This window comes from Lemur catta, chromosome 8, assembly GCF_020740605.2.
Source record: "Lemur catta isolate mLemCat1 chromosome 8, mLemCat1.pri, whole genome shotgun sequence".
Lineage (NCBI taxonomy): Eukaryota > Metazoa > Chordata > Mammalia > Primates > Lemuridae > Lemur > Lemur catta.
The window spans coordinates 25142998-25197143 of record NC_059135.1 but is presented as its reverse complement, the minus strand read 5'-3'; the positions used below and the strand labels follow the sequence as shown (position 1 = coordinate 25197143).

Genomic DNA, 54146 nt, shown 5'->3' with positions numbered 1-54146 from the left:
AGAGGGGTTCTTTCCAACAGTAGGACTATTAGAACCTGGAGATTGCCTCTTATTTCAGGTGTGGGGCTGCAGTGAAAATCAGTTTTCCCTACCCTTTCCTGTTGCATACAGCAGGTAGAAAGGGGGTGGTTTTGAGGTAAGGTCTTCAACCTCACTGTGGATTCCCAGCAAAACAGAGAGGGTGTGTGTGTACACCTGGGGGGGGGGTGTACACCTGGCGGCAGGCGGGCGCTCCTTAGTGGGGCCACCCACACCCCTCCGCACAGTGACTTGGGCCGCTTTGCAGGGATATGCTAATCTGGTTGGATAGACCCTCCTTGCAAGTACCCGTCTTATTCTCCATCATAGCACACTTCGTAGCCATTTTCTCCATTTATTTTTATTTTGTTGTTGAAGAGACTGGAGTCTCTATATGTTGCAAAGGCTAGATTTGAACTCCTGGACCCCAGTGATCCTCCCAAGTAGCTGGGACTGCAGGCGTGCACCACCATGCCAGGCTCAATCTATAATTATACATTTATTTATCTGTTTTATTGGCTTTTCCATTCTCACCTATAAACTCCTTGAGGGCAGGAACTATTTCAGTTTCACTCACCAACATATGATAGGCACCTAGCACACTGCCCAATGTACCTATGAATAAAGGAAAACAAAAGGAAATTGTCAGTGGGGTCAGAGAAAGAAGCATCATAGAAATCTAAAAATCTGATTCTCCCCAAAAGATTAATAAGCAAATCTTTAACTACTGAGTTTTAAAAAAACATCGCCTTTGGTTGATGTTCAGAGTTTAAATAAGCTTTTTTTTTTAAAAAAAAAAAAAAAAACCTGCAATTTGAGGTAAATTTTTTTTTTCTTACCTAAACTTAACAGTGTTCTCTTTTGCCTCAGTGAGACATTGTACATGTGGTTCCCTCTGATGAGATTTCTCACCCCTATCCCATCCCCTTATTTAGCCTGGCTAACTTTGCCTTGCTCTGTAAGAAGCAAGTGACATCACACCTCTCCTGGAAACCTTCCCTGGCAGGGAAACCTACTCCTTTTATGCACTCCTGGAGGAACTCATGTGCTCCTTTATAAATGCACTCATCACACTGTGCTGCCTTCATCTACACACTCATCAGTCTGGAGTTCAATTAGTGGGTTCTCAAAATTCAGCATGTAACAAAATCTCCTAGGATGGTGTTTCTCAAACCTTAATGGGTGGGAATCCTGTCAAAATACAGATTCTGATTCTGTAGGTCTGGGACAAGGCCTCTGCAACACTAATGAACTTCCAGGTGAAGCGACATTTTGAGTGTCAAGGTTCTTGAATGCTTGTTAAAAGTGTGGATTCCTAGGTCACATACCCACAGATTTTTATTCCCAAGATCTACCTACAATAGGGTCCCAGATTCTGCAATTTTAACAAGTGCCTCAAAGTGCTTCCCATGTAGGTGATCTGCAGACCATCCTTTAAGAAAAACTATACCTGTCTGTGAGGTGTGAGGGCAGGTCCCATGCCTTGTCATTGCTCTTCCACTGTGCATTAAGCACAAGGGCTGGCACATAAAATGCATTAAAAAGCCACGTTTGCAGAATGACTGAATTTACTATCACACAGATCCTCAGCACTATTAAGGGAGTAATCCCAGAAAAAGGATGAAAGGTTAAGGGCTGAGAAGAATCTCAGCTGTGCACTGCTGGCTTGTGGGCCTCTGTTTGTCAACTGGGGACATTTTGTTCCTCTAAATGTAAAATATTTAAGTTCATGTCTCCTTTCAAAGGCTATCTGCTATTAGCAACCCCACCATCATGGGTTTTTGGGGGGGGGTTGATAGACTTTTTTTTTTTAAGAGACAGGGTCCACTCTGTTGCCTAAGCTGGAATGCAGTGCCCCAATCATAGCTCACTGTAACCTCAAACTCCCAGGCTCAAGCCATCCTCCTGCCTCAGCCTCCTGAGTAGCTGGGACTACAGACACGTGCTACTAATTTTTTTTTAATTTTTTATTTTTGTAGAGACAAAGGTCTCACTATGTTGCCCAGGCTGGTCTTGAATTCCTGGCCTCAAGCAGTCCTTCCACCTCGGCCTCTCAAAGTGCTGGGATTACAGGTATGAGCTACCACACCTGGTGAAAATAGACTCTTTTATAAAGCACTTTTAGGTTCACAGCAAAATTGAGCAGAAAGTACAGAGAATTCCCATATATGCCCTATCCCCCCTAATACACACACGACTTCTCCCACCCTGCACCACAGTGGTGCATTTATTACAACTGATAAACCTTCACTGACACATCATTATCACCCAAAATTTGTAGTCTACATTAGAGCCACCATCTTTTTGTTGTTGTTTATTTATTTTTTAAAATGGGATCTCACTGTGTTGCCCAGGCTCATCTCAAACTCCTAGGCTCAAGAAATCCTCCTGCCCCAACTTCATGAGTAACTAGGATTATAGGTGCATGACATTGCACCCAGATACAGATCACCATCTTTTTAACTTTATACATTGACATTCTGGAAAGCCTCTCTGCATAATTTTAACACAGAGTGGAAAGAGACCTATTAATAGAAGATGATCTAGTCCAACTGTTATCCACAGCCACATTTTTGCTCCAAAACTTTAATGGCCTAATATGGTCAGAAGGATTCAGACTCCATAGCCTGACATTTGAGGCTCTCTACCTTGTTGACTCCCTCCTGCATGTGGGGGACATCTCTTTGTTTGTCTCCACTCAACATTCCTCCTTTGGGGAACTGCCACTACCTGTAAGATACAAGGTGAGCATGTGATCAATGCGAGACCAATCCTACTGCCCATGTTACCCTGTTCTCTTGGCTACAGTGGTTGATCCAGGGATGGACATGTGACCCAGCCAATCAGAGTCCTTCCCTGGAACTTGTCTATTTCAAGGTATGGAAGGGGCCTTGTCTGTTGAGTCAAAAGGCTGGAAGGATATGAAATAGAGGCCCCTGATGGCTGTCTTTCCCACCATGTGGAGAAGGAGTGTCTGCAGAAGGAGGGTGACAGAGGTGGAGGGGAGCAACACCACAACACCAAGGGGTGGATGAAGATTTTGTGTGAGGGGAGTGGGAAGTAGGGGGAAAGAGGGAATGTCTTAGTCCACTGGTGTTGCTGTAAAGGAATACCTGAGACTGGGTAACTTACACATATATAAAAAAAGAGATTTATTTGGCTCATGGTTCTGCAGGTAATACAGGAAGCATTGCGACAGCATCTGCTTCTGGCGAGGACTTCAGGCTGCTTCCACTCATGGTGGAAGGCAATGGAAGCTTTTGTGTGCAGAAATTAAATGGTGAGAGAGAGAAACCAAGAGAGGAGGGAGGTACCAGTTTCTTTGTAACAACCAGCACGCTCCAGAACTTACTCATTACCAGGAAGAGGGCACCAAGCCATGCTTGAGGGATCCACCTCCATGACCCAAACATGACCAAATTTCAACATGAGAGTTGGAAGGGCCAAACAAACCAAACTACAGCAGAGAGTAAGAGCTAATGACCTTGCTTCCCAGGATCGCCTCAGACCTGAAGCTAACTCACCTCCTAGACCTCACAGTTAGATTATACCAGTCAAATCCCTGTTTGCTCAAGGTACTGTGAGCTTCTTTCTGTCATTTACAACTGAAGACATCTCAACTGACACTCCACCTCGCCAGACTTTCCTCCCACATACTCCTTTCTTCCCATTCCGTACTCCAGACGTATTTTTTTCACCACTCCTCTCCTGCATACTCTTCCTTTCCTGCTTTAGGTTCTCTAATTTTGAAATTATTTTTCCAGCTTTATTTAGATTAATTGACAAATACAAAGGTTCCCCCCTTTGTCCCCTTCTGCATCCCCTGAAGAACAAGGACCTTATCTGATTCATCTTTGCATTTTCCACAACACTTATCATGGTACCTAGTATATGATCTCAATAAATGTTTGTTAAAACAAAATGAAATACCAAATGACATATAAGGAAATTCCATTATTATATTCCTTTATTAGATTTTTTCCCTTTTAGCTTTCATTTATTAAAGTAATGTTCAAGCCAGTATTTAATAAAGTAACACTGTCTTCCAAGAAATAAAACAGAGTCTCATCTAAAAGTGTTTTAAACTTAATCAGAAAATTTTAGATGCTATTTATAGCTTAAAGTTTGTAATTTGAATGTGGTCATTCAACAAACATGTACTATAGGAATTCACTGTCCTCTAGATAGGGGTTTCATGGTCTCACAGTGGCTTGTATAATGGTCAGTACCAAACAGGGACCCCTGTTAAGAGCTTACCAGTTAAGAGAATGGTCCACAAAGTCAAGATCTTGTAAAGAAAAATTGTCTCAACCTTGAGGTGGGATTGAACCATTTCGTATGATATATTCTCAACCTCCTTCTGGAAAAATCTAACATCCCTAATAAAATGCCTAAGTAATCTGCGAAGTTTAACAGTATTAATAGTTTTTGTTGCAGATTGGTTCCTTGAAAAGAAGACTTTGAGAGAGAGTTCAGCATTCAGGGATCAACACGTGTGCAAGGGGTGGGGGGAGTTGAATTGGGCGAAAAGATAAGTATAACCGTGAGGTCCAGCAACAGCCTCGGCCAACCCCATGCAGACCTCTGAGATAGAGTGGACTTTGAGAGTCTTCAGAATATCCCTAAGTGGGGTTGAAAACAGTGATGTGCCGGTAAACTGACTTCCTGAAAAAGCAAAAGCACTGTGTTTGCCAATTCCCACAGTGTAAATTTCAATTTCAAGCTCTGGATGTATCATCACAGAACATGGAATTGGAGATACACACAATCAAACTTCAAGAGTCAGAAGAAGCTGGCTCCAGCACTCCACTGGTCAAGATGGGCAGGACTTTATACTCTCAACGTCCCTCAGTCATTGAATAAGGGCCACCCTGGGGGGCAGGGGCGTGGCGTGGCTGGCAGGGCAGCTCTCTGCAGTTGACACACTCCCTGAAGGGGCTGACCACTGAAGACAATGTGCTGACAGCACTCCCCAGTGGCTGGAGTAACAATGTCACCCAGGCTGGAGCACAGTGGTATGATCACAGCTCACTGCAGCCTTGAACTCCTGTGCTCAAGCCATCCTACAGGTGTGAGCCACTGCACCAGGCCACAAGTCTTTTTTTGATAGGGTATCTAGGCGGTGCACCACAGAGTCCACTATACTTCTTATGGAAAACCAGTCCCCTGCCCACCCAGTTGTCAGTCAAGAGTCTAGTCATCTTTCACTTTTAGATGGTGGAATTAATATATAAAAATATGGAAAGATTTCCCGACAATCTATAGCAGTAAATATCCAGGAAGGTATGAAGGCAAAGGAAACTCCAGGAGTTCAGAAAATCAGACAGAGCTGTTCAGATAGGCCTCTATAAGGAGCAAGGGATTGAGCCTGCCTTGAAGGAAAAGTAGAGTTGAGGTAGAAAACCAGTGGAGACTGACTACAGAGTGTCCCAAAAGTCTCCATACAAAGGAAAAATTTTGTAATGAATATTTTGTAAATAAAGGTACATTTAGCTACAATTTCCCATTTTCCCTATGTATGGTGACTTTTGGGACACCCTGTAGAAGCAGCATTGCATTGTGGTTAGCATCTTGGCTCTAGCACTGAATTCTGAGGCCTTGTAGAAACTACTCTGTGCCTCAGTTTCCTCATGGGTAGAATGTGGATGATGATATAATAATGGTAATAATATTATCTACTTCAAAGTATTGCTGAAATGAGTTAATTCACAGAGAGTTTATATTAGTGCTTGGTAATATTTGCCCCCAATACATGAACTGTTAATGCATGCAGCAAAATGAAGATATCACATTGCAGAGGAGTAAAAAAACAAACAACAACAACAAAAGAATATACTGACTTTAACCAGACAACAATTACCTATTCTCCCTTCCTATAAAATGTCCTACCAAGAGTGAATCTTGGATTGGACCACCCTGGCAGCAAGAATTTAACAGAACTTTGACACATGCTCAAACCTAAATTGCCAGAAAAGTTTCAAGGGCAAATGTTCACTTCATCAGAACTAGTCTTTGATGGCAGGCATACCCGTGATATTTAGAAGGACCAGGACAAGAAAACAAATGGGTGCCCTCTGTTTCCCAGCCCAGGCCCTGTCTTGCACCACAAGGACCCACACATGTCTGTAGACACCTCAGCTGCCTCTTCCCAATTTCATCGAATGCTTCTCCAGACAGCCACTCCTCAGGCCTATGAGGACACACTGACAGCTGGGTCAGCCCCCAGGAGGATAAGCCTTGGGGAAAAGGCCTAGGCAGCCCTGGGGGCAGGCTCCCAACTTTTGGGGCAGGAAATTTTCAGGTTCCATGTGCCTGGTCTAGAAGAAGGGAGCTCTGGGTGGCTACCTTTTAGGCCAGAGAAAGATGCAGCCTGAGGAAGGCCAGAGAGGGGCCCTTTAAAATGTGGAGCCCAAGTAAGTGGCTTATTTGCCCAGGTCTGAGGGCAGTACATGGAGGTTCTATTGTGGATCAACCTTTTTAATGCAATATTTTGTCTTTAGTACATATGGGATTGTGATAAAGTAATTATGTCATAAAAGAGGCTTTGCTAGAAAAAGCACTGGATTGGAAATCAGGACATCTGAATTATGATCCTAGATGAAAAGACTAGGGTCATGAATTATTCTTATTATTCTTCACAATGCCAAGCACAGTGATGGCCCATAGTAAGATCTAATGAGCAATTTATTTATTTATTTTATTAATAGCTGTTTTTTTAGAGATAGCATCCCCCTCTGTCATTCAGGCTAGAGTGCAGTGGTTAGATTGCAGCTCACTGCAACCGCAAACTCCTGGCCTCAAGTGATCCTCCCACCTCAGCCTCCCAAAGTGCTGGAATTATGGGTGTGAGCCTCCAAGCCCAGCTCCAGCATGGGAGCTTTTAACAAAAACTCACACAAGCCAGCAATTTTTGTTTGATCTCAAAGACTATTGACATTCCACACCAGGTGAGGTGGCTCACGCCTGTAATCCTAGCTGTCTGGGATGCCAAGGCGGGAGGATCCGTCGAGCTCAGGAGTTAGAAACCAGCCTGAGCAAGAGTGAGACCCTGTCTCTACTAAAAATAGAAAAATTAGCCAGATGTGGTGGTGCACCTGTAATCCCAACTACTCTTTTTTATTTATTTAATATCATTTAAATTTAAAAAAAAGGACAAAGACTATTGAGATTCCAGAATTGCATTTGGTTCTCAAGAGTGATTTTTAGGTTTTTTTATTGTTTTGGTTTTGCTTTCTAGGTAAAGGAATACTAGACACCAAAATGTTTGTTAGGAGATGGGCATATAATCATCCTTCCAGTTTAAGATCCAAGAGAATTAATCAAACAGAAATCAAATAAATACCTAAGACAGTCAAGGTAAAAACTGTCATTTGTCTATAAGCAAAGGGTATTTTGGACAGGTCTCACTCAAGTTTTGGTAAACAGATCATGTCATTTTTACCAATGTATCATAATCAATTAGCACCCTGCTATCAAGTAATTATTATTTTTTTTCCAGACCAAAGAATTTCTATTTAATTTCATGGTCAGTAGTTGGAAATAGGAGATTCTTTTTTTAAAATTTATTTTTAATTGACAAATAGTAATTGTGTATATTTATGGGGTACGATGTGATGTTTTATGGGATATGATGTGATCTATGTATACATTGTACATTGTAGAAAGATTGAATCGGGCTAATGCACATATCCATCACCCTGCCAACTTATTTTTTGTGTGGTGAGGATGTGAAAAGTCTATTCTTTTAGAAATTTTGAAATATACAATCCATTATTATTAGCTGCAGTCACCATGCAGTGCAATATATCATTAAAATTATTCTTCCAGACTAACTGAAACTTTGTGTCCTTTAATTAATATCTTTCTCCACCTCTTTTTCTTTCACCACCCCAGCCTCAAGTAACCACCTTTTTACTCTGTTTCTATGGGATCAAATTTTTTAGATTCTACTCACAAGTGAGAGCATACAGTATTTGTTTTTTGGTGCCGGGCTTATTTCATTTAGCGTAATATCCGCCAGTTCCAACCATGTTGTTGTGAATGACAGAATTTCTTTTCCTTTTAAAGCTGTATAGTATTCCATTTTGTGTATATAACACATTTACTCCCAGAAAACAAATAACCTGGTTTAAAAATGGGCACAGGACCTGAACAGACATTTCTCAAAAGAAGAGATACAAATAGCAAATAGATACATGAAAAAGTGTTCAGCAGCTCCAATGAGAGGGGAAATGCAAATTAAAACCACAATGAGATACCACCTCACACCTGGTATAATGGCTATAATCAAGAAGATATATTTGTATTTTTGATAACAATATGGAGAAAAGGAAACCCTTGTACACACTGTTGGTGGGAATGTAAATTAGTACAACCATTTTGGAAGATTGTATGGAGTTTCCTTAAAAAACTAAAAGTAGAATTACCACGTGACCCAGCAATCCCACTTCTCGGTATATATCCAAAGGAATATAAATCAGTATGTCAAGGGGATATCTGCACTGCCATGTTTATTTCAGCGTTATTCACATAGCCGAGATACGGAAGCAACCTAAGTGGCCATCAATGGATCAATGTTTTTTGTTTTTTTAAAATCGTACCCAAGGCCCAATCCTATCTCTAAGAACCTGATCTCTTTTTCCTTTCCTATATGATCTAAAAATCTGTCCCTGACACCACCTTAAGACCCAAGTGAGCTTTTACACTACTCAGTCCTTTTCACCAGAATGGAATCACTGATACAAAAGGACTCAATACCCAAAACACTGAGGTCCTCAGTCCCTGCTGGATGATGCCTTACTTCACACATTTTAATTAACCATTATGCAAATGGGAGTTGTTACCTAACAGGTTGTTAATGGTACTTGTAACCAACATCTCTCAAATAATTGTAAGTGCATGCTTTTGAAAATAAATAACAGAAATTTAAACCAAGTTATACAGAAGGCCCACACACTGAGTTATTCACATTCATTAAAATGAAATCCAGATTAAAGTTAAAGAGAGTAAGAACTGAATGGAGCATCCTCTTAGTTTTCCCAAGTAGACTATTTCTTTGCCTATGCTGTCTTCCTAGAACCCAGAACCAGAAAATGACTCTTTTATCCTGTTGGCTACAGTATAATCATTCTCCCTAGGAGTTGATATGGGGAGTTGACATATGATAGGGGCGGTATGGGATCGGGGAGAGGCTTTGTGATACTCACTGAGCTGCAGATACTTACGTATTGTATAACTGGAGCCACCCCACTCCCTTATGTTAGCCTGTTTTCATGCTCAGTTTGTTCAAACCCTGTTGAATCAGACTATTCTGGAGCCCCTGAAAAAGTCCTCCAGACAAAGGTGGGCAAGCAAGGGTTCCAGCCAGTTTCCATTCACTGCGATGTTTCTGAGTGTTGTTTTACATATCTTTGTTACAAAGCAGTTCATGATTGAACTTATTCACACTTTCATATTGGAGAATTTGACCCCTTATAAATAAATTAGGGTTGCCCTGTTCTCACATTCTCTGTCCAGGATATAATCTGTCTTTAAATATAACTAAGTATTCTAATCATCATGAAAAAAGGTGTTGCAAAGCGTTAGGAGAGAGGGCCACGGAAGAAACTATTTGAAAGCCCTCGGCATTTTCTACTGTAACTTTTGTCCCCCCATCATTTTCTTCCACATTTATCAAGCTTTTTACCGTTTTTCAACTCTGAATGGCAAACATTTATTGGGGTGACTTTATATTGTTTGTATCAGTGTGATTTGGGGACTTGAAGTTCTTAAAGGACTGGAGCACATTTAAAATCGCATCCTACAGAGAAGTAGGTAAAAATGAGAGGCATCTTCCACAAGCGACTGAGGGAGTCTCTTGCCATTTTCAGTTAGGACAGGTTGTTAGTCAATAGACAGACGACCCGATAGACACAGTGGTGTGTTTGATTCCTGGGAGGGATGGGGGTATAGAGGAAGGGAGGGAAAGAGGAAGAAAAGCAACATTTAAACCTGATCCCTGTCATAAGCTGAGCTCCTCACCATACACGTTCCCCCTCTCTCTCTCTCTCCTTGGCATGCAGACACACACAGAGCCTTGCTATTCTTCAGCTAATGGGATTGGCACCGCTTAAAGCAGACTGCTAGGTCATTGTCTGCGACCACAGCAAGAGAAACATTATTTAAAGACCATTCAGGCCCTAAAAGAAGCGGCTGAGCAGAGTAATTATAGGAGACTCTCCATTAACTAGGGCATCTCTGTTCTTTGTCTGGGTTGGCTTAATAAGGCCCACTAATGGGACTGTGCAGGAGGGGGTACACTAATGGTTCTAAAAAAGCCCCTTTTGGGCTCCTTTATTATTGGAGACTGTCTTTAGAGATGCTGACAGTAAAGCCAGAAGTTACCATATTGCAAAATGACCTTCACAAAAACTTGGTTTGGACCCCTGCGGCTTAGGACTCAGGTTTTCAAAATTAGGAAACATCTTTGTCTTCACTTTTTTTATTCTAAGGTGGTTTTCCCCCAGTTCCTCTTACTGTATTTGCAAAGCCCTTTGGTTTCTTGGGAACTTGTCATTGGGAACAGCAGCACTCAGTGGTAATAAAGCAGAATGACACTCCGGAGGAATTTCTCCTTTTAGCTTGCTTCCTCTACTCATTTGCCAGTGCTTTACTTCTCTAGAAAAATTTCCTGCCCCATTATTCCTTTTAAAATATAGAGCTGGAAGTCAATTGTATGTTTATATTTCAAACAGTATGGCCACCTAAATTCAAACTGCTGTTTTATAATCAGCCAGCTTTATAACAAAGGCCTCAAACACACAGCTCTCCTAAAAGCTCACATCACACAAGGGCAACGCTTGTACCTTATTAGTTTGGGCTGGGAAGTGTCCAGAGCTGTCTACTTCTCATTTCCCCGTCCCAACCCTAGACCAAGCTTTCATCTTCTCACCTCTGGATGACGCCATAGTCCTGCAATAGCCTACCAGCGGCGCTCTTGGCCCTTCCAATTCATTCTTTCTACAACAGCCAGAGTAATTCTTTCAAAACAGAAACCCGCTTAAGCATTTTAATGGCTTCTTATTGCCCATAAGAATTCTTACTGTCATCCTTGCACCTCAGGTGTGATCTGGTCCTTTCTTCCTCCCTAGCAACATCTTGTACCATGCTCCCTGCCAACTGTCTGCTCCAGCCACTGGGGCCTTTCTGAGTTCCATGAACGGGTCATGCTCGTTCCTGCCACAGGGCCTTTGCACATCCTTCTGCCTAGAACACTCTTTGCCTTGGCAGCCCCCATTCATCCTTCAGCTCTCAGTTCAGTAGTCAGACCTGCAGAACAGTTTTTCCTTACTGCTCTTTCTAGGTTAACGACTTCTATTTTATGCAGATGTAGCACCATATACTCCTCTTCACAGCATTTATAGTAATTAAACTTTTATACTTACCAGAATGCTTTTATATTAATAATTACCTTACCAAGAGGAGGGAGAAGGGGATGGGTAAAATCACACCTAACAGGTACAATGCACACTATAGGGCATGGTACAAAAGCAATTTACGTAACCAAATCATTTGTACCCTGTCATATTCTGAAATTAAAAGAAAGAAATAAAAAATTACCTTATCATGAAACTGTAAGCTTCATGACAGTACCATAAGCTCCATAAGCAATTATGTCTGTTTTTATGTGCCATTATATCCTCACTGCCCAGTACAATGTTTGTGACCTGAGTGCCTAATAAATATTTGTCACACTGGATAGTGATTCAAAGAACTGTACCCCACTCCTCCATACTTGTTTTCAACTTATTAACCAAAGTTTGATTCCTGAGAGGTTCCTATGATTACTATATTTGGGAACTACCTATATCCCATATTTTCCCATATCAGTGTAGAGGGCCAGATGTGCTTCCCTATGGAATGAAAGACTAATTTTCTACTTTCAGGGGCAGAAGTAGAAGCACATTCTTGTTTCCCAGTAAGTGGATCTTGACACAGTAACACAGACCCGGAAGGCACACATGAGCACATAAGCTTTAATGATGCCTCCTGCCTTGTCAGGACCCAGTGGGAAGGAGAATGGAGGGTCTAGCCAAAGAACGGAGTGAAGAATTAGAGTTTCTCAGCACTCCAGGAGTGCTGGCACAGAGATGGGTAACTGGGATCATTCCAATTACCTATGGTCCCCAAGAAAACTGGGGACTTCCTTTACTGGTTGGAGAAGGAAGGGTGGGCTTCAGCAGGTGCAGGGTAACAGCACGGATGGTTGTGTATTCTGCTGTGTTGGGCCATCCTGTATACAGCCAGCTGAGTGTGCCCTGACCCACACTGAATGCGATCAGGCGTTCGTATAGTGGGCTGACCCAGACCATGTATCCTACCACTCCTTTAAAAAAAAAAAATAAAGCTAGGCCCGGCGTGGTGGCTCACGCCTATAATCCTAGCACTCTGGAAGGCCGAGGCAGGTGGACAGTTTGAGCTCAGGAGTTCGAGACCAGCCTGAGCAAGAGCGAGACTGTGTCTCTACTAAAGATAGAAAGAAGTTATATGGACAACTAAAAATATAGGTAGAAAAAATTAACGCTGCATGGTGGCACATGCCTGTAGTCCCAGCTACTCGGGAGGCTGAGGCAGGAGGATTGCTTGAGCCCAGGAGTTTGAGGTTGCTGTGAGCTAGGCTGACGCCACAGCACTCTAGCCTGGGCAACAGAGTGAGACTCTGTCTCAAAAAACAATAATAAAAAAAAAATAAAGCTAAAAGTAAGTCGCATGCTTGCATTTTGCACTTAGTATGACCGTCTAGATTCACACTCCTCCATTTATAATCAATTTGTATCAGCCAGCCTCAGGATTCCACCAATTTAGGGGACAGTCTGGAAACCAAAGAAAAACTGTGTTTTCAGAAAATCTGAGACACCATAAAAGAATTGTCTTCCCAAGGCAGGTGTGTTCATTGCCCCTTGACCTATATAAAGTCACATGGTCACACTCATGAGTGCCAGGTGCATTCAAGTTCAGAGCCAGAGCCAGAAAACTATCTAAAGCTGATACTAGAAGATACTGCTGCAAACTCTTACATAATCTTTACGTTTGTCTAAATTACTGAGAAAATGTGCAAAACTCCAAGCCTCAGTTAACATGTATCCTGTGACCATCTGGTAGCCCTCTGACACACCAGAGGATACAGAAGAGTATAAAACAAGGTTCCTACCTTCAGGGAGCTGACAATCTAATGAAAGAGATACTTGTTTCATAAAATAGAGCAATAGAATATAATGAATCTTAATTAGGTTCTGGACCAGTGCCAGAAGTGTGGTCCACACCCTGCAGCATCCATATTTGCGAGTATTGTTTGAAATGCAAACTTTGGGGCCCTACCCCATCCTACTGAATCAAAATCTCTGGGGGTGGGGTTACAGGATTGTTAACTGTCTCTCCAGGGGATTCTTATACGCAGTTTCTTCAGCTAGGTAGTGGAGTCTTTTGGCTTCAGTCTGTCCCCTCCCTAGAAATGTGGAAGTCTTTAGAATCAGAAACTTCTGTTAGTGACTAAAAGTCACCGTCGCTGTGGTCTGGGAAGCTTTTCTTCTACCATCCTTTCTCCTGAGCTCATCCTTCAGACCATGTGATGTTCTGAGATGAGAGACAAGAAGAAAACAGACATCTGATCTTACAAATTTTTGCCAACAAATATGTTCTTCACTTCATTGAGGGCAAACTAAGAAAACAGCGGCCTCATACTACAAAGGAAGGAGCTAGACTAATGAATCTGAGAACTCCTCCGTGTTAGGAAGCCTTGGCATTAAAAACAGTACCCGAAGAATGATGATTGCTTCTTTAATTCCCTTCCTTCCAGGAGTTGCCTTGCAGGTGGGGCCAATGACCTAAGCAAATGGTAAATAGTGACTATTGCTACTGGGGCCACTGCTGCTTTTAACTCTGGGCAGATTTAAGAACTTGAAAGATGAGTGGACGGAAAAAGTAGGGTCAATATTTGCCTTTGGAGTAGCCTGCTTCTGGTTTTAATGGTCTCTACACCTTATGATATTTATTCATGGTGATTGAATATAATATACTATTTTAACCTTTCTGGGTCACAAAAAAAGAAAAGTGACACAAATGCAAAAATATTAAAATATAAAAAGTGGAAATATGAAATAATTTCGGCCCAGAGCATTTACAGTCTCTACCACACCAGAGTTAGGCATCTTTCTTAATGGATCTTTTTCATGCTATAGCACTGGAAAAGTTAAAATTATAGTGATTCTCAACCACAAGTTTCTCCTCATGGGAAATTCAAGTATACCCCAAGTTCTTTTCAGCAACTAAAAGTATTTAATAGTTCTCATTGAATCTCCAGGCAGTTTATCGAAACACTATCCATTCCTCCCTACCAAAAGAACCTCAATTTTATTCGGGGTGGCAATGCACCCAGCTAAAATAGATAGGCTTTATTTCTCACTCTCTCTTGCACTATGGAGTGGCCGGTCGGGCCAATGAGATATAAGCAGAAATCCCATGGATGAGACTTCTAGGAAAGCTATTGTTTTCCTCATGAAAAGAGACAGAGTTAGCATGTGTGAGTATTTTGCTTTTGCTTTTTCTGCTTCTTCCTCAGTGGAAAGTCCAGCAGCTATTTTATGAGCTTAAGGAAGAAAGACAGAAGTGAAGGATGTTGGAGCCAAAAGCCAGAGAGGGAACATGCATCACCAGCAGCTCTTTCAGCCCTGGGCTGTCTGTTATGCAGAAAAAAAATCTTTCCCTCACTTCCTTCACCCTTCCTATTGGCTTTCCTATACCTGCCCTGGGCACATAATCCTAAATGATTATGTGCCACAGTGCTTTCTTTGGAGAATAATTAGAAAAAGAGAGACCTAGGATCTGGCATTCAGTTTTACAGCCAGAGTTATCAGAATTATTAAAACCAGTGGTAGACCAAAGGCAGGGCAGCAAGAGCAAAACCAGCTGAAAGTTGGGCTGTTCTTTCTCACACCGTGCGCCGGCAAACGTAAACAAGTCAGTGATGAAATACTCCTCCCTGAAAAACTCTTTGGCCTAAATTCTGAACAATTGCTGAGGTTGCTGAGTTTTAATAATATGCATGTAAACTTCAATTTAGCACATTTGATTACTTATCCTTCAGTAAACACTGTGTTCTACATGAAAGTTAATTATTTAATACAAGAATTTCCTGTTACACATTGGGCTTCCAACACATAGGGACACAGCCGTGCAGCCTCTTTCAGAAGTAACTTTATAGTCCAGGATTGCTCCAGCTCGCTTTGGGGGCCTAGTTTGTGTTTCCAATCCCAGTGTACTATAAATGTCTGGGTTTAAACAGTAGGTTTGAGATACAGAATAGTGCAAAGACAAAGAACTAGGATATGAGTTAACTTCAGTTCTGTCATTTTCTGTGACCTTTTGGACTTGGGTATTTAAAATATAAATCAGTGAAACAATGCCAACTGCAAGATGAATATTTTTGATTGGCAAGTACAAATTTTCATTTATACATGAAATACATGCTGAATCTTTAAACTTGAGATTTCTTGTTTTTAATGTGTTAGTCTTTTGTAATTATTATCAATCTGTAATGTTATTATTAATTACTGTGACTGATCAATATGTAGGTACAGGGTACAAAGTTTTTCCTTTTTTGCAAAAAAAAAATTCTAAAACACACCATTGTAACTAAAAGGTATTAACCCATATTTCCCTTTTGTGGAATGTAATAATTTTTTTACTGGTTTAATAGTTTAATAAACTATTTTCACTGTCTGCATTTCTTTTATGAAAGAAAAAGAAATTATTATTATTATTGATACAATTGTTTTATTTAATGATTCTTTTAAAATTAATTTTGTCATATAGAGGATGAGGATGTTAAAAAATAATCTGCTGTGTCACTGACTAAAACAGTCTCAATTTTTATTAATAAGTACTCACCATTCGCTTCATTCCATGGCTTACCAATTCATAGGTTTGTTTGGATTCTATCTTAAGTAATTTTTCAGGAAGGCTACATCTTTTCTGAGTGCTTTCTAATTGCAGGAGTCTTTCTACTGCCTTTTCGTGAATGAATATGTAGCTGAGTACTATTAACATTTCAACCTCATTCCTCAGCACCCTGTAAACATTACTTTATTGTCGTTAGGAATTTTGTGTGGTACAGAAAGAGAAGCTTGTGACAATCCTAATTTTTTAATTTGTTTGTTTTGAGTCTTTTTTTTAAAGGAGAGAATATGGAAGCATTTTTTTTTTCTTAAACCTGTGGTTCAAATATTTTGTCCAAATATGTCTAGGTGTAGGTTTTTCTTGATTGATTACATCTGGGACATAGTTTAGCATTTTTGATCTTGTTTAACAACTTCACTCATTTATTTATTCATTCATTATCTTCTATCAGCCTTCTATTTTACAGTGGTTCTTATTTACTTTTTTTCTAACACAAGTGAAGGACATACTACAATCCGAGCAGCAGACACTAATCACCGCAATTCAAAAGCGCAGCTCTCCTTCCAGGGCTATTGCCATCACGTGACCACCCAGGCTGTTGTCACACACCGTCATCCCCACCCTCCACTGGAGAATCACTCTCCTCTCGTATCCCCAGTGATTGTGTCTTTCTACTTGTTTGGAGTTCTTGAGAAAAACCAGTTGTTGCTCTATTTTTTGCAATCTTTCTTTTCTATCATCTTCCCTTTTTCATTCCTTGTCCTTTTGTTTTCTGTATTTGGGGAAAGTTATTTAACTTATCTTCCATATCACAACAGCATCAATTTTGCTACACCTCCAACATAGTTTTTTTTAAAAAAAAAAACACAAAACTCCAGCATGCAGTGTTCATTTCCTTGCAATCTTTCTACAGCACATCATTTTTCTTTAAAAAAAAAAAAAATCTTGTTGCATGCTATGGGCTGAATGTTTATGTCCCCCCACCAAACTCATATATTGAAATCCTAACCTCTAAGGTGATAGTTTTAGGAAATGCAGACTTTGGGAGGTGATTAGGTTATGAGTTATGAGGGATGGAGCCTCATGAATAAGGTTAGTGTCCTTATAAAAGAAGCCTGAGATCTGCTGTAGTGGTGCCTAAAAATATGAAAATTAAAAAAAAAAGGCCTGAGGGAGGCCCCTTGCTCCAAGCTTCTTCAGCCATGCAAGATTACAGTGAGAAGGCTGCTGTCTATGAGGAAAAAGGCCTTCACTAGACACTGAATCTGCCAGCGCCTTGATCTTGGACTTCCCAGCCTCCAGAACTATCAGAAATAAATTTCTATTCTTTGTAAGCCACCCAGTCTGTGGCACTTTATTCTAGCAGTGCAAATGCATTTGAGCTACTATAATAATGCATTGCATTTTCATTTCATCCTCATGTCTTCTTATTTTATCCCCTGCTTTTAATAACTCATAGCCTTTCCTTTAAAAAAAAATCTATCTTGTGCCTATTAAGGCTACCAGTTCACTGAAGTTTTATTCTGTATTCTACAGTAGATCAATTCCTGGGGAAAGCTCTACCCTGGAGTCTTCCTGAGGTTGTTTTCTTTTTCCTATTCTCAAAAGTTTTTCTTAGGCTGCTGTTTCACTGTCCTTTCTCATCCTTGAATAAGGTAAGCTACGTCCAGACTGAAGGTTTATCACCAGACAAGCTCTTGAATCCATTCTCTGTCAAGTGGAATAATGCTTGAATCCTCTTCTCAGACACCTCTGGAGAAGAGGTCACCTACAGAGCTCTCAGATCAATTTCCAGCCTTCACTAGCTTTTGCCTATGCTCTCCTATGGCAGCATTTTTCACTGGTGCCCGCTCCTCGATTATGCCTTGACCCACCCTATCCCATCCTCCCCCTTAAAACTAACACTATACCAACATTTGTCATAATTTTTTTTATAGTTTTATCAGCTATATGGTAATGCATCCCTAAAAAATTTAATTAATGTTGTCTTTTATTGACTTCATTTAAATGGAAGTTTATATTTTGGGGGAGTTGCCTCTTTCACTCAATTTAACGTGGCAATGCCCTCCAGTCCAACAGGGACACTCCCACAGGTGAACAAGTTGAATTCAGTACTCATTATAGTGAGGGGGATGCACAGCATTGGGAAACAGGGGCATCTCAGTCAGAGGGTGTTAGGACTTATTATAGGATTTGGGCTCCTGGTAGGTGATTTTGGGAGAGTTTAAGGAAGCTAGATTTGATACTGTCAGGAAGTGGGGGTAGTTCTTAAATTGAGTATCTTACTAAATCTTATCTTATCTAGAAGGAGGGAAGGTTAGACCAAGGCTAAAGCTATAATTGGGAAAGAAGCAGCAGTCACTATATTAGCTAAGGTAAGAGGATATTTGGTCATTTTTGTGGTTTGGGTGATATCCATGTTTTGTCTGTGGTCAGATGTGATTACAGAGTAGTCTTGCTTTTTTGTCTTGATCTATCATGGTCACAGAGTGACCTTGTCTGATGTTATGTTATGTGAAATTATTTACGTCCAACAGGACAACCCCAATGCCTAGCTGTCGGTGGCCATCTGATAGTACCAGAGCAGCTCCTAAATGTCAAGGGGCTGTTTTTCTCTTTCTCCGATGTTGATGTAATTCATCCATGTTGTAACATGTAGCTATAGTTCATTTTCACCACTCAATAATATTCTATCGTGTAGAATACTGTTGAACATTCCATATGTGCTATAATACACTCGTATGCATTACGATCCAACCATATTTTATTTATTTGCTCTACTCTTCACTTAATCTTAGCCAAAAGGCTGAGAAATGATTATTTGCTCTACTCTGGGAGGACATTTGCATTGTTTTCAAGTTTTTGGACCATGATAATTATGCTGCTGTGAACACTCTTGTACCAGTCTCTTAGTTTGTGTATTCAAGAAATTCAATAGAGTATACATTTAGGGATGGAACTGCTGAGTCATAGAAGACATTACGGTAGTCCCCTTTTATCCGTGGTTTTGCTTTCTATGGTTTCAGTTACCTACGGTCAAGGTCTGAAAACAGGTGAGTATAGTACAATGAAAGAGAGACCACATTCATATAACTTTTATCACAGTATATTGGTATAATTGTTCTATTTTATTAGTTATTGTCGTTAAGCTCTTACTGTGCCTAATTTATTAATTAAATTTTATCATAGATCGGTACATATAAGAAAAAACATACCATATGTAGGGTTCAGTACTATCCACGGTTTCAGCCATCCCCTGGGGTCTTGAAATGTAAACCCTGCAGCTAAAGGGGAATTACTCTAATCTTCAACTCTTTAATGTGAAACTGTTTTCCAAAATGCTCATTACAGCTTCATCCCCTCCCCCCACTAGCCCACTACTTGAAGCTTCACACAGTGTGTGGAAAACTGTAAGCCCCGGGGTTCAGTACTGCAGGATTCTTGCTCTTTACTCCCTCTCAGCACTTCACTTAGGGGGACCAGAACTTTCCCTGTACCGCATACTTTCTGCTGCATTTGTAATTGGAGACTCTTGAAAAGTTTAAAATGGAGATGGGAAGGAGCCGGTAGACAGCAAAAGGTTAAAGATACAGGAGAGAGAGAGTGATCTGTAGAGTGAGGTTCCTGGTCAGGTGAGAGAAGATGAAATCCAGAGCCTGTGTAGAGACATTGGCATTTCTTCCATTGCAAAATAAACCATAAAGAATCCTGGATGAGCTTACAAGGAATTCATTGTCCTATAATTACTTTAGCAGGTTGGGGTGGTCAGGGAAGGCTCCAGGTAGAACGTATTGAAGTTGGACCTTGATGTGAGGCTATGGACGGAGAGGAAGGGACCAGCTGGTGTAGGGTTAAAGCAAAACCTCACAGGGCAAATGCTGGTGTGGAGCGTGAAGCTGTGGGAGGTAATACTGAAAAGAAAGACTTAAGCCAGACCAAGAAGGCTTGAGATCGGAGCTAAGGATTAAGTCTTTCCCTGGGGGGAGTTTGAAGGCTCTTGTGTAGAAGTAATGTGATGAAATCAATGTTTAATGTACACCATCAGTGGTGTTTCTAGCTAGATTGGACTGGGGTCTGGGTACGAGTTGTCCAAACATAAGTTAGACTGAAAAAGAAGGGCCAGGTCTTAGACACCCTAAGAAGCAAGAATTAACATCCTAAGAAGGGAAAATCAGATCCGTAAACTGGCTATTCATTTAAGAAAGAGAACAGAGGAAGGAAGATTAGTTGTTCAGTGTTAGATGTGTGTTGGGTTGACCTTTGATTTTTCATATCCAAAAATGTCAGGCAAATCCTGTTTGTGTTTTACTGAATTATGGATTCAGCAATCTGCTTCAAATCAGTAATAGAGACATTAGACCATAAAACATACAAACTAAATACCAACTCCCTCTGCTCCCACACCCCCTGCCCAATAAAAATAAAAAACAATCCCACCTCATTCTGTAGGAGTTTTTGTCAATCTGCCTTCTAGTAACCAATTAGGAGGTAGTTCAGTCCCTCTCTCTTCAATAGTTACTTATGTATGCTTCTAGAAAAAAAAACTATGAAGCTATATTCATATAGATCTATATTTTTGAAATGTATTCAAATGGGTTTGAATTCTGTGTCTACCACTTAGTAGCTATGTAATCTTGGGCAAGTTACTTAAACTTACTGTGTCCCTAAGTGTCATCCTCTGTAATATGGAGGTAATAATATTAAAAATATAAGTTTCAAAGAGGATTAGGTGAGTTATTCCATGTAAAGCACTTAGAAGAGTGACTGGCACATAGCAAAAACTCATTAATATTAGTTATTTTTATTGCTCTCTGGGAGATCTTTTCATATCAGTCCATATAATATTTTTAAAGGACTGCATAATATTCCCCTGACTATCTTTAGATTTTCATATTTTTCTCTTACAAACAATATACTTCTATATCCATGTTGGCAAGTTTTTACAAGTATATCCATATGGTAATTTTTTGAGTTTGAATTGCAGTATCAAAGAACGTTATGCATTTAAATTTTGAAAGATATTGCTAAATCATCTCCAAAAAGTATACCAATTTGCACTCCCACCAACAGAGTATGAGAATGTCTGTGTCCTATAACCTTAACAACATTCATTATTATTCAGCTTTGTAATATGATATACAAATCCAACATACGTCATTGGGTTTTTAAACAAGCTTTTAAAAAATAACCGCTTTATTGAGATATCACTCACATGCCAGAAAATTCACCAATTTAAAGTGCACAATTAAATGGTATTAGTATATCACAGAGTTGTGTAACCATCACCATAACCAATTCTCATAACCCCCAAAGGAAACTCTGTATCTATTAGCACTCACTCCCCATTTTCTCCCAATTCCCACCTCCCAGCCCTAGGCAACAACTAATCTACTTTTTCTCTCTCTGGATATACCTACTCTGGGCATTTCACATAACTGGAATCATCCAACATATGCTCTTGTGTCTGGCATTTTTCACTTAGCATAATCTCTTCAACGTTCATCCATGTCATAGCATGTGTCGGAATCTCACTCCTTTCTATGGCTGGATAATGGTCTATTATATAGATATAGCATATTTTGTTTATCCATTCATCAGTTGATGAGCATTTGGGTTGTTTACACTTTTTGGCTATTATTAAATAATGCTGCTTTTTATTGCCATATAATATTGTATGGATATACTCATCATCATTATTAATATTTTTTGACACAGGGTCTCCTTATGTTGCCCAGGCTGATCTCAAACTCCTGAGCTCAAGTGATCCTCCTGTCTCAGCCTCCCCAGCAGCTGGGATTATAGACACATGCCACTGAGCTCAGCAACATACTCATTATTTTTATATGCAATTATTTAATTGTGGATGAGATGATGATTTGAATATATTTGACCATTTTCCTTTTGAGTTGTTTTTACTTATTGAGTTGTACAAGGTGGTATATATTAATGATTTTATCTCTGTTTCTCAAATTCATTGCAGTATTTTTTCCAGTTTGTATATGGTCAAATTTATTTTTCTTTTCCCTTTAAAATTTTGGGATTGTGTATCTTGCTTAGAATGTCCTTTTAAACTCCAAGATTATATACAAATAAATTCACCAAAGTTTTCAACTACTGATATTTTTTTATATATATAAATAAAACATTTCTATCTTTGAACCTTCTGGAAATTTTTGGCATATAAAGAATATGGTGAAGGACCCATTTTATTTTATTTTTAATTCCTAGCCAGTTTACCTATCACTATCTATTGACTAATGCATCCTCCCTCCCACTCTCCCTCCCCCATAAATTTTACCCATCTACCTTTTTCACACATTAAATTTGAATATGTATTTGGGATTATGTCTGATTATTCTGTTCTATTTCACCATTTTTCCTCTAGAATAAAATATTGTGATTATTGACACTTTATAATACATTTAATCTATTGTTATATTAATTACTCTCTCATTACTCTAATTTTTCAGATTTTTTCTAATTGGCCATTTAGATTTCCCGATGAACTTTAACATTATTTTTGTCAGGTTTAAAAAAAAAAATAACCTTAGTGTTTCATTTGGCTCTGCATTGAATTTATAGATCAATCAATGCAATTAATGTCTTTATAATTGTCAATAATCTCCTCTCTTAATGGTGTAGGCAAAGAGGGAAAATCTAAAGTGGAAAAGGAAGGAAGAAGAGGAGGAGGAAGAGGAGAAGGAAGAGGGAAATAAGGAAGAAAAAGAAACAATTTCCCTCATAATTCACACTTTAAAATATAATGTAAATTGCATTTTCCCTCTGAATAGCACAAAGCACTTCTAAAAATCACATCAAGATCTAAAACGTCCCGGCAGCGTGCAGTTACTATTTCTAACTGATAGACTGAAAGTTCAAGGCAGACTCTTGGCCAAGTTCTTTAACTTTTATATAATCATTCTTAAGTGATTTCTTTTCTTTTGGGTACTTATCAAGAACTGAGTATAAATCTTTCCTGCCTTCAGGTTTTTGGCAGCCTCTGCCAGAGTAAAATTAAGTAATGGATGGATAATAGAAAGGCTATATATAGCTATATGCAAGCAATCTAATTGATGGCAACTTTATCTTGGTATAAGTTACTTCATGTAAATTTGGACTGTTACCCCAACTTCAAATCTTATCCCACTGTCAAAATTATTTCCAGATTATCCAAAGTGATAGGTAATAAACAGAAAAATAGATTGGCACTCACTCTTAGTTTCTCAGACCTCTTAAGTTTGAACAGTTTCCTTTGGAAAATCATAATATTAAAGGTTATTTTCCTGCAATTTTTCTCCTTCTAAATATTTGGATAACACACTAGGGTGACTAAATGGATAGTTCGAATCCACCATGAAGACAGCCAATCTGCAAAGAAAAGCTAAGAGAACAGGGAGTCCAAATGCACTTGGAGTACCTGAAATTACACCTGGCAGCCAGCAACCTTTTGTGCTTCTTTGTTGTACTGTATTTTCCGGCAGCAGGCTTTCAAGGGTACCTTTATTTCACTGATTACTAAATTAGTGTTGGATTTAATGAGAGAGATCTGTCCTTTTATTTGTGCCTTTTTCCTTCTTCTTCTTACTTAAAAAAAAAAAAAGGATCAGCATCACAAAAGCTTTGTACATTTCTAGTTTGCTTTTGATGATGTGACCGTTTGCTCCCATCTATCTCCATGGTAATAAGCTTCCTCCACCCCCACTTTCCGAAGCTTCAGATACTTAGGAAGCTTCAGGACTGGAGAAGAGTTGCATGCTAAAATAATGCAGAGAAACAAATTCGACTCTGTAAATAGGCACCATCTTCAAAGCCTTTGAATTTTCTTCAAAATGTGATACATTTTTCTTAGCTTGAAAACAGGTGTATTTTAGATAAAATATTTGAAAGTAAAAATTTGCATCTCAGCAAAGGCATCTCAGTAAGTGACCATATTCTAAAATATGACTTGGGTAGCATTTTAAAACTGGAAGTGGCCACAGGCTTCATCTAGTCCAAGATATTTATTGTACATTTGAGGAAACTGAGGCTCAAAGTATTTCACTGTCTTGTATCTAATCATAACTTGGGGCTGGGACTTACGTCTCTTAGCAAGGTATTCTTTCCTCTGTTTCTAATATTTCAATAACAATATTAATAATTATGTTAATAACAATAGCTATGATTAGTAATAAAAGAGGTAATACACATAAGAGGCTATAAAATGCAAGTATTTGTTGTGTTTGTGCTAGGCAACTTTTCCCTATAATTTGAAATTTTTTAAAAGTTGATCTTTTAGTTTTCAAATCACATTCTCTTAAAGAATATACTCATAGTAGTCAATATTCCTAAAAGATGATTTTTATATAATAGAAAAATATACACACGTACACTCAAAAACATACATATATATTTGCAGTATATAAGTAAAATATTAACAGTGACAATCTCTGAGTAGTGGTTAAAGTTAATTTAAATGTTCTTTTTTAATTGTATTCTGGTTCTTTATTTTCTATATAAAACCTGTATTACATTTCTTATAAGAGTAAATGCTTTTTTATTCTTGGAAAAAGAATACTTCACATTTGATGCTTAAAATATAAAGCTTTCATACTTGGCCCAATCCCACTGTTCTTTTCCCACAAAATGCAAAGTAATTTATGCTTCGCAGTAGTTAGAAATATTCTGCCCTGCTTTATCTGCTATGGCTTAGTGCTGGGGCCTGGAGTGGCTGTGCTCCCTCACCATTCACAAAATGTCAGGGATTCTCACTTAGCCAGGAAAGAACTGAATGTAGAACCCAAGGTCTTTATAAAGTATATCCCTTTCACAGTTTTTTTTTTATTCATGTTTTGCCTATTGTTTTGTTTAAGAGCTCCTTTTAGGTAAAAGATATTAATTGGTACTTCTGAGAGCTTTTTACCTGAGCACCTCAAAGCACTTTGCATGCCTTAACCCAGTGGTCCCCAACCTTTTTGACACCAGGGACCAGTTTCATGAAGGACAATTTTTCCACGGGTGGGGTGGGGGGTAAAGGCGAGTGGGGGGTGTGGGATGATTTCTGCACATTCGGCACATTGCATTTATTGTGCAGTCAAATCTCTCTGCTAATGGTAATCTGTCTTTGCAGCCTCTCCCCAGCGCTAGCATCACTGCCTCAGCTCCATCTCAGATCATCAGGCATTAGATTCTCACAGGGAGCGCGTAACCTAGATCCCTCACATCCGCAGTTTACAGTAGGGTTTGTGCACTCCTGTGAGAATCTAATGCTGCTGCTGATCTGGCAGGAGGCGGAGCTCAGGAGGTGAAGTGAGCAACAGGGAGTGGCTGTAAATACAGATGAAGCTTGGCTAGGTCACCTGCTTCTCACCTTGCTATGCGGCCTGATTCCTACAGGCCAAGGACCAGTACTAGTCTGAGACCAGAGGGTTGGGGATCACAGGCTTAATCTATTTATGGTCTCATTAAGATATGTGTTTGATCTTAAAGACTTTTCACAGTTCCACAAACAGAACCCACCCAAATGATCAACTGCATCTAAGAAATCATGGGAAACTCTCTAGGATTAAAGAGGTGTCCAAGAACAACAATAACAATGGCATAGTGTCTTGCTGAGACCAGGTGCTGAGAAAATGTTCTGCAATTCCAGTCCAGAGATTATACCAGGGCTTGGCTATATCTTAAGGTCTTAGCCCACCAGTAACCAAAGCACTGTGATCATGCACCATTGGCCTGAGCAGAGCCAGGTGCAAGTTATAAGTTTAGCTCTACTCCTGACCATGTGAAACATTGCAAACAACTTAGTTTAATTTCCACTAATTTCCCCCCTGCTCGCCCCGCCCCCTCCCCCCCCCCCGCTTGATTATAGTTGAAAGTAACTAGATCCAAACAGCTTTTACTATCAATAACAATATTGATTTAATCCTTTTTATAGGATAATACTTGAGACCTTAAGAAATGATCAAATGATCACTTACTATATCTTCTTTTACTCCTAGCTTAAATATCTTCCTGGGAACAATTCTAATTGGAGATGAGAGAAGAATAGAAAAGGGAAATATAATTTATGCTAAGATATTAAAAATTCATGGAGTTCAGGGCTAAGATCAAATTCAGAGTAAGAAGCTTTGCAGAAAAATTTGAGGGCAGGCTTGGTAGTACTTCTAAGAATGTGCTTCACAGACCTTCTCAGTAAACATCGGAACTTTTAAGACTCTTAAGAAGATTGTCCACATCAGTCTCAAAGGAGGCCCAGGTATTTCTAATGCATAAAGTGGCACATTCATAGCTACTTCACAGGATTACTGTGACTATTAAACAAAATAACATCCATCCATTCTAAATATACGCTGAGGGTCTACTCTATGCCAGTCACTGTATCAGTGTTTGCAAATTCCTGATGGATATTAATCTTTAGGATTCTGGAACAAAAAATTGGAATTTTCAGTAATTCTTGGTAATTCTCAAAATCATAAGTTAATCTGAATTTTCCCATAGCACCTTCTTTATATGTTCTTAAATAACAATGACTGACCATAGTAGGAAAAAGTGAACCATTTTTCCATGATAGGGTTATACTAAAAGTTTCTGGGGTTTTCTGCAAAAAACCAAAACAAACAGAAAAAAACAGCCAAGCATGGTGGTATGCTCTTGTGTTCCCAGCTATTTGGGAGGCTGAAGCCAGAGGATGGCTCAAGTCCAGAAGTTCAAGATCAGCCTGGGCAACATAGCAAGACTCCATCTTAGAAAAAACAAAAAATTTAAAAACAAAACAGTGATAATGAATTCATGAGTTATATGGTTTATTATTATTATAGGTGTGTATATATATAGGGAGAAGATTATACTACATTTCAATGACATGTAAAATGATTCCTACCTGATATAAACATTTGATAATAGAAAATATTCAAAGAAGAGAATATTAACACAAAAAATGCCAAATAAAATGATTTAAACAATTGAAAGATAATACCACAAACATTTAAATTTTGAAAGTTACAATTCTTAAAATAAAATTTAAAAACACATAAAGTATGAACTGCCCTGATTGTCTTGGTCCTTATTTCATGACGACAAATATTCCAGACGTAGAATCTTTCTTTCATTCTGTGTTGATATTAGTTGAATTATTAAGAGTGTGTATATAAGTATCTTCAAGTTGAGTGTTAGGGTACATGTTGTTTATTATGAACTCATTCCCTTTTCTTAATGATGAAGATATTGTCTTCTTTCCCTAATTTTGATTTTCCTCTTGAAGTTGATATTGTCTTTGCTAATTCGAATTTTAGATCAGTTTTTGACTTCACAATAGAGTAGTCCCCAACTTTTATTCCTCTTTGCAATTTTTGATAAAGCATATTTTCCTTTACAGAAGTCTTTCCGTTAATGATTTTGCTAATTAAGCTATTTCATTCTTGTTTGCCAAAGCAAAAAAGTTGTCCACCTCATATAAACTACTAACATTACTTAAATATTTAATGAGGGATATTAGATCTTTTCTTGTGCAGTAAGCAATTCAATTCTAATTTCTTTTAAAAGCATACTCCTCAAAGCAGAATTCTGGTTTTGATTAGAAGATTTGTATTGTAATTACTTAGTGTTTCAACTACTAATCAAACAGGTTTTAAGCAATTTAATGTCTCTCTCTTAATTTCATAATATTCCATTTTCCATAAATGTTCTAGCTTCAGGTGTCATAAAATAATTTTTATCAGATTTAGGATCTTTAAAAATCTTTCAATCGTTTTTTTTTATGTATTTGAGAGTGTTTTGCAGTCCAAAATGACCTGTAGGTTTTTTTTCCTTCTCATTCTTTTTGCAAAAGAGAATTTCTCATTGGAGAAAATTTAAACAGTTTTACAATTTTTTTTATTCTAAAAATTGCGAAAAGGACATCATCTTGCAGATCATACTGAGCAGGTCCAGCTACATCGCCCGAATCACAGTTATTGCTTTCAGTTTCTCATACTCAGAATCTACTCTGTATTCACTTTCTCTGCAAGTTGTTTTTGATGCTTCCTCTTTAAATTTTTGAGTAAAACACTCTTTTACAGCAAGGTGAAGTAACATACCTACTGAGAATTTTCCACATTTTTTCATTTCTGTTGTGTCATCATTGGTTGTCGACATTGATGGAATTCCTACCTGGTGACATTTCCATGAAGATCGTTAAACTTTATTTCGTGCAGGAAGAATTCTAATGCTTTCCCCTGGTTTTTTTTTTTTTTTGAGACAGAGTCTCACTCTGTTGCCCAGGCTAGAGTGAGTGCCATGGCATCAGCCTAGCTCACAGCAACCTCAGACTCCTGGGCTTAAGTAATCCTCCTGCCTCAGCCTCCCCAGTAGCTTGGACTACAGGCATGCGCCACCATGCCCGGCTAATTTTTTCTCTATATTTTTAGTTTTCTGGTTAATTTCTTTCTATTTTTTTAGTAGAGACCGGGTCTCGCTCCTGCTCAGGCTGGTCTTGAACTCCTGACCTCCAGCGATCCTCCTGCCTCGGCCTCCCAGAGTGCTAGGATTACAGGCATGAGCCACCGCGCCTGGCCTCCTCTGGGTTTTTAATTGATTTTTCTCAGGACCCAGAAAAAAGTGTTCATTTCCCAAGAAATTCTGAGGAGGCATGGACACAGCACAGTGGAGCAGGTGCCGGGGATGCGGCGGTGCACAAGGCAGACCCTGCTCTCAGGTAAACACCACGGTCAAGACATTTCAGGGAGTAAAACGACACTGAAGAAAATAGGGAGATGTGTGAGGTTTGGCTGTTATGTATTTAGTTAGTATTGAGGTTTGGAAGTAGGTACTGGTAAAGCGGCAAATAACAGTGGCTTGAATGAGACAGAAATTTATTTTTTTTCCCACATCAAAGATGCCTCGAAGCTGGGTTGCCCGCTCTGCCCCCGCCGTGCAGTGCCATCAGCTTTCCCGGCTCCCGCCTGCCCTCCTCCCTGCCTCGCCGCCCTCCGGAGCCCGGGTTGCTTCCCGGAGCTGCAGTCGGCACATCCGCCTTCCAGATAGGAGAAGAGGAGGCAACAGGAAAGAAGGAGGGCGGCTCCGCTCACACCTGTGATCCTAGCACTCTGGGAGGCCGAGGCGGGAGGATCCCTTGAGCTCAGGAGACCAGCCTGAGCAAGAGCGAGACACCCGTCTGTACTAAAAATAGAAAAATTAGCTGGGCATGGTGGTGCGTGCCTGTTGTCCCAGCTACTGGTGACGCTGAGGCAGGAGAATTGCGTGAGTCCAGAAATTTGAGGTTGCAGTGAGCTGTGATGACACCACTGCACTCTAGCCCAGACGACAGAGTGAAACTCTTTCTTAAAAAAAAAAAAAAAAGAAAAGAAAAGAAAATAGGAAGAAGAGCTGTCTGCTTCCCTTTAAGGAGGCTTCTAACAGGTCTTGCTTACATGCCATTAACCAGAAACATGGCCACATGCAGCTGCAAATGAGGCTGGGAAATATAGGCTGGTATACTCGACAGCAAAACATACAACCAAAAATCAGGGTTCTGTTTTGTATGCTGGGAGGGGCAGACAGGAATGGATGGTCGAAGAAGTCTTTTTTCCTAGGAAGTAACAATTATCCTGGATCTTGAATGACAAGAAGCCTCGTGTTAGATGCTGGGAGCAGAATGTTTCAGGCAAGGGAAACAGCAAATGCAAAACGTTTGGTGATTTCATGGAAGCAATGAGGTCTGAAACATAGTGAGGAAGACAGATGAGAGGAGATGAGTCTGGGAGATGAGCAATGGCTAGACCACACAGGCCTTTACCCATCACAGTAAGAGCATTGCTTTCATTTTTAACAAAAGTAAAGATTTTTAATTGCACTGGGAATTAATTTTAAAAGAGGGAAGTGACATGCTTTCGATGCCTTCTAGAGTGCTTGGTGCATAGTAGATGCTAAAGAAATCTGCTCTTAAATACATTGGAAATGGTTTTAATCCTGATTTCATCCCTGACCATTTAATAGGATGTGGCAAATTATTGATTAGTCTGCCTTTTATTTTTCTACAAGCAACATATAAAATTATATTTGTTCATTAAGTTGTCTGAGTAAGAAGCAAATAACATCTTATAGCAGATCCACAGTGGAACGCTTTCTGCAGAGGGTGCGGGCTGCGGCAGACACGAGAGACTTGCGCGAAGGCACTAATGAATAAAAAGACATCACAGCGTATCTGTACTCGCTTGAGGTCAGCTCTTGGAGGATGTGTGAAAGTCAAGAGATGTCACTATTTAGATAGATTCCTTTAATCATGCCTTATTAGCTTTTTCTCTTTTTTCTTTTTTAAGCTCATCGGGCATTTGGTAGGAATCTGCATTATAGTGTTGCGTGAGACTATACAGCACTATTTACATTTGTAAATTCACACTTAGTTCCCCCAGAGTAATTTGTGCTCCTCCAGTGCTAGCAACTCCAGATGAAGCTAAGCAAACTTTGAGCCTCCAGTTTCTTGACTTTCGGAATTGCCACAAATGCCTGTCTGTGACCGCCCTCTGCTGGACTAGTTGAGCCTAATGTTCCTTTTTAACTTCTGCCAGAGCCTACTCACACTTTAGGCCTCAGAGAGGCTTCTCAGCATCTTCCCTCTCTCCTCGCCATCCTTTTTTTTTTTTTTTTTTTTTTAAGATAGAGTCTCACTCTATCATCCAGGCTAGAGTGCTGTGGTGTCAGCCTAGCTCACAGCAACCTCAGACTTCTGGGCTCAGGTGATCCTCTTGCCTCAGCCTCCCGAGTAGCTGGGACTGCAGGCATGCGCCACCATGCCCGGCTATTTTTTTCTATTTTTAGTTTCCCAGCTAATTTTTTTTTTCTATTTATTTAGTAGAGATGGGGTCTCTCTCTTGTTCAGGCTGGTCTCAAACTCCTGACCTCAAGGGATCCTCTCATCTAGGCCTCCCAGAGTACTAGGATTACAGGCATGAGCCACCGTGCCCGGCCTCCTCGTCATATCTTATATACTGATTTGTGGGACTCTTTGATCAACATCTGTCTCCTCCCCACCTGAATTAGGCTGTACTGTATGTGAGGACCGGGAGTCTGCATCCAGGTCCCTGACACCATTCTTCAACAAATGTGTGTTAAATGAACGAATAAATGAGTGAAGGGCTCGGATGTCCAGAGCAAGCCTTTCGCACTTCACTCCAGCTGACTGACTGCAGTGCATGCACTGACTCATCTTCCACAAAGCCACCAGGGTTAGATTTGTACCACTTACCTCTATGATACTATCACTACTCTGCTTAAAGCTCATGCGGTCTTTCCTTATTATCTGCAGAATGGAGGCATTTGTACAGCTTCTGAGGCTTTTCATGAGCTCACCCCAGCATATCTGTTTAGCTTCAGGTTTCCCCTAATCCCTGCTTTTTTTTTTTTTTGGCAGTTTCCAAGTCATTTTATTCAGTTTTGTATTTGTTTCCTGAATCAATAAATACTATACAAAACAATGTAAAAATTGCTATCATTTTGTCTCCCCTGCTCCCCCCAGCTGGGGACAAACCCCTGGGCAACCTCACTTGGGGATTTCAGGGGCTCTGCCTGCAGATTTGGGCCAGCCTGCCTGACCCTCTAATGGGAATAGCATTGTGTTCACTGGTCTCAACTTCTTGCCTGAGTTCCTTACTGGGAAAGAAGCCCAGACCCAAGCAGCAGCTGGGTTGGTGTGGGCCCCTGGTACCTGGCCAAGTTCCTGAGGTCCATCTTCACTGCTCCTAATATCTTTTTTACTGAGTAGATTACTGCTAGAAATGCTATGTCCCAGAAAATAATATACATATCTCTCTGTGACTACCCTTCACTGCCATCTTCTAGATCCAAGTGTCTCCTTATCTGCACAGAGACAGTGTAATGTAATGGTGAAATGTGGGGAAGTGCTGGTTCTGCTCCTTCCATTTGTGTGTGGCATTGGATTAATCCTTTAATCTCTGAACTTGGTTACTTGTTAAATGCAAATACTCCTAGTACCTAACTCAAATGGCTGTTGTGAAAAGATTGTGCCATCAATGAATGTGAAGTGATTGCATAGGGCGTGGCACACTGGAAACAGTCTATAAATGCTGTCAGTTATTATCACTGGCTGCACGGCCAAAAGAAACTCTGTAAAAGTGGCAGGACAGCCTTCCAAAGCAGTTGTCCTTTCAGCAGCTGCTCAGTCCTTGCGCACTGATGTGCGGGTTATATTACACACTGCCAACAAGCCAGTTTTCCATATCTGGAAATAGATTTCAGATGCTTAAAGAATTTCAGTATTTCCCTGTGCCATAAAACCTCAGTGGAGAGTCATCTGAACAGTGCCAATTAGGTTTTATCTCTAAAGTTATAACGACGTGTCTCATACCACATGGGAAATTTTTTGTTTGCACCAATAGAGGTATTGAAATAGCTCCGCTGAGGAAGGGGTAGGGAAGAGGCCTCTGCCCACGGTGTCACCACTTTAAAAATCTCCCTGTGGGGTGGTAGCAGGTACAATGCACCCTCACCATCCCTGGACAAGCTGGGATATAGCAGTATACATAGGTCGAGCTTCTGCCACCAGGAGCACCATCCGATTGGCTCCTGTGTGTGCCCTCTCCTTCCTCTGTTTTTTTCTTAAAAGCATTTCTTACTTTTTGTTGCCACAAGATGTTCCAGACTCATTTTGTACTTTCTCCGTTCCAGTCCTGGAATTAACCACTTCTCCTAGGAGCCCTGGTTCTTTTCCTGGGAAAGGTGTTTAGAGACCAAGCTCCGGTTGCTGGGGGTGCTCTTACTTCCTTGGAGGTCACTGCTTCTAGGCCCTCTCAGCAGACAGAGCGATGAAATATCTGTATGTCTAACTCACGCATAAACACATTTTTATGTCTATCTACCTTAAAAATCATGTGTTTATATTCATATCTCTGATTCCAGTCTAACACTACAGGGTTCATATCAACCTTCTCCCTTTTCTTGTTTATATCTTTTTTTTTCATCTATGACCCATTTACTCATTTGTTCAGTTCAAGTATACTTGTACAATAGATGCAGAATTGGTAACCTCTACCCTTTGTGAGAAATGTTTTTATTGACTAGGTACAGTATGTACAGTTCTTTTTGTCTTTAGCTTTACACTAGTCAAGATACTATTGGCCATAATTACTTAGTTCTTTTCTTCCCCACCCCCTTCAGAGTGGTGTTATTCATTTGTAATTCAGTTAGATTCATTTGTTAGTGTTTGTATTCCACTTTGGGTTTCCCCCACTGCCTGATTGGTTTCAATAGTTGGTTCATTTTGGGAGTATATGAAACATTACAATGGTTCTAAGAGTCAGAATTATATAAAATGATACAGGCAAAGAAGTGTCAATCCCTCCTCATCCTGTCTACCTCATTCTCATTCCTTCCTTTTTTCCACCCCTTTCCTATCCAAATCAATATTATCTTTAAATAAGAATAAGGCTCCCAAAGTTCTCATGGTTACCCCCCCTGACCATATCAGGGGCTGCTTTTGTCTTTCTGGTGACCAAAGAGCATGCCCCACAGGGATCTCCTACCAGAGCAAGGGACTGGGGCAGACAGTGCTGGTGGCTCTTAGAGCACTTACTCCTCCCAGCCAACGAGCTGTTAACAAGGAGTATGTCCTCCCTAACCCTGTGCCAGGCACCCTGGGAAACTATGCAGGACATCTCTTCCCCCCATGCCTTTGGACCTGCTCTTCTCTGCTGGGAGTATTCTTCCTTTATAACCACACCTTGTACTAAATTTTCAAGGTGCAGCTCCAGGCCCTCCCCTTGCTGAATTGGCTTTAAAAATATTGAAATGCTTCCATGCTGGTTGGCAAATTGGGTCACACTCCCTTGGGATCCCGATTCAATCTCAGGACCCTGCAGCTGGCATCCATGCTGGTTCTTAAATGCTTTAGATAATACCCCTGGTGTCTCACTCAGCTCACTCCCACAGAAGGGTGGTAAACTCTCATGGCACATTTTCCTTTTTCCATATCAATCAGTTTTGTGACTGCCTGTCTCTCTTTGGTATTGACAACTGTGTCTATAGGACATTCATTTTCTGAGATTTTACAACAGTGTTTGGTCTGCTGAAAGCCTTAATAACTGTCTGTTATATATTGAGTCAAATTGGTCCCCCGACCTCCAGCCACTCAAGATCAAGGCAGTTTAGGTTTAGAGACAAAATTGTAATGCTTTGTTTTATTTATTTATTTTCTTCCAACATTATTTTCATTATATAATTAATAAATATTTATTGCAGAAAAATAGAGGTAGCTAAAGAAAAATATATCACCTTGAGTCCCACAACTTAGGGATAAACACCATTAACATTTTAGTGTTGATTCTTTCACATTATTTCCTACACACTCACTCACTCACACACACACACACACACACACACACAGAAAATGGGATTAGATCCTTTACATGCTCTTTTGACAAGTATTATTTTACTTACAGTATCATGAACAGATTTCCATATCAGTAAATAGAGACTCACATCATAGACTCACTACCTAACACTAGTCAACTGGCACATTTGTATTAAACAGTGATTACTATGGGAATTTAAAAAATGCCATAGTTTTCCTGAAATCATCAAGCCTCGAAACTTTTTATAGATATGCTAATATTATCAATAACATCAACATCATTGGTGTTGTGGGTACTCCATAAATACTAATGCCATGGAGATAGCAGGCAGAGCAGAAACTTTTGTTTAGATTTGGAGGGCATATCCAAACATGAGTTGAAACTTGGGTATTCATTGATATTTTAAGCAGATGCTACTGTGAAGAAGGGTTCTTTGTACACAAAACCTCCTCATTTAAAAGGCATTTGTGAAAATCTTGGAAAACTACTTAGTCCATTTAAGAAGTGAGATATCCTACAGGGAGAGTAGGCAGATCTCTAGGTACTCTACAGATCAAGCCCTTTCCGTTTGTGGTTCATTTGCACCAAATTGAATCTAACTGGCTCCTACTGGCTCCTACTTTCCAATGGTCATTATTCCTAGAAAGAAATTATTTCTAGATTATTTTGGTAATTATAATTGGTCTTTACAAATCTCTTAGAGCAGAAAAATGTGGACCTATAAAGGAAAATGTTCACAGAAGGGAAAACAAGATGTCGTTCATATTTACAGATGAACAATACCTCACAGAAGAAATGGCTCTCTTGGGGATAGCTGTTCTCATCTGCTATTCAGGAGATGTAGCAGGTCTCTGTTACTTTTTGTCAGCCTCACGTCTCTTCTCTCTGTTAGCAGCTCCTCCACAGGTGGTGTGAGCCATCACAAGACCCCATCTCCCCAACACAGTAGCAGGCATGTGACCAAAGCTGGCCAGTTACAGTCATTGTTCTCAGGGTTCAGGGGTGGCAGCTCATTCCAGCAAGACCAACAGGGGTCCTTTGAGAGACCTGATCCAGTTGTTCAGGGAAAGAGACAGGGAGTTTGAACACTAGTGACCCAGTAATCCTGGCGTTTCTAAGGACAATCTCACGGGGAAAGCCTGTTTAAGGATGAAGCTCACATAAAGAAAGCGTATCATTGCACCCTGGAATCCTTCTCTGCGTGACAACAGCTGTGGTTTTCTACTTCCATGAGTCAGTTAATTTTTGTTCAGTTTAAACTTATTTTCAGTTGAGGATGTCACTTGCAACTAAAGAAGTCAAATATACTTCCGTAGAGTTGTATAAGCAAACTCCCTTGAGTGAGACGAGACCTCAGAGTTAAGCGCAATTCCCATCCACACAGAAATCCTTGCTATTGTTCCTCAATGTCCAAGCACCTCATTGAGCAGGATGTTTGCTACTGTGTAAGGCAGCCCATTACATGACTGGGTGCTTCCGGCTACCTTAATGTTGAACCCACATCAGCCTCCCCCCAAATTACACCTGTTGGTATTAATTCTGTACTGGGCTCACATTGAAAACTAGTCCAGGCTCTTTTTCACATGGTAAGTTTTTAGATATCTGAAAATACTAACTTTTTCTTCTCCAGTCCCAACAGTCTCCATTACCTTACTCATAGGGGACAGTTTTACACTCTTCACAATCCTGGCGTCCTCTTTAGAAAATAAGACATTTTAATAATGATGCCTTTACAATGTCTAGGATTGAGCAATTTGTTTGACTAGTTTAGAGAACAGTAGACTTATTACATTCTCAATTCTAGGTCTATAAATATAATTGCATTATTTTTGGACAAAGTGTCTCATACCTATGACAGCCAAGGTTAAGCTTTGGACCTCAAGATAATCTTTTAAAAATCCACAAGTACAAAATAATACTTAGGACAACAAAAGTAGATAATAAAACGTAACAATAATAGCTAATGTTTAATGAGTTATCATATGCCAAACATTTTATAGCATTACATATTATCATTTACCTTTCACAAAGCCTTAGGGAGGTAAGGGAAGACAAAGATTTTTAAAGGAAAAATTGAGAAGGATTACATACTTGTTTTAAAATAATTATCCTTAGCTATAAAGATAAGTAACCAGGGTGATACCAGTCCAAGGCTGGACACGCAGTTGCTGGGCAGATGTCCTTGCAGAAATATTTTTTGTGTAAGGCTGCAATGACCTTTGTGCAAGGTTGCAGTTTTTGCAGAGTTGTTTGTGATGGTTTTGTTACCGAGCATATAAGCATGATACAGCCTTCCCCGACTCTATTTGTCAGGGTGTTTTTGTTTTTGTTTTAACATTAGTGACTCTATTTTGATTCTGACAACTTTCACAAGGCAGAAAGACATACATCACTTGAGGGAACTATTCCAAGCAGCCTGCCCATACGTAGCGTGGGTGTTATTTTACAGTCAAGGCTGTGACTTTCAAATGCAAGGATGGGCAGTAGAGGAACAACACTGCATACTCTCCATGACCTCTGAGTACACGTAGATTGATTTGTGATATCTTAAGACGAGTGGGAGGAGGATATTCTTATATGTCTGTAAACACTGAGAGAGGAATAGAAGAACGGAAGTCAGCCAACGAGATTTGGAATAGGTGTCCTTTTTTTTTCTAAAGGAAACGAATCAAGATTTCTGTAAAAAAAAAACTATTCATATACAATGACAAGGAAAAAATGTAAAGGATATTAAAAAAAGAGTTGATTGAGAGATACGTGTTGAGCTTGAAGATGACGTGGAGGAGATATTTGAACGAGGAGGTGGGATCTATTTTACTCATGAACTCCAAGTGTCGTAAATTAGATGTGGACCTGTCAGACATCGAGAGACAGAGGAACAAGACACAGAGCTCTATTAAAAAGCACAGTGCAGATGCTGGATTCTCTACTGGAAGGGGCCACGCCTGCTCTGGTGAACACAAGACCAGTTGGCATGGCTCTCTTCAGCTCTTACTTAGGAAAGCCTTATGATATGTCACAGAGCTCTCAAACGCTTCCTTTTAAACAAGATCTACATTTGCTTAATAACCACTCTGGCAAAATTATAATCTTACCCTGCATACACGGCATAACAGAGTACATTTGAAAGGTACAAAATAATCCCTTACTATTCGTGATTTTGGAAAAGCCTTTTAAACCATACTTGCCTTCCTCCTCATGAGCACCGGGTGGAGCTCTCATCCTGACCAAATAAAAGCATCTTCCAAATGAGCTGACACTGACAGAATTTTTATCCACTCAGTCGCTGTGTGGCATAAAAGGCTTCCAACTTTTTACTAAAAAAGAAAAAGAAAAAGAAAAAAAAGAGGAGCCATAAATCAATAATTAGGACGTGAGAAGCAGAGTTTAAAAAAAGAGGGAGATTCCTGATACATGAATGGAAAAACTGTCTTGTTAATAAATTCTACTGATAGTGAATTTAAGCACAGCTGGGTTCTGAAGCCTTCTTCGTAGTCTAAAAGTCTTGTTCCTAAGCACAATATTAATAAATGTCTCCTTGATCCTCGGGCAATTTAGGGGGTCTAATCAATAAAAAGTCCAGCTTGGAATGGGTCATGGCCCCTTGTCACAGGGTCCCTCCATGCTGGGGCCACTTGTGCTGCCTGACCCTGCCACCAGGCCAGGCCCTGGCCCTGGGAAGAGCACCTGCGGTCCGATAGTTGTTCTGCCTGTAGTTGGTGGTTAGCATGATTTGAAAAGAAGTAGGGAGTCCCATCTTGGCCCTGGATCCAAATCTTGTTTTCTAATCAGGCTTTACTGTTATTCAATATTAGGCTTATTTGGATACCCAAAATAAATAAGTAAAATAGTATACATAAGTCAGTAAAGTTTAAATCAGAGGAGAGAAATTATTTGGAAATCGTGTAATTATTTCAGAATTTGAGAATTAATGCCTGAGGGGGACCCAGGCATCGGCATTTTAAAAAGCACCAAGCGTGATTCTGTTGTACAGCCAGACTTGAGAATCAGTGATCTACATTTTACTGGATTCAGGGGATAGGATACTGGCACTCTTTAGCCTAGGTCTTCTCAAGCTTACATGTACCTAAGGATTATTTGGGGATCTTGTTAAAATGCAGATTCTGAGTTAGCAGGTCTGGGGGATGGCCTGAGAGTCTGCATTTCTGAGGAGCTCGCAGGGCATGCCCTGTGCTGCTGGTTTGCAGACCACACTTTGAGAAGAAAGGCTTTCACTCGTAGGTCCCAAGTGTTGCCTATCATAATCCTTACCAGGGGAGGTTGTTAAACCATACAGATGCTCGGAGCACTACCTGGAGATTTTTGATTCATGAAACCTGAGAATCTGTGTGTTAAAAAGTGCCCAGCTGAATTTCATGGCCTGTGAACAGGCTGGGGAAAGGCTGTCTTGACTTAATCTAGGGAGTTAATTGTGCTCTTGGCTTTTGTTGCTCTACTTACTAAAGCTTCAAAGTCTTAATCAGTCTCTTAATAATTCTAAATATGGGTATATAGGCATTGTGATATATTTCATTATAGTGTTCAAAATTTTCTTGAATTGGTAGGTAGTACTTTCTAGTATAATGAGCAAAAAATAAAAAATGATATTAAACAATAATTTGGTTCCACTTCTTTAATTGTGTTGGCATTGTTCTTCCTGATTTCAATATTGCCAGACTTTAACTTGTCTAAAGAATTGGATATAAAAATCATTACCACGAAAAAGAAATCCCCTACGTGTGCAACCAAAGAAAAATGGACAAATGGGATCGCATCAAGCTAAAAAGCTTCTGGGCAGCAAAGGAAACAATCAATAAAGAGACAACCCACAGAATAGGAGAAAATATTTGCAAACTACCTATCTGACAAATAAGAAACTCAAACAACTAGATAGGAAAAAATAATCTAATTTAAAAACATTTACAGCCCCACTAACAGTGTATAAGCATTCCTTTTTCACCACATTCATGCCTACATCTATTGTTTTTTTAATTAATTAATTTATTTTTATTTCAGAATTTTATGGGGGTACACACATTTTGGTTACATAATTTGCTTTTGAGTCAAAGTTATAAGTGTTCCCTTCACTCAGTTAGTGAGCATTGTATCTGTTGGGTGTAAATTTACCCATCCCCTTGTTTTTTGATTTTTTAATAATGGCCATCCTGACAGGGGTAAGGTGGTATCTCACTGTGGTTTTAATTTGCATTTCCCTGATTATTAGTGATGTTGAACATTTTTTTATATGTCTGTTGGCCATTTTTATATCTTCTTTTGGAAAAACTGTTCATGTCTTTTGCCCACTTTTTTTTTTTTTTTTTTTTTTTGAGACAAAGTCTTGCTTCCCTTCTTCTTCACTTTTTCTCTTGGGAACACTTCCCAATAAGTCACCTCCTCCCGAATCCTTGGCTTATGCTCTGTGTCTGGGGTAACCCAGCCTAAGATTCTTGCCTGGCTAATGCAAGAGACAATTGAGATTCAAACTGAGCAGTCTAACTCCTAGCGTATTTTAAAGGTCAAATACCTTTGTTATATTGCCTGTTATGTCACTGTGATGAGTCTTTCAATTTTCTTTTTCCTAGTAAATGTTAGAAATTTTATCAGAGGAATTTTGGAGTGGTGTCTTTGATACTTGCTCACGATTCTCAGTATGATATGGGGAACATTCAAAGTCCTTCCTAGTGATGGGCAAAGTTGCATTTGGAGCATCTCAGAATACTGTGACAAGCGTCTTCTCCCTCCATGCCCCCACAGCCCTTCAGACATGCTGCCTCTGTTATGCCACTGGGATAATTATTTTAAAAATTCTTTTGGATTTTCTGCTCCCCCACTAGACTGTGACCTCTCTGGGACAAGGATCTTGTTCCACTCTTTGTTGTTTCCCAGTGTAGAGTACAGTGTCTAAAAAGGAGGAGTTTGTCTTTTGGGATGTAATTCTGTATGGCAAAAAAGTAAGTTTAGAACTATGGGTCTCAAATTTCATTTGCTGTAAGAATCACCTGGGGGTGGGTCTAGGACTCTGCATTTCAACAAGTATCCCAGGTGATTCTGATGCAAGTGATCTTTAACCCATTATTGATACTTCGAAAAACACTAATTTATAAAGTCCAAGTACTCAATAATATCCCCCCCAAAAAAACAGTTATATAACAAGTAGTTATTATATAGCAGTTACTTTGTGCCTGGCATCATTGTATGAGAATTACAAACAATAACTCATTTAATTCACATTTAATCCCCAGGAGGTAAAAAGTATTATTAGCCCCCATTTTTACAAATTAGGGAACTGAAGGACAGAATGCTAAGTAACTTGCCCCAACACCTATAGCTAGTAAGTGTGGTTGGACCTAGGCATTGTGTGTGTAAGTGCTGAGCTCTTAGCTGCTGCCTCACACCACCCCTTCCATGGATACATGCAAGAAAATTCATGTTATTCCTAGATTTATTTTTGCTGAGCCCTTCCAAGGAGGCTGAAAGGAACAGAGGACCACATTACTGCATGAAACACACAGGAAATATTTTATTAGCTTCCAGATGGAGAAAAGAATAGAGTAAAAATATTTCAATAGAAATCCACAGCTCTCCTCAGAGACCCCACTCTGGCATCCATGGCCCCCCAGTCGTGGTGCCGCCTGTAGTCCCCCGGCCTCAGCAGGTACTGGCGCCCGCGGTAGTTGGGCAGCTCGTAGAGGATCCAGGAGCCCTCTAGCACGTTGAAGGAGTGGATCTCACTGAGGCGGAAGCGGTCGTGGAGAGAGGAGCAGTCCTCAGTGGTCTCCACCATCTGGCCCCTGTGGTCCTCTCGCTCGTAGATCCTGATCCTGTGGGAACTGGCCTGAGGATTCAGCAACAGCACATGAGAAGTCAGAAAACCTGACCTTATTTTAGCAGCAACGTGGGGAATGGGCATTTCTTTACCTTTTCTGTATCAAAGGTGACCAAATTAAAAGAAAGAGACTGCAAACACTAGAGGCTGTGAATACTGTATAGCTGAGCAGGTTGTACACTTTGAAACTCGGGAGGGCACCATTCACCATTCATTTGATATGATGATGCTCCCTAGTGTTTTCTGGTAGTGCAATCTACATGAAACATACACACTGCTCAGTATCCTTTTAAGTTAACAGTTTTGATGTATTTGTTTTGTTTTCTCTTTCATAGGTTTGTGGTGGTCTGGGGCTTTCCATGGCTGACATCCAAAATAATTAGACATTAAAATAAAAAGACAAATCCCTGGGAAAAGGTATTGTTTTAAATCTCAATAGCATTAGAAGAAGCTTAAAAGAGAGGAAGTTGAATTGCTTTTCACCAAGTGAGGCACAGCTGGGTGGCAATTCAGGAAGAAAGTCCAGCCCAGGCAATGCCTTAATCCTTGGCTTTCTGCTTTAAGCTCTGCTGCTCTAAAATGCTGAAACGCAAGAGCCATCACAAAGATCAGGCTTCAGTTCTGAGCTCTAACATATGCTCCTGCAAATCAGTTTTAGGTAAAAACCAAAAATGGAAGTTCAAGATCATGAAGGAGGCCTGTACAGGATCAAGAGTGTAAACCCTTTAAAAAAATGCAAAGTTAGGCTCTTTGTCCTGAGCAAATCCTGTCTCTCTTGTCTTCAGCACTTGTTCTTCCTTCATCTGCTTGTTCCTTCCCGTTGTCTCAATATTTTTCTTCTTCCACCCTTAAAACCTTCTGTAGGAAAGATTTTCATAAGCAATTCATTTTGAGGCATAAATGCTGCTAATGAAGCATCTTTCATTTGGTCAGCATTCCATGGTTTGCGAAGGACTCACATGTTGTTGCCTCGTTTGATCTTCCCAACAGCCTGGCACACATGAAACAACCATTATGAGCCTTTTCCTCTTTATGAGAAAACTAAAGATGGGCGCTCACAGTCTGCAATTGGAAGAGTAGGACTTGAAAGCAGAAAACTATGTTTTCAGGCTCCTAATGCCAACTGGGTCCTATGAAGCTATTAAACCTTCCCAGGGGGTTTCAAACTTCACAAACATACCCTAAGTGTGGAATTCCAGGCTGCTGGGGCTTCATTTGGGTAACAGTGGGCTTTTCAGGAGCTATTGGAGTCTCATTGTTGGTTACTTGTTTTGCCTAATCAGAAGGCAGGACTGAGAGATCCTTGTTGTGCATAATAATAGTTAATGTGTGTGTGTGTTTGTGTGTGTGTGTGTGTGTGCCACACACCAACAGGTACCTCCTTTCATCCTCACTGCAGCCCTGGAAATGAACTACTCTGATCAGGCCTATTTTATAGATGAAGAGAGTAAGAAATAGCCAAGTAACTGGCCTCAGGCTACCTGATAGTAAGGAGTCTACCTGTTGCTCATTGGTCACCTGTGGCAGAGACGCTCTGAACTAATGCTATGCACCTTATTCCCACTAGAGGTGAATGTGATTTAGCAAAGTACAATAAAATATCCAATTAAAAGCACAGCATCACCTGCTTTTTTGGTGGAAGGAAACCTTACAGATGTTAATAAAGGAAAAGAGAATACAGTTAGAGCCAGAAAAAAAGAAGGTACCACCCCATCCCCTAGCCCACAGGGCGAACCATACATCTGGATCACTGATGTGACTCGAGGGCACAGCAGGGACCAGGCGGCCCGGACTCACGGGGGGGATGAGGCGGCAGGAGCGGACCGAGTCGCTGAGGCCCATCCACTGCTGGTAGTCGGGGTAGTCGCCGCGCCGCAGGAAGTACTGGCTGCCCGCGTAGTTGGGCTGCTCATAGAGCATCCAGCAGCCGCTGTCCACGCGCACCGAGTTGCAGCGGCTCAAGTAGGGCTGCAGGTTGGGGTGGTCGCTGCTGCATTCGTACTGGCGGCCCTGGAAGCCCCGGTCCTCGTAGAAGGTGATCTGCAAGGCAAGGCGAGGCGAGGAGGGCTCAAGGGCCTGCCCCGGTCCCCGGAGCCCGAGTGGCAGGGACCCTCCCGGGGCCCTGGGCGCTCGCCCGGCTCACCTTCCCCATGGCTGGTCGGGCGGACGGCAGAGAAGAGCGTGTGGGGCCGGCGGCGCAGCGGGTCTATATAGCGGGGCGGCTGCTGCGTTGGCAGGAACAGCACAAAAGGGGCCCGCGGGGGGAGCAAGGGCATTTTCTCTCTTTCTGTTCTATATAATGACTGTCGGGGTGGTGGTGGGGGACTTATTGTATGTTTTCTCTTAGGCTTTCCAGAGCTTTCGAATTGATGATCTAGTTAAAATTGTCATGTCACTTAGTGCCACTCGGGCCTTTAAATGAAGCCTATTTGGGAAATTGGAATTGAGCAAGTGCTTAACGAGTTATAATTGTAATTATTTTTTTTTAACTTTTAAAATTTCCATTTGAGTAACAACATAGGGTAGTGACCAAGCCTGAGGTCAGAATGGACTACAGTGTGAGGCATTTAAATTAGAGAGCATTTTCTTGACATGAAAATGTGAAACATGGGGATGATGAACTTGGTTTGTCCACAGGGCGTTTAAAGTAGAATGGGATTTTCCTCTGCCTAAGAGAACCTCTCTATGATCCCATGTGCTAGTAAGCAGTGGATCAGGTCTGCTCCAGTAGCCCGGGTGACCAAGGACATCGCCCAGGCCAAAGCAGTGTGCCTGTTACAGCACAGGCAATGACATTCTCAGCTTTGGGATTCATAAAGTGACCCACTGGGGGTTCTTATGCTGGTAACTTTTTATTCCACTAACACTTTTGCTAACCGAGGGCTAAATTTAGTTGGTTCTAGTTGCTGACAAATCCACATGGACATGCAACTATAACACTTTTTAAATCCCAGAATCTTGCAAAGATTCTGCCTTCTTCACCCTGGGGCAAAAACCTGGTGGCTCTCTAGTTAAGGCTCTGACTCCAGGGGCTGAAGTCACCCTTCTTTTCCACAAGATCCCCAGCAACTCCTGGTGCTTTGCTCTCTTTAGAGCAGGGTTTCTCAACTCCAGCACTATTTTGATATTTGGGCCTAAAAAATTCTCTCTTGTGGGGGCCTGCCGTGTGCATTGCAAGATGTATAGCAGCAGCCTGGCCTCTACTAGCTAGGGGCCAGTAGCATCACTCTCCAGTGCGATAAGCAAAAATGTCCACAAACACTGCCAAATGTCCCCTAGGAAGCAAATCTCTGCCCCCCCCCCCCCAGTTGAGAACCACTGCTTTAGAACAACCTTGGTACAGCCTATCCTATCTCAGTCCTTAGTTTGGATTCTTACTACCTAAGTCTAATACTAAAAAAAGTACAGGGTGTCCCCAAACTCACCATACATAGGGAAAAGGGGACATTGTAGCTAAATGTACGTTTATTTACAAAATATTCATTACAGAATTTTTCCTTTGTATGGAGACTTTTGGGACACCCTGTAGTTTTCCCTGAACAAATTTTATGTGATCCATGAAAGTTTAATAAGCCTCATTGACATCTTTTTCTTTTAAAAATTATAACATTTATGGAAAATTGGGAAACTAAAACAGTAGAAAGGAGAAAAAATGTTTAAACCATAGTCTCATCTAAAAACAAACACTGTTGGTGTGTATTTAAAAACTTCTAATTTTCTCCTCTTTGATCTAATATTTCCATCTCAAGGAATTTGTCCAAAGGAAATAATTAAAGGTACATAGAAAGATTATGCACAGTGGTACTTTATCAAAACACTGTTTATAATATAGAAAATTAGATACAAATAAAATGTCAAAATAAAGTATTAATTAAATAAATTATGGAACATCTGCTTGATGAGATTCTAGGCAGCTACCAAAAATCATGTGCTCAAAGAATTTATTTAAGGGTATAGAAAATACCATATCTTGCCGGGCGTGGTGGCTCATGCCTGTAATCCTAGCACTCTGGGAGGCCGAGGCGGGTGGATTGCTTGAGGTCAGGAGTTCGAGACCAGCCTCAGCAAGAGTGAGACCACATCTCTACTAAAAATAGAAAGAAATTATCTGGCCAACTAAAAAATATATATAGAAAAAATTAGCCAGGCATGGTGGTGCATGCCTGTAGTCCCAGCTACTCGGGAGGCTGAGATAGGAGGATCGCTTAAGCCCAGGAGTTTGAGGTTGCTGTGAGCTAGGCTGACACCATGGCACTCACTCTAGCCCGGGCAACACAGCGAGACTCTGTCTCAAAAAAAAAAAAGAAAGAAAGAAAATACCATATCTTAAGTTTTTAAAAAACCCAAATATATTGTACACTGAAAACTACAAAATATTGCTGAAAGAAATTAAAGAAGACATAATAAGTAAGACATCACAATATTCTGTGTTCATGGATTGTTAAGATGTTAGTACTACTCAAAACAATCTACAGATTTAATGCAAGTCCTGTCAAAATCCCACTGATTTTCTTATGTAGAAAGAAAAAAATCCATCCCAAAATTAATATGGAATCTCAAGGGACCGTGAATAAACAAAATAGTCTTGAAAAGAACAAAGTTAGAGGACTCACTCTTCCTGATTCCAAAACTTACTACAAAGCTATAGCAATCAAAAAATGTGGTATTGTCATAAGGACAGACTTAATAGACCAATGAAGTAAAATAGAGTTCGGAAAAAAAAAACCACCCTCAATTATATTGTTAAATATACTTTTTAACAAGGGTACTACAACCATTTAATGGGGGAAGAATAGTCTTTTTAATAAATAGTGCTAGGAAAACTAGATATCCACATGCAAAAAAATGAAGTGGATCCTTTGCCTTACACCATATACACAAATTAACTCAAAATAGATCAAAGACCTAAACTTAAGAGCTAAAACTATAAAACTCTTAGAAGAAGACATAGGGGAAAGCTTCATGACATTGGATTAGCAATAACTTCTTGGATATGACACCAAAAGCACAGGCAATAAAAGAAAAAAATAGATACATTGGACTTCATCAAAATTAAAAACTTTTGTGCATCAAAGGACATGATCAACAAAGTGAAAAGGCAACCTATAGAATGAGAGAACATATTTGCAAATCATATATTTGGTAAGGGATTAATATCCAGAATATATAAAGGATTTTATAATTCAACAGCAACAACAAAATAACCCTATTAAAAAATGGTCAAAGGACTTGAATAGACATTTCTCCAAAGAAGATATACATATGGCCAACAAGCATGTGAAAGATCACTAATTGTTAGAGAAAGGCAAATCAAAACCACAGTGAAATATCACTTACATCCATTAGGATGGCTACTATTAAAAAAAAAAGAAGCCCAGAAAATAAGAAATGTTGGTGAGGAGATGAAGAAATTAGAACCCTTGTGTACTGTTGATGGAAGTGCAAAATGGGGCAGCTGCTTCAGAAAACAGTATGAGGGTGACTCAAAAAATTAAAAATAAAATTGCCATATGATCCTGCCATCCCACTTCTGGGTATATATTCCAAAGAATTGAAAGCAGGATCTGGAAGAGATATTTGCACCCACCTATGTTCATAGCAACATTATTCACAATAGCCAAAATGTGGAAGCAACCCTAATATCCATCAACAGATGCATGGATAAACAAAAGGTGGTATTCACACAATGGTATATTATTAAGCCTTAAGAAGGAGTGAAATTCTGACATATGCCACAACCTGGATGAACCTTGAATACATGCTTAGTAAAATAAGTCAGACACAGAAGGACAAATGTTGTAAGATTCCATTTATTTGAAGTAACTAGAATAGTCAGCTTAGTAGAGACAGAAAGTAGGATGGTCATTACCAGGGGTTGAGGGGGAGGTAGGAATAGGGAGGTGTTTAATAGGTGCAGAGTTTCATGTTTGGGATGAAAAAGTTCTGGAGATGGATAGTACTGATGGTTGCACAATAATGTGAATGTACTTTACGCCACTGAATTGTACATTGAAAATGATTGTGTCCTTCCTTAATGTAGCAGAATTTAAGAAGAAATGGTTACATGGTAAATTTTGTGTTATATATATTTTGCCACAATTTAAAAATTCTTCCATGAGTGACAGGCAAAATTAAGGAAGTATTGTATCCATAGTAATTTCTTGATTTTGATAATTGTACTGTGGTTGTAAGAAAATATTCTCACTACATATGGATAAAAGGGGCATCGTTTCTAGCATGCCATTTTTTAAAAAAGAAAAGAAAAAACAGGTGGGTATTATGTCTGGAACAGGCTCAAATGTTCAGAAAAAAATATGTATATGTATACATAAGGAGAGAGAGAGAATAAAGCAAATGGGGTAAGATGTTAACATTTGGGAAATCTGGATGGAGAATATACAGGAATTCTTTGTACTTTTCTGGTAAATTTCTGTAAGCCTAAAGCGATATAAAAATAAAAGCTGAAAGAAAAAAGAAATTTTTTAAAAAGTAAACTACAAAACATTTTAAATGCTATGAACCAGTTAATAAAATATGTGTGTCTAAAATCATGTGAACCAAAATGTTAACTGTGTTTATTCTATGCTTATTTCTATAAAGAGTGGAATTATGAGTAACTTTTATTACTTTCTTTATAACTCTTCTTTATTTCTCAACAATTTTTTGTGACAAAAATGTTTTACTTCAAAGTTAGAACAAAGAGAGCAATAGATGTTCATTTTTAAACTACTGTTGAAATTCTGTTATATTTCAGTTAAAAAGTTTAATGTTTAGGAGGCAAATATATTACAGATAAAATTTTGAATCTTTTCATTTCAGTTAACATTACATTAAATATTTTTTCTGGACCACTTCATAAATAGTTCTTTAATAAAACACCAAAGCATTCATTAAGTACATATGCTGTAAGTTTCCTTACCATTCCTTTACTATCAGGAAATTGGCAATTTCCATGTATTCTTTTTTTTTTTATTTCAGAATATCATGAGAGTACAAACATTTAGTTTACATATATTGCCTTTGCCCTGCCCGAGTCAGAGCTATAAGCGTGTCCATCCCCCAGTGTGCACCGCACCTATTAGGTGTGAATATACTCATCTCCTCCCCCCTACACCCGATGAATGTTACTACCGTATGTGCACATAAATGTTGATCAATTAATACCAATTTGGTGATGAGTATATGTGGTGCTTGTTTTTGCATTCTTGTGATACTTCACTTAGTTGAATGGGCTCCAGCTCCATCCAGGATAATATAAGAGGTGCTAGATCACCATTGTTTTTTGCAGCTGAGTAGTATTCTATGGTATACATATACCACATTTTATTAATCTACTCATGTATTAATGGGCACTTGGGTTGATTCCACATCTTTGCAATTATGAATTGTGCTGCTATAAACATTCTAGTGCAGATGTCTTTTTTATGGAATGCCTTTTGTTCCTTTGGATAGATGCCCAATAATGGGATTGCTGGATCAAATGGTAGTTCTACTTGTAGCTCTTTGAGGTATTTCCCTATTACTTTCCACACAGGTTGTACTAGTTTGCAGTCCCACCAGCAATGCATGAGTGTTCCTATCTCTCCGCATCCATGCCAACATTTGTTGTTCTGGGACTTTTTGATAAAAGCCATTTTCACTGGTGATATCTCATTGTGGTTTTGATTTGCATTTCCCTGATGATTAGAGATGTTGAGTATTTTTTCATATGTTTTTTGGCCATTAGTCTGTCTTCTTTTGAAAAGTTTCTGTTCATATCCTTTGCCCACTTTTTAATGGGGTTGTTTGATTTTTTCTTGATGATTTTCCATTTATTCTTTATTATAAATATTATTTGAGTGAATAGTTCATGTATAACATTTTTTCCACGTTTAGAATTTGTTTCTTAGGATAGATTCCTGGAAGTAGTCACAAAAGTTAGTTCACATTTCTTCTTCTCCTGCTCTTAGAACATTCAACTCTTTATTATCACAAAGTGGTGCAAAAGTTTGCCAATAATAGGCACCATTTGCAACCAATAATAGACACCATCTGAATTGCTCCTCCAAATGGGGTGAATTTCAAGGATTACAAAGGAATTAAAGAGTGTCTAAGACAAAGTTTATTTTAAATTTCTTACAGTCCTCTTAATTTATAAAAAGAAATAAAAGAATATTTAGTATCATTGACATCTTTAAAATTTCTTTTTTATTATTAGTAAAATAATAATAAACTTCCCTCCTTGGACTTCCTCCCTCTTTCTTCCTTTATTCACTCCTTTCAGATTTCATTATACCACCAAAGCTTACACTCAAGAACCTGATAATATTTTAATGTCCTCTTCAATCCTGGGAATTTGTGCTCTGGGCACAACTGTGCTGTAGGCAACGATTGCTCTTCTGGTGTATTGCCTCAGTAGCTAACAGCTATCCTGTGGTACTAGGGATATCAGCTTCAGGATGATGCAGATGCTAAATAAGGCAGGAGGCAGACAAAACCTGGGCCCCTGATGATAATGTTGAGCTGCTGAATCAACTGTCCCTAAACCCTGTGCTTCCAGGACTTCCTGTCATGTGAGTTAGTGGATTTCCATATTGCTTATCTGTTTAATATGGAGCTGCTGCTACTGTCAGTCTAAAGCATTCTAACTGATTCAGAACCATTTTTAGCTATGGAGTTAGGGTGAATGTTGATCTGGCTTTGGAGGATGAGAAGCTTACCAGGGAGAAGGTGGGGAAGAGTAATCCAGGTGAGGAAAAGGTGTGAGTAAGAGCAAAGAGTTGTGAAAGTGTGTTTGGCATATTTGCAGGATTCGAGTGCAAAGGGTGACTGTGGACAGGTGATAGGAGATAAAGTGGACAGGCTGGGGCCAGGTTCTCAAGAATTAGAATTTTTTCCTGTGGGCAGCGGAGAAACATCAAAGGTTTTTCATCAGGGAAATGACAGGAACAAATTAGTCTCTAAGCACATACATTGTCACTCCTTTCTGGAAGTCTAGCAATGAGAATACAAGTAAGACAAACCAAGAGGTAGGAAAAGAGCCAATGTAAGTGAATATAGTGTCCTACTTCTCTATGACCTTAGACATAGTATACTAACACTCACATGCATGTATATTATATATGTACAAGGTTATATACATATCTATAACTGTATGTGTGTATGTGTATATACTGAGACAGAATGCAGCTTTGGATTATCCAATATATTTAACTCAGTTCTTGTTCGGTTATTTGCAATGATCTCATGGTAAGAATCTGTAATCTAGTAATGACAGCACTTTTCTAATTTTATAATGGAAAATCAGTGATTTCTGAGCTGATTTTGGATTCTGATGCCACCTCCATTGTTAGCTATGCGACATTAGAGTTACATCTCAGTTTACCTTACATAAAGTAAGTTATCTATGTTAGATGATCTCCTGGTCTAACACATGTTAACATCTTATGATCTTATGACTACATTGTTCTATAATGGTCTCCCTCTCTCACTCATCCTCCCTCTCTCCCGCTCTTCCTCCTTTCTTTCCTTCCTCTCTCTCCTAAAAATGCATGTTGAACTGTAGATAACACCCAGCTACGGTGGCTTAAACAAATGTGAGTTTATTGTCCTCCCATCACAAGAATCTGAAGGTCAGAGGTTGTTGGCATGATTCAGAGGCTCGACCACAGCAAAGCCAGCATTTCCATAATCCTAGTGGCCTTTCCCTCGTACTTGTCATTTCTTGGGTGTAAGGTGACTGAAATAAGAGGGAATTGTGGCACTGGGGACATCTGCTCCCTTTCATTAGGAAAGCAAAAATTTTTCCAGAACCATCCCTTCTCCCTCCGTATCAGCATTCCTCCAACTTAGGATACAGTGGCCCCAAGAGTGTCACATGGTCACCTCTGCAGTAAGGGAGTCTGACAGAGATTTGTGAACTCAACCTCTGTATTCAGTTTTAGGGAATTCAAAAATCTTCCAAAGCCCATTGTGGTACCCAGGTCCGGAATCCCTGATTTAAAATGTGGATCACAGTATCCGAACCTTGGCTTTCAGATCTTTACTCCTCAGAACAAAACTGAAATCTAAACAGATTTCTAATACTCTGGTTTAAAGCAGCGAGTTGTCTGAGGTCCAGAGAATCAAATGAGATAATGTCTTATGAAACTGTTTTGCAAACTGTAAAGTTCTGCTCAATATGAAGGTGTGTATTTCTATTGTGAGAACTTTCTTTGTTACCTATGTATCACATATCTTGGTTGCCACAGTTTGTATGTAAATAAAATAATAAAATAGAAACAGGACAAAAGGAAAGACACAAGCAAATCAGTGCCAGGAACACACAGAAAATATTTTATTAGTTTCCAGATTGAGAAACGATGAAGGAGAACATATTTCAGTAGAAATCTAGGACTCTTTTCAGAGAGCCCACTCTGGCATTCACAGCCCCCCAGTCCTGGTACCGCCGGTAGTCTCCGGGCTTCAGCAGGTACTGCCGCCCGCGGTAGTTGGGCAGCTCGTAGAGGACCCAGGAGCCCTCCAGCACGTTGAGGGAGTGGATCTCATTGGAGTGGAAGCGGTCCTGAAGGGAGGAGCAGTCCTCAGTGAACTCTATCATCTGGCCTCTGTAATCCTCCCTCTCGTAGAGTCTGATCCTGTGTGGGCCAGCCTGGCACACCCAGAAATGGAAAAGTGGAGAGAAACAAACCATGAAATGATTCCAGCACATTAGGCAGTACAACGTGGTGAGAACCCGCTCAAGCCATTTTGAAATATATGCTATGAATTAATTCTGAATATTTATAAACTCCTCATTACCGAGGGCTGAGACTCAGTACCTTTTCAAGATCATAAAGTGTGGCTGAATGAATTGAAATGGAAATCTCCCTCTTTAATACATTCAGATATTTCCCTTTTATAATCAGTACCTAGTACCACAGAGAAACCCACACCTTTAACAGCTTATTACAATTGTTTGCTGTTTTGAAGAAATATTTTAATAATAAAATAAATACATGAAAATACATTTAAAATATAGGTATTTTTAAATGTTAAAATATAAAATATTAAACTTCTTAAGTCTTAGACAACAATTAATTCTCAATCAGGAATTTGTGAATAGAATGAGGGAAAATGAGAAAGAAAAATTAGTAAGTCCAAGGACTAATTTTTCATAAACTTTAGTGTTTTAAAACACATGTATGAGATGTATGTGGCTCCTGTGTAAAGTATCTGTGTTGTGCTCTGTTGAGGGAAACTACTTTTATTTGTATGGGCTGGGGAAACCAAAATATTCAAGAGAGGAGCAAAAAGGGGAAAGTCTTAAAAGAAATTACCCTGTAATCCTCAGTAACTGCCTTATCATCTCTCTTCTGCCAGGTGTTAGCGGTTTTTCTACAGCTCCATTCTAAATGATTCCAGAACAGGACTTCAGTCTTATATATCCCTTAGGGCAGCCAACACATTCAATAAATACTTGTGTGTAAATTTTGATTAATTGGTATCTGGGTAATACTTTGCTTTTGTGGGGAGCAAACTATACTGCCCTAATCCCCTATAGCTTCTCTCTTGTCCACACACTCTCAGTTACTGTGAATGATCCCTCTTTGCAATGTTTAACCTTTGCTGGAAACCATCCAGTCAGTGTCCGCAGGGCCTCTGTCCTGATGTAAAACCGGACTCACGTGGGAGATGAGGCGGCAGGAGCGGACCGAGTCGCTGAGGCCCATCCACTGCTGGTAGTCGGGGTAGTCGCCGCGCCGCAGGAAGTACTGGCTGCCCGCGTAGTTGGGCTGCTCATAGAGCATCCAGCAGCCGCTGTCCACGCGCACCGAGTTGCAGCGGCTCAAGTAGGGCTGCAGGTTGGAGTGGTCGCTGCTGCATTCGTACTGGCGGCCCTGGAAGCCCCGGTCCTCGTAGAAGGTGATCTGCAAGGCAAGGCGAGGCGAGGGCTCAAGGGCCTGCCCCGGTCTCCGGAGCCCGAGTGGCAGGGACCCTCCCGGGGCCCTGGGCGCTCGCCCGGCTCACCTTCCCCATGGCTGGTCGGGCGGACGGCAGAGAAGAGCGTGTGGGGCCGGCGGCGCAGCGGGTCTATATAGCGGGGCGGCTGCTGCGTTGGCAGGAACAGCACAAAAGGGGCCCGCGGTGGGGAGCAAAGGCATTTTGTGTTCTCTTTTTTTCTCTTTGCTGTCATAGTCCACGAGGCTCATTGTGGGTTTTGGTCCCATTCTTTCTGGAGTATTCTGGTTGCTATCACTGGCTGATGCTATTGAGACTGTTTGAAAAAAGGTAATTTGGGACATTGTCTATTTAATAATAGAAGTAGAGCTTCAGCCATTTCATATATAGTCCACACTTTTATTTGTATAGGTTGGGGAAAAGCAAAAAAGTGTAGGTTGGGGAGCAAAAAAAGCAAAGACTCTTAAGATAAATATAAATTAATCTATCATTTACTTATGTGCCACAGTATTGAATACTGATTGTTAACAAAAGGGAAATGAGCTTAACTGAATATTGAAACTTTTAAGTTAGTCCTTTAAAAGTACTTCATCATTGAAGTGTAAGAAATCAGAAAAGTTTTGCCATGGCAGTTCACAGAATTTCAAACTTTCAGTATGGTAAAAAGCACAGCAAACACATATCTCCAGTGGGGTCAGATTGGGTATGATTTTGTTGCAGTCATGCCCAGAAGTAGACTGAGAATTCTACGTTTTTATTTTAGCCAATGGTGGTGCTATGATTTAAAAGGGAGAATAGTTTTAAGATACTTAATCTTAGAAAGAAGAACTAAAAGGGAAATGTTGGAGGACGTAAGAAAAATTTATACATGTAAAGCACAAAAACAGATGACCTCTTAGCCTGTTATAAAATAAAACCAAATTCCTAGGAAACCCATTTCTGACAGGACCTAAAATGCATCTTTATTCTCTGGTGAACAAGAGTAAACAAAACCTTTGACTCGGAGGAAATTAATTGCATGAACACGAAAGGGAGCTATGGCTGGAATGATGGAGGGAGAGGAAGGAATAAATATCTAGAAGCTGGACTCTAGGAAGACTTTAGAAAGTACTTATTGGCGTGGAAGAGAACAG

General features: G+C 39.9%; 2 protein-coding genes across 2 annotated transcripts; both read right to left on the bottom strand.

The window, feature by feature from the left end:
• Positions 1–40830: 40830 nt before the first annotated feature.
• LOC123644067 (gamma-crystallin F) lies at positions 40831–43246 on the bottom strand. The gene is made up of 3 exons (XM_045560224.1): positions 43238–43246; positions 42892–43134; positions 40831–41103 (listed from the first exon to the last, which is right to left on the bottom strand). The coding sequence occupies exons 1-3, from the start codon at positions 43244–43246 to the stop codon at positions 40831–40833; spliced, it is 525 nt and encodes a 174-aa protein (XP_045416180.1).
• An 8139-nt stretch (positions 43247–51385) lies between these two features.
• On the bottom strand, positions 51386–53138 carry LOC123644066 (gamma-crystallin D). The gene is made up of 3 exons (XM_045560221.1): positions 53083–53138; positions 52740–52982; positions 51386–51724 (listed from the first exon to the last, which is right to left on the bottom strand). Exons 1-3 carry the CDS (start codon positions 53089–53091, stop codon positions 51452–51454), a joined length of 525 nt encoding a protein of 174 aa, XP_045416177.1. The 5' UTR covers positions 53092–53138; the 3' UTR covers positions 51386–51451.
• Between the last annotated feature and the right edge of the window lie 1008 nt (positions 53139–54146).

Bases quoted from the DNA above. Each gene is read 5' to 3' on its own strand.
- LOC123644066 (XM_045560221.1), bottom strand. The intron at 51,725-52,739 runs GTGAGTCCGGTT...TGGGTGTGCCAG, and splicing joins CCTGCCGCCTCATCTCCCAC to GCTGGCCCACACAGGATCAG.
- LOC123644067 (XM_045560224.1), bottom strand. The intron at 41,104-42,891 runs GTGAGTCCGGGC...CTGAATCCTCAG, and splicing joins CCTGCCGCCTCATCCCCCCC to GCCAGTTCCCACAGGATCAG.